The sequence below is a fragment of the Rhopalosiphum padi genome, chromosome 2 (genome assembly GCF_020882245.1).
Source record: "Rhopalosiphum padi isolate XX-2018 chromosome 2, ASM2088224v1, whole genome shotgun sequence".
NCBI classification, from domain to species: domain Eukaryota; kingdom Metazoa; phylum Arthropoda; class Insecta; order Hemiptera; family Aphididae; genus Rhopalosiphum; species Rhopalosiphum padi.
Genome location: NC_083598.1, coordinates 53350063 through 53422151, shown reverse-complemented (window position 1 = coordinate 53422151; position 72089 = coordinate 53350063). Strand labels below are relative to the sequence as shown.

At 26.9% G+C, this 72089-nt stretch overlaps 1 protein-coding gene and 1 long non-coding RNA gene across 11 annotated transcripts; one reads left to right on the top strand and one right to left on the bottom strand.

Annotated features, from left to right (window-relative positions):
* Nucleotides 1-30633: 30633 nt before the first annotated feature.
* LOC132920347 (serpin B4-like) lies at nucleotides 30634-47552 on the bottom strand. Of its 10 annotated transcripts, XM_060982664.1 has the most exons (9): nucleotides 47233-47551; nucleotides 45086-45165; nucleotides 44839-45018; nucleotides 44078-44288; nucleotides 43797-44005; nucleotides 43537-43722; nucleotides 43327-43465; nucleotides 36904-37068; nucleotides 34913-35120 (listed from the first exon to the last, which is right to left on the bottom strand). In XM_060982664.1, the coding sequence occupies exons 1-8, from the start codon at nucleotides 47240-47242 to the stop codon at nucleotides 36926-36928; spliced, it is 1158 nt and encodes a 385-aa protein (XP_060838647.1). In that variant the 5' UTR covers nucleotides 47243-47551; the 3' UTR covers nucleotides 34913-35120; nucleotides 36904-36925. The 10 variants fall into 10 exon arrangements, with proteins under 10 accessions (XP_060838651.1, XP_060838650.1, XP_060838646.1 ...); XM_060982668.1 differs by lacking the exons at nucleotides 34913-35120; nucleotides 36904-37068 and adding an exon at nucleotides 30634-30958 and having other exon boundaries at nucleotides 47233-47550; XM_060982667.1 differs by lacking the exons at nucleotides 34913-35120; nucleotides 36904-37068 and adding an exon at nucleotides 33489-33695.
* A 14834-nt stretch (nucleotides 47553-62386) lies between these two features.
* Nucleotides 62387-65792, top strand: LOC132920931 (uncharacterized). Its single transcript, XR_009660804.1, has 5 exons — nucleotides 62387-62421; nucleotides 62524-62556; nucleotides 62936-62947; nucleotides 64163-64192; nucleotides 65755-65792. It is a non-coding gene; the product is annotated as an uncharacterized LOC132920931 (long non-coding RNA).
* The last annotated feature ends 6297 nt before the right edge of the window (nucleotides 65793-72089 follow it).

The window sequence follows — 72089 nt, the reverse complement described above, 5'->3', positions numbered from 1 at the left end:
GTCGGTATAAAGTACAATACTAATATTATATTATAAGCTAGGCGAAAAAATTATTTTTTGCTCCCACAACGACCCTCTTCTGCACACGCGTCTGTGGACCTTTAAAAAAATCATCGACTTTATAATTGGTTTGTGATGGGCATAAAAACATCGGCATAAATGACATACAGTTTTTTCCGTACGGCTTCGCTTTAAAATTTAAAATGTTCTAAAATATCAGTTGAGTAGGTTTAAAAAACCTGACTCACTGTAGCAGCTGAGTGCAGAATTTTATACACGATAATATAATCGTAAATTTATTTTATGAATACCTACCAACATAATATAATATACAAGAGGTGATTCACTAATAGCATGCTCTACCCCGTTTTCTTTTTTTAATAATACAATTATTCAAAATATAAATTATGGAATTTTCAAATAAATTTAAAGACCATATCTTTTAATTATTGAATTCATTTGAACAGTAGTTATTGAGTATAATAAGAAATGCTCTATGATGATACAAACTTCTTTCAAATTAAAACCCCCTTTATTTGTAAATTATTTAGTGAATTATTTTTTTTATAAATGTTGATGTAATTAGTTAAAAATTAGAACGAATCGTGTTTCAGATATAATAATACTTATATTAAGAATAATAATCCATAAAAATGATTTTACAAAAATATAAAGTAAATCGGATCTATTACTAATTTGTATGAGTATATTGTACCTGGACCATTTTTATAAATTATAAATATCGATAAATTAATTTTCAATTTTTCTATGGTTTCCCCATATTTTTTTTAACCGTCTATCATGGATCAATTATTATTTTTAGTTATATACATAGTTAAATAATTCAAGAACTACTCGTTCAAATTTTGTTTATACGTAATACATCAAAATTATCAGAAAAATAATATACTAAAAAAATCACAGTCAAAAACGGGGATTCTATATTGAAAAATATAATATTGTGTTTTATATTTCCAAAAGAAAATCTTTAAGTAATACAAAAAATTTCAATCATTAAAGAATATAGTCTCCAAGTCTGTTTAAAAATTCGAAAAAACCAATTTCTTGTAACTATTTTATTAAAGAAGAAAAAATAGTAGATCATGCTTGGTAAATTACCAAATATATGTATTATATTATGATTAGCCTTATTATTTTCTTATATATTAAAACAGTATACCTCTAATATATATATATGTAAATTATACAAATAAATGAAAAATTCCGATTTTTTCTTTATTCAATATTATACGATCTAGAATAAGTCATGATACACAAATAAAATACACAACACGATATACAAAAATAAATAAAAATAACAAAACACAATACCTTTATTAACGTGAAAATAAATAAACTGACGAAATAAAAAGAAAAATGATACATATTTCAATATATTATCAATTTCGCAAGCGCGTGTACATAAAATTAACTTACATTTATGTGAAAATTGTATATTTCTGTCAGTGTATTTTAAATTTAAAACTTGCGCTTTTATACTTGACAACGTACTAAACAATTCAATAAAAATCTAATCTCACGCAAAATATGACTTTATCAGATTGTGTTTCAGTTCGTCTGTAACAAAACGTCAATATATTTTCATTAAACAAAATAGGTATACAAAAAAGAGCGAGCACATACAACGCGTGAAGTAAAAGCTCGTCTGTTCGAGCGAGTGTTCAGTTGACAAATTATGACGTACATCAGATTTCACTGTATGATGTGTACGCCAACTTGGTTTTTTCAATATTGTTTGATGAACAAAAAGTATATAATAAATATTTATATATATATATATATAGGGACATTGTTTTATCAAACAAAACATATTATTTCAAAATTTATTAATGTTTGAAAATATATTTTTTACATAATTTCCAATAAAAATAAAACAACATTTTTATATTTATTTTATCGTTATAATTTTTAATTTTTTAATATTTTTGAATAACAACATATTCTGAAGTAGAATATTTTTTTAAGTACCATTTATATGTATAAAATCGAAAGCGAGTAGTTTATTAGTAATGAGTATTTAAAATGACACCTAAGACGAGTAGTAGTCCAATATTTTGTGGCATATCTACTATCTATCCCCTTATCTCTTGACTATACTCAACTAAATCTTAAATAAGTACTGATAAATCATAAGCTACTCGTCCAAATTTCAATTTTTATGTATCGAAATATCCTAAAAAATATTCTACTTCAGAATATGAAATTAAAAATGTATGTTGTTATTCAAAAAAAAAGTAAAACACTTGAAACATTTTTATTTTTACTGGAAATTATAATTATGCAAAAATTATGTATTCAAAAACATTAATAGATTTGATATAATAATTTATTGTTTGATAAAAGAATCACCCATATTATGTATATTTATTTCTGTTGTTATTGATGAATTAGAACGACGTACAACGTATCTCGACTTGTTTGTCCTACTGCTGTCTGCTATGCCCAATCGTAATAATGCAAGTATTCCTCCTTCTCTGTGGTCATATTAAACAATATTATGATAATGTAAAAAATGCCAATAGTGCCTATATATATTTGTAAAATAATATTCACACATATATTAGCTCTGGAAATTGGTTATCTCTCATTTTTGAGAAACATGAAAACAAAAATGTACGGTTTTATAATTTTGTGTTCACAGGTAAACTGAAAATTATTGTATGTATCATGATAATTGCGGCTGGAAAAACAAAAAAAAATATTTATTGAAACAAAATATTCAGCAAGGTAACATATACCTCCATCTATCCATCTATTTTATCTAGTTGAAAATAAATTATTGTTAATTAACAGAATTTGTAATGATTTTATAATTAAATTAACCTTTGCCTTACTTGAACGTATCTAACACATGTATAGGCACGTGGATTCATCGCATTAAGAATTCATAAAGGCCTAGGACGAAATCAAAAAATAACTAGACACCTCCACATTATAATAATAACATGATATATTGTTATAACATAAACAACATCCAGCAATGTAAATTAATTCACTTATCTCTGCATTAAATTATGCTGGCAACAATATACTTAATAAAGTGCTTTATTAAATATTTTCCTCGTAACGTTTTCGTTTCGCTAACCCTTATCACTATACATAATAACGTACCTACACATACGTGAGTTTAATTAAATTTATACTTAAACATAATAGCAGTTATACAACTTGTATCTATGTAAGCGAAGAGACAAACGAAAAATTATTATACGGTCAAACAATGAACTTTCAAAATAGCATTATCGCATTGTATTTACCTACATCACACGATATAGGGTAATTCTGTTTATGGTTTCACTTTGACTACAAACAAATCAAATTGTTAGATTTTATCTATACTTGAGACGAAAATTATCAGAAAATCTCCTATGCTGGTAAAGTGTATTGTGTAAATTACTAAATTAAAACATATATATCATACAAAAGCGTTGTGCGATATACGACACGCGAGCGTTTAAATATCATTACAATTATTTTGAACGTACGACGAAAATATTACAAAAGAATACTAATGTAATAATATTATGTATACAATATTATATAAAAAAAAAAAAAACAAATAAATTCTATAACGTTAGATCGCGATTCTTATCAATTTAATAAAAATACAATTCCAAGTATGTCAGTAAAATAAATTCAGTTTGTAGCAAAATGTTATGATTTTTACGCCAGATATATATCACGATAAATAAATAAGAGTTATTTTCGTTTGCTGTATTTATGAGATTTTGTTTTAAAGTAAACACGAGAAATCAATTACAATTTGCAGCAACATTTCAAAGTTGTATTTAATTTGAAGTGCTATTAACATTAATAAATTATTTTAAATATATAAATGGTGTAAGCACGTGTATAATAAATGACCAATAATAAGGTGAACATGTAATTTAAAAAAAATGAATAAGCAACATCTTAAATCGAATAAATAAAAAGTATAATACATTTATAATAATTTCAATACGTCATTTTATCAACTATCAATAAGTTTCCTTATAGATACATAATTTCGTTAATTTTATCTATACTTTATCATTAAATAGTTGTGCACAATTAATATTAATCACCATATACATATTATGCATTTATTTTCATTCATTGTGTTTGATGATTATATAAATATGATCTCTTTATCGTTTTGTAAATTATTTAAATCATGTAGTTGTAATAATATTCTACGAATACACTAAATATTGAAAACTTTGCAAATAAAACTTATATAACTAAAAACTATATTAAAATAATAAAACTTTATTTTACAAACAGTTATTTGTATACAGAGTGATCACCGTCCAAGGTAACACTGAACATTCGAGTTTAATGATATAGGTTTGTAATAATATATAATAATATATTTCGGGGAGGATATATAATATATATATATACGTATAGTATAAGAATTGAAAATATACATGCCTTGAAAAATGTTTAAAACTGTCAACACTTGCACTTTTTTAAAAGGCTACATCACAATTTTATTGTTGCCGGAGTAAGAGTGCGAAAAATGTTAACTCGATATCGCGATCTTGACTGAATAATAATAATGTTTCTGTTTAATCTATTGCTTTAATACAAAATGTCGAAATAACCATCAGGTTTCGTATCAAAAAAATGAGATTCGTCGATTAAAAAATACAAGTCGACGATCGTAGACACGCACCAAAACATTTGTCTCATAAAATGTATATTTCACTGCCACAAGTAACAGAGTACAATCCTATCAGGCTGGAGTATAAATGTTATCGTAGTGCGTGCGCGAACATTTCGTATATTATATTACACAAAATAATTATGCATTTATTTATGACGAGTATGAGGTATACGCAATTTTTAATATTGTAAAAAAGTGATATTCAATACCTGTGCAAAATATGCGGCTATGACTCTATGAGACTTAAAGTGTAAGCTATATTTTTCTAAAAATGTTGCTATTTCAATCGTGGGACTTCTTTCTCTCTTTCGCTATTAATGGGTATAGACAAAGTCTGTTGTATGATGCTAACTTTGTCCTACAATATGTTAGTCCCCCGCGGACCTCTCTTCTCTCACACACTGTTTATAGTTATAAATCAATTTTCTTAGAGTTCTATGGTATAACCCGACCGTATGTCTATAATAATGGATTATAATATAATATTAAAACGTGATAATAAAATTGAATGCACAGTATAAAGTATTTTACTACTTGAAATACACATATTTTGTCTACGAATTACCGTGACACTGTTCGACCGTAGCCTTTGAAGTGGTCGTTGGCAGATAGTGAGAATGGGATGAGAAATAAAGTGTAAAATATCCCTTTTCGTATGACCTTTCGTCACACGGCTACGTCCTCTTAGAGGATAAAAAGAGTACCGATAAATTATTTACACAAAACGATTTACGCGCACCAGACGCGTATTATTATAATATTTTTATGTACATAAATACCTACTATACTTAAATGCTCGAACCGCATCGAGTTTGTGTTTTAAAGTATACCTAAAAGCAGTTATGAAAATTGTATTTATACATATATATATATTATAAATATAAACAAACTGTACACCCTACGACGACAAGTATAATAGACGTGTATTCTGCTGTTATTGATGTGCGTCTTGTTACGTATTTCGCGAATAGTGCCGTAACGAATATTTAAATTACGAACGCAGCAGCATATAAACATAATAATATGTATAAGCACGAAAAACTATGTTAATCGAATACTACGTTGAATTAACGTGATTGACGTCAATGAAAAGACACACTGTGGTATAAATTGTATATTTTATCAATAACATATCATTATTGTTAAATATTTTGAGTCAATCACGTAAAACCGGATAGAAATTATACATAATAATATGTATTACCTCCAATGCTGTATGTTAGGTAATAACATAAATCATTAAATCCTCATTATCCAAACCTAAACTTAAAAATTACAAAAATCAGTGTTTGTATGAATTCTTTAGGAAAATATGGGAATGAGCATGTTTGATGAATCTCTCTTTATAGGTATAGTTATATACTTATATATCTTATATAAAGTATATTGTGTCTATTAATTAATATAATTTGTTGTATTCAATTTTCGATTTTGGTTTATATTCTAAATACTAAAATGCATGACCAGTTTTTTCCTCCATACTCTACGTTTATTGAGCTCAAATACTACTCCGAGTTTAAAAAAAAATAACAATTTATTTATTTCCCGAGGGCCCATACAACTATTATATATCTCTGTAACGAATAGCAATAATTATTAATGAATAATTATATAGCACAACAATTTAGTTTACTCATTTCTCATACATCGTGATCAACGGTCGATTTGCTCGGGCCGGACCAAATCGAAAAACCTGTCATATACTCGTTTAATCATGGTATGATGTATTGTAAATACATCAAAATAATTTATACTTTATGACCGCCACGCCTTAATAATGTATTTAATATTTTTCTGGACGACGTATCGTTTATTAATTTTTTTATTTTACTTTAAAACGTGAACGAATTGTTTCAAATATATACGCACAACGTAATATTACTCGCGTATATTGTACGATTAATATTGCAAGTTAAACATGAATACTTTCGCGTGTACGCACTGCGTCAGTCGTCTAATTAAAAATGCGCTCCTCTGCTGTCTGTCGTAGTTGAAATGACTATATATACACATACGTACAATTGTATGCGTACGAGAAATTTAAATTTAAAAACACCCAGACATGTTTTTGGTTTTTTTGTTTTCCAACGAATCCATTAGTCATATAAATTGTTTATGGCGTGTTGACGCGCGGCCATTGGAGTAAAAAAAAAAAAAAAATCGTAAACGACGGGAAATTCGAGAGAATGCTATATATTTTTAGCCAAGATTTTTCGAGCGGATTTAACGCCTTTCTGCGGGTGTGGACATTTTGCACAGTTCGATGTTTTGTGGTTCTCCGTCTACGCCCGTGTAATTGGAGTTAATTCAAATATATCGTAACATTGCAATATCGAGTGATTCGTCAATTTATTATCGGAAATCTGCCCTGTATTGAAATTAATCGTAATTAAAGAAACATAATAATATAAAATGGTAAGTTATAATCTCTGAGATTCCCAACGAAATTCACCGCTAATTAGGAGCGTGGTGTAATATAACTAGCTTCAACTTTAGTTGGATGTCTCGCGGTGATAATAAATTACCTGTATATCTGAATTGCATGGCAGAAAATAAAAACGTCTTATTAGCATGCCTTGAAAAAGTTTGCCAAAATTGCATTCTATCTCTTAAAAAGGTCTCTTTGTGTCTATAATGTTTCAGCTCTCGGTCTAAATTTAATAAAAACAAAAATATTATTATTACTATATTGTGACATTTTCATTTCCATTTTTGTACACTTAGAAATTAAGACTGACAATAGAAACTCGGCATTTTTAATCTTATTTTGAGTATAATAGTACGTGTAGTCTGTCTACTTTCCGTCTCTCCGATTCGTGGATTCTAAATGATTGTTAATTATAATTGAAAAAATAGTTTGTTTATTACAACACAAGTGTTTATATTATATAAGAAGTATAAATTGTACAAGTGTGAGACGTGAAGGTGTCGTGGACTCGACGGCTTTGGTATATTTACATATTATGCTGTGCTAAGAGCTTCCTGATATGTAGCTACCTCAGTCCTCTTCTCCTATAGGTACACGATTTTCATAAATCAACTGTTGTGTCCTTCGAAAGTTGTTGTTGCTGACCACCGCGAATAGTCACAATTCGTGCACGTGTCATTACGGCAGAGGCTTACTACTATTAAATACGCAGACAGGCCAAAGCCGGTTTACACTAATTATTGTTATATTTCATATTATTTCTGATACAATATTTGGCAAGACCTCGGGTGTCTATACATATTTTATGTATCTACCGAGTTCCAAGAATCGCGGGCTCGCATCAAACGCAAAATAATCAAAATTATGCGTACAAATAGATAAAGTACCCGTAGATAATATAGATTATATGACAATATGTAGGTATAGTACACTATGCACATAACAATATATGGACATTTCCCGTGGCATATGCAATAATAATATATGGACATTTCCCGTGGCATATGCAATTCAGATTGCTTCAAATACATTAAAATATAGAATTGTACCAAATGTGGTTTTGTGCCGATGACACTTGAAAGGACCACAGAGTCTCAGTACTGTCAATGCACGTTAAAAACGTTTATTCCAGTTCTATATTATTTCATGCATAATATTCATCGCGTTTAATATATGTATTATATTATACGGTTATGCCGGCAAATCGATACTTAATTTTGTTTTTCATGCGATATTCACTGTAATGAAAAGTATGTTTTTCAAAAATTAATATTGCAAACGGTTGCCTGAAACCTGCTAGAGCTCGCGGGACCCCGCGGGGACGCTGATACGTTTCCCGGAGGGTCGTGGTGCAAATTTTACAGACCAGGACCGCAATTTCCACGGAAAAATAGAAAGGTAAATAACTAATAAGCTCCTGAGTTTGACGTATAAACGCGGCGTGAGTATAGACCTACCACCATCACCGCCTTCACACGCGCACCAGAAACAAACCCATTTCAAAAATTTCTCAATAAACTTTATCGATTCAATTGAATAGCATATCTCTGAATTTTTTTTTTAAATTTGTTAATAAATAAATATGTGTTCACATAAAAACAAAATAGATAAATCGAATACCGCGTTATATATTTATTATCAAAAGTGAAAGAAAAAATATTTCTTTATAATCGAATATAAAAATAGATGGTATAATACTCAATTATTTTATTAATTTTTCTAAATAGTATTATATGATATAAATACAGTTATAATCAATTATAATATATTTAATGACAATTTTCATCATTTTTATACGTGCCTTTTAATCTATTTATAATGATTTTATGTAATAAATAATTTAAATTAATACATTATTTTGTAGGTACAGCTTATAATTCACAATTGTGATTATCCGAATAAAAATAATAACAGAAAATATATTATTTAAAATTATATGTCACTATAAAAAGTACATTTTAGTAAAAGGTGAAGAAATTAGCTACCTACGTACAAGGCTTAATTGGATTCTGAATACTTATAATATAAGGTTAGATTTGGGGCATAATATTTCTCCGGACCGTTGTTGTAGTGCGTAGTTCGACTCGGAGTTGCGAACTATATAGATAATCTGGACAATATAATTACTACCCGCTCGGTTGTTTTGAAGATTATAATATGGTGTTCGTATTATAAATTATAAAAACTGGATAAACTTTTCGCCTAGACTATGTAAATTAATATTATAATACCCACCAAATGCTGAGAAACGGGTAATATTTCACTAAATTTCTGTTAGAAATTCTAGCCGATAATTTATATTTATTTTAAGAAATTATTATATACAAGTATAAAATCATAAAACTTCACCATTCTCTTTTCTATGTTCTGCTCTTCAGCGTACTACGTTCCCGGTATAAACCAGAAATATTTTCTCTCAAAAAAAATGAATGATAATAATAATGACATTGACAGAAATGTATAGTTTAAATTTATTAATTTATTAATTTTCAGTTTTTATCTTTAACCAACTTGTGTGACATTATCAGAGAAATCTGAAATTAACATTCGTACACACACGGTACACCTAATAGTCGAACACGGCCAACAAAATTCGCAATACCCCTTCAGAGGAAGTCGGAACTATATCGGATATTAATATACCATGTATCGTATAGTATCCATATTTTTTTTTTTCATTCTTATGGTAATAGCGGCCGAGAAACGCATGCAAAATAAACTGTTATAATATATATTATTTCATCCAGCACCGCTCATCGTTCACACATCGTTAAACGTTGCAAAAATGTATTATTTAACAGATAGGTAAAAAATCATCGTTACGTAACGTGATAAATTATCATATGCTGATGAGGGTCAATCACATACACATCATAATCGGCCAAATGGTTATGTTTTTTTTTATTATTATTATTATTGTTGATCGAGGTAATTTAAAAGAGGGTTATGGTATAAATTCCAAATCGCATTCGTTGAAAATAAAAATACTGACTTCTATAAATCTATCTATAGTAATATACTTCTCAACTTTTACTGCTTACATTTTTTCAGGTATATTCAAAAACTTTATAGGATCACTCAAACTTTAAGGTATTGATCGCGTAAAAAGGCAGTAGAATAACTGTTTTTTTTTTTTTTTTAAACTTTGAGGTAGACAGCGAAATCTTGCTTTTCATATTTTATTTTCAATATACCTAATTGAAATCATTTAATATATATGTATATTTATACTTGTGTTCATTATAAGTGGTATGCGTTAAGAAGAAAACTAATCATATAATTACTTAAGTATTTATAAACATTTTCAGACTTGGCATTCTCAAGCTGATAAACTATAACTAATTATGTTAAGGCTGAAAATTGTTCGATGTTTTGTTAATCTGGGTAAATCATAAATAATAAATTTCCGTCATTTTTAATTATAAATTTAAATTAAATTTGAATGCCACCTTCCTTGCAATTTAAAATAGACTGAACGTTTTCTATTTCGATAAGCTCTAGTCAATTAACTATTTTTTTGAAGAATTTTTACTAAAGTATAGTAATTACTAATTTATAACAATAAATATATCTTATTAGATTTTAAATCAAAATGCAAAAATAATGGAATTTAAATTATTATTCGTAAGAGAAAAAATAATGTAATATGGTACAGTTGTTTATACATACTATTGTATTTTAACATTTATCATACAATTTGTTTGCCATTTTAAAGGACCATACTGACGCCTATGTGCATAATAATCATTTGTGACTTCCTATAAGAAATCTGTGTATATATTCGTACGTTATTTGATTGACCATTTTGTTTAATTAAGTTTCTCCCACCAAGGATGTGATTTCCTTAAGTGCAAGTTTTGACTATGGACCCTTTAGGGGTATATGTCTTGGGTATGGAGCCATCTTTGTAGTGTTTACAATAATACAAAAAATATAATAATGATTATCTTACATGATTAGCATATTTTAACTAATATATACTTATTTAAATGGCTAATATACAATAGCAATATTAGCAATATTTACTAGAATTATGTACTACATATTATAATAATAATATGAACATTGAACGCTTAACGAGAGTAAGTAACTTATTGATTAAATATGATTAAAGACAAAATCAATTATTTTCTTTTTGTCATCTAAGTTTTCGAGGGTTTCTTTTAGACTACTACAAACAAAAGCGTGACAAAAGAAGAGATCTAAAGTCAACTATCATGAACATGATTTTATGATTATATTCAGTAGATACCTACGCCAAGCGATCAGATACAAGTGATACAACATTCATTAAAACTGTCATGTAGATAATATTTTATTTACAAATTGTAATATTGAAATATTACCATTTTGCTATTAAAAATATAAATGAAGCTATTTGTATTTTGATTTCATACAATTGTTCTTTTGCTGTAACTAAAATATTTATTTATATTTCAGTACTCACGTGCAAACGAATATCACACGCGTTAATAAAAAATTATCTTCAGAACGATTGGGAATAAATTCAAAACAATCCTCTCGTGTAGTAGGGAATGATGGCCGGATACGAATACCAGGTACCTAATGCGTTTCCTGGCGATGGTGAGATTACAGCGAACGTTAAGACGTCGTAAACGACGTCTTTTTGTGAAATATTTTACTACGCCGGGGTTTTAAAATAATAATAAAAAAAAAATAATAATAAAACGATTCTACGTGGTACATATTGAATTCAACTCGTTAGAGACTATCTTCGCAGACTCTATAATAAACATTTTTTTTAGCGTTTCCTATAATAAAATCGAGTTATATATTATCTATATTATATTAGTATTTTATGATATTATAATAGCTAGTAATATTATTTATGAGCCATAAAAATGTACCTTAATCACGATTAGAAGTACAACAATACACCCATTTCGCTTCCCCTGCTAGTAATTCAAAAATTGTTAGCAGTCGAAACAGCAATATTATAGACAATTTATGTATTATATATCAATACTAACATTACTTGTATTTGTTTTAATCGTCACTGTTGTGATTACTAATCGACTTTAAAATTAAATCGTCGAGAAAAATAACTCATCGATTAGACATTGTCGGAATTTCATTGTATCTATTGTTGTGTATTTTATTTCTATAATATAAATGTGTTTGATAATACGCTATTGGCTCAAAACGGGATTAAGCATTTACACGATAGGTTATATAGATAATCTCCAAAGTATTTGAAGCTTTATAAAAACTTAATACTGGAAATCGCACATCAGCTGTTTACAACAATTTCATTTTATTCTTTTCGTTGAGTCAACAGGATTTTATTTTTAATGTACGTCTGATAATAATCGTTAGGTTTTTTTTATTATTATTATTATTATGTAGAGCGAACGTTAAGGACTTTGTAACAATTCGTATAATGTAAATTTGTTATTGTAAATATCAAGTAAAATGTACACCAATGATTTTTAATAAATGGTTATTTATTATCAATGCGTGACTGCAGCTATTTTATACGTAACATATTATACGTTATAAAATATTATATTATATTTCGTTGCTTTTCGAAAAATACCTTTTATTTTAATTATTCCTAAAATTGTTGTACAAAATATGGTCGTTATAACCAATAAAAAAATTAAAAATCCAAAATAAAACCCCATCAATATAATAGAATACGAATACCTGCTTATAATTTTTATTATATTTACACAGGATACATAGTTTTTAATTAAATTATTTAGAAGGGAATTTATTTTTATAATCGTGTATTTTATTTAAATTATATATTCAATTATATAACAATATACTACCATAAGTAATTATAAACCCATATCAATGTTAACCAATTTTTCCAAAATATTTGAGATAATAATCAAGACAAAGCTGATTTCTTAAGTCAAAAAAAAAAAATTATTATCTAAAAACCAATACGGATTTCAACCAGGTCTAAGCATTGAAAATGCCTTTATATAATGCAACTCAATTTTTATATGATTCTCTGGATAATGGTCTAAAAACGATTACTGTTTTCATAGATTTAGTAAAAGCCTTCGGTGCTATTCAACATATTATATCCTATTATAAATTCTACCGAAAATAAAACAAAAGTCTTCTCTGGTTTAAGAGCTACCTACCTCTCTAATAAACAACTAATGGTAAAATTAAATGATATTATAAGCAATACAAGTTTTATCAAATATGGAATCCCACAGGATAGTGTTCTAGGACCTAGAATCTAGGTCTTATTTTGTTAATACTATACATCAATGCAGTTTGTAATTTAAATATTGATGGGAAAACAGTGACTTATGATGAATATTTCTATCTGTTATTTTCGGAAAAATCTTATAAAGGGTTATACCTCAAAGCAACGAAAGGTCCAAACTTAACGAACAAATGCATAAGTGAACTGAGCTTAACCATAAATTCTGATAAAACAACATATATGAAACATCAATAAATAAGATTACTAATGACGACTTTTCTTTAATAATTCATAATTGCAAAAATCAATTGATATGCAATACGCAAAATTGTTTATATTCTAAATTTGAGTATTATTATCGATAATAATTTAAGGGGTAAGTTCCATGTATTAACAAATTAGTAGGAAAACTTCGATATTCATTAAACAGATCCGTTAAACTTAAAGATATTTTACCAGTAAAAACTTAACGTATCATATATTTTGCCTTATAAAAATCATATAATCTATATATATTATATAATCTCTCAACATGGGGTTTTATGGGGTGGTATCAAAGAAATTTTTTTTTAAATTCTTCAATCTAATCAAAATAGTGTATAAAAAATAATTTTAAATATAAAATTCTTTGTAGGCTCAACAAAAGCGAATCAAATAAATTTAGATGTTCTTCCGGTAAGATACTTATACGAGAAATTTGCAATTTTATTTACAATAAAAAATTCATTAACCACAATAACAATACACATTCACTCAATTAAGAGAACATAGAGCCTATACTTTACCTGTATACTGTATAGTATAAAAAAAATCCTTTGAACAATCGTTTGTAGACTATTTAGGTTCAGCCTATTTTAACCAGATGCCAACATTATACAAAAAATAATATTCATGGAAATGTATTAATGAGAAAAAAAGTAGTCTATAAATGGTTTTTCTCGGAACTAATTTCTCTCTAAATAAGAGTCTGTATCTCTGTGATTTTGTTTTTTATTTTAATCTAATTGTTATTTATTATTAATTACAAATATAATGATTATTTCTTATTTACTATATTTCTCTTATTTATATATTGTGTTTTATTTTAACTGTATAACAGGTTGTGTTATTAGTTTATCTGGAAATAATATGTTCAACTGATCAATCTCATATATACGCATCTTGTATTTCTATTTTATTATTTTATTTATTTACTTTATAGAGAGTTTTATTCTATTAATCTATTTTGATATAAAAATATGTATCTTATCTATTTATTTTAATTTAACTTTCTACTCTATCACAATCTTCAGCTTAAAGGAGTAGAATATATAATAAATAATAAATAAATAAAAATAATAAAAAGTACTAATATTTTCGATATTACAAAGTAAAAACATTCATTTACTTGATCGACAATCACAAAATTCCAAATAATTGTACAATTCAGCCAATTTGTTTCAATGAAATGCTACTATTTCATTTTAAATTACACAAAAAAAACTCAACATTTTGTTTTAAAATTATAATAATTAGTAATTACGTACTGCAGGGACGTGCCAAGAATCTCATCTTTTTTCTTTCCTTTCCTTTTTTTTTTTGTGAGGGAGGTTAATATTAGAGTACAAAATATTTAACTCGTAACTCGTAAGCGATTGCTTCATATAAAAAAAAACAATAACAATAGCCAGATGACAGTTTGGTGGGTGGATAAGCCCAAAGACCCCTTGGCACGCCCATGATGTCGTCATAATAAACATTATGTAATTATAATTTATATATTATAATTTAACACATTACTCACACTTATTTTAAAAAAAGTTTAAGATAAACAAATGTGGCTTAGCATTTTCATAGGTAGACTTATTTGCTAAAATAAAATACCGAATTAATATATTTTACTGTCGTCGCAACACACGTGTCACTCAAAAACAAATAATACATATTATTATATTAGGTAATACTCGAATAATTAGAGTTTTAGGATACACCTATATATACATTATGGTTTTATCGGTATTCCTAGCTAAATCACTGCGTTTTAATCGTTTATATTATTTCTCAGTAGTTAATATATAATGACGGTCGACTGTAGTCCAGCAGGCAGCAGCAGATATTATTTAGTCGATTTACAATATATATATATACATAGAACTTAATAGTATTACAGAGTACATTTGTTTGTATAGTAGTATTAAAAGAGACTACGTAACATAATAACGAACTTTTAAGCTCATAATCTATTATGAAGCGCTGAATCCCGTAATTTATAACACTTGATAGAAAATTAAATTACAGCAAAAGGATTTATAAATATCTTAGACATTTATGAAACGGTTATTTGATGGATTTTTAAAAAAATAACTTTTTTTAATCGAATTCCCTCTTTCTACATTAAACTTTTATTTATTATTAACGTTAACGTTTTAAAAACATATTAAATAAGACAGAATTACGCGTCGAGCAAAAAAAAAAATGTATACGTATAACCGTATAGTTCACTAATAGCTTTGCCCGACTTCAAAACTCGCGTAGACTTTATATTGGATAAAGTTCCGTTTAATACAATACAATAATTAATACGTTTAGATGTGCGTTAGCTGCAGGCGGGCAGACGTTTATTACGCGATAATAACATCGTTATATATATGTATATATGTGTGTGTGTGTGTGTGTTTATACGGAATATATGGGGCGTATTAGGATGTATGACGCACGTGACTTAAATTTAAGAGCTCGGAATGATGAAAGAAAATAATAATATAATAAACTCCGACGACGTCTCCGTTCTACCGTCAGTAAATAGTGTGGATAATTAGTTTTCGAGACTAATGAACGTTGTATACGATATTTTGTCAGATTACCTGTGCACATACATGTTATAATATTTATGAAGACGCACGCTACAGTAAAATTAGATAATAATATATAAAATGACAGAAAGGGATTTTACAGCAGTCGTTAAAAATGTAACCGGAATACTGTAAGACCGAAACGGAAGTAAACGCGAGTCTGATGAAGAATTAAGTAAGATAAATTATATTCTCGTCGTTTATCGATTCCTCGATTCATTAAAACATTGTGTTCGAGCCGTATACGGTTGCGAGGTGCCCCCGAGAAAACTTTATGATGTTATTATAGGCTTACACGTACATGCACACGTGTTATAATGATTCTTATATAATATGCAGCACAGTGGCACGGTCAATATGTGAAACGTTTTCATTACATTATAAGAATGTTGGGAAATTAACATTATCCGGCTATTATTAACGTCGTCGAAGAATCAAGTTGGACCGAATAAACATATATTTTTTAATTATATACTTAAGTTCAAATTCGCGATCACAGCAAAAACGATTTAAGCTGTTTCATCGTAATAGCAAATATTTTTATTTATTACTTATATTATTATTATTTATTTATCGTTCGGTGCACATGGGTAATTGAAACAAAATTATTGACTTATTAAAGATATTAGACAATAAATAAAATTATTATAAAAATAAAAAATTGTACAAATAAAACTGTTAAAAATATTATTGATTCAACAAAATAGTTCGTATTTAGTTAGTGAATCAATTCCGTGAGAAACTAGATGACTTTAGAAACAGTTTAGTTTAACGTTAATAAATCCTCGTAAAAATAAATAAGGACTAATTGAATATAAATGTTTCTTGACATTTTTAAAATAAACCATAAACAATTTATTAAAAAAAAAAATGTTTAAAATGTTATTTTAATGGTAAAATATATCTAATGGATGATATAAATAAAGGAAACACTTACACAACTTTATTGTTCATAAAAAAAAAAATGTGTAAGAGTATAAATAAAATTCAACCATGTTATATTTTACAACAGATAGAAACAAGAATGTGTGTTTGTCAGCTACTCCGTTTGCTTAATATACATAAAATAGATATTGAATATAAATTATGTAATTAATACAAATAATAATTTAAATCCGTATGTCTATAATATGGCAAAAAAATATCGTATAAGCGGGTACGCCATACGTTTATTTTTTTTTAAACTTGAAACACCTGAAAAATTCAAGTTATTTGCGGCTTGTGCCCAAGATCGTAGCATGGAATTAACATATTTTATAAAAAAAAAATATTACGAAAAGGTATTATTAAAATATATTCTATTATCATCATTGTGTGCAAACTACCTAAACACACATTAAAGAAAACTGATTTATCAAAGAACACTCTGTGCGGAAACCGCAGGTACCAGGACTGACTAAGTGGTATGGTTGATTGATTCCAAATCAAGTTTGAGTTAAGTATTCTGTGAACACCCGACCTTTTCCAAAAATCGAATATTCATGGATAAAAGAATATTTTCCCGGTCATTTTATTGCAGACCAAACGATAGTATGCGGATCGTGCTCGTACATACACTAACCGTCATCGTATGGACCAATATCGTCCATGCAATAACGATGCCAATGATGATTATTTTCGTATTTTCGTATACTCGTCGGGCGGGTCAACAATGCCTAGTTTAAATGTAAAACGAGGTATCTACATCTATACGAGAAGACGCGGCCGCGCGTTATGACCGAAACGAAAACAAAACGATGTGATATTTCGGCGGTCGTACGGAGAAGGAAATAACTCCGCCGACAACAAGACACACACACACACACACACACACACACACACATACACACATGACCGTCTTACGGAAATTTGTAGTTAAGCTTATGTCGGCTATACAACCCTACACATAAATACGTACATACACATAAAACCTAGTCGTAAAATAGATAGGTTACGTAGGTATACCTATGCGAAAACGAAACGATCCGGCGCGGTATGTATATATACTATACGGTCGCGTGGTATTTACCATAATAATTGCACGTGTTTCGCGTACTCACGTGCGGGCACGTATAAAATTACTATATATTACACATCATTGCAGGTGCCTATATTATGACGTTATATAGAATTGAATATCGTCTCGCGGATCTATAATACATGTACACACACGCGTGTGCAGCCGCGATTCGCTATTATCGAAAAACGATTTCAATTTCGAATAAAATATATATCGGAAAGCTTTAGGATTCGGCGATAGTCATTACAACAACAACAACAAAAAAAGAAAAAACCTGACTGACGAACAAACGAAATAGAATTGAATTCAACGGTCCGATGAACGCATTTATGATTTTGTTTTAGACTATTTTTTCTTTTCTTTTTTTTTTTTTTTTGCAAACCAAACGAATACGTGGACGGCAAAAAAATAATCCTGTACATACGAATGAGGATATTTTTTTCACTGCGGCGATGCGTAACCGGTATTCATTGCAAACATAAATTATTTGAGTTTAATTCAAAATTAAATGGTTTTAAATTTTAATTAAAACGAATCCACTTGAACGATTCAAATACGACATTGGGTTATAATAACTACGCGATCATTACCGAGTTTGTAATACTTAATGATACGTATGCATAATATCGTACAAATATCTTGCATACCCGCGGTTCGTGACTTTAATATATAGTCATAACATTTATAAATGCTATACGAAAATCATTAAACAAGATATACTATACGGATCAACAGATCATATAGGTATAATATTGTATATTTCAATATACATATACTATGGTTAAAAGTATATTAAGTACAGACAATTTAAAACACATTTAGTAAAAATGCACACTTTAGGAAATTTCTATATTGTAATACATCAATAAATATTATACATTTATACCTAATCAACTAACAAAATTACTTTCAAAGTGTAAAATTATGTCATAAACTTGTAAGCTATAATATTAAACAGTGAATTCATGAGATACAAAAACAAAATTTATAGTGTGAAAATCACATTATGAAATGGACACGACAAATTGTATGATTCATCGCGTTCATAAATAAATGTCTAATGTACGTATATGTTATAACAAAATGTATACTAATTTATTAAAGCTTACTGAATTATTCAAAGTGAACATTTATATCATATAAAAGAATCAAATTTCCAATTAAAATTGAATAAAAAAAAAATTATAGTACCTAAGAATTAATATTGATTACAAAATATGTACGATTATAATATTATATACTACGCACTAAACGTGTATCGAACACCAAAGACTTACGGTGAATATATTATTAGTTTCATAATAGTTTAAGTAAACAGTAATTTATTTTTAAAAAAAAAGCCAAACCCGAAGATTAGGTGTACAATTTTTTATTTTTATTTTACTGTTTACTGATTTCCGAACTATCCACCAACGCTATTCCTGGTGACCCGAGAAGTCGAATCAAACGTACCTGGTGTCGTAAATGAATGTACTTCCCTCCCTTTCCTTTTTATTCAGTCTCATTCTCTTTTACTAACGTTTTAAAAACAAACTCCTACCCTTAAGTACCTCCACTAGTCCAATGGGTGGATTCTTATCTCCTGTCTCTCTAGCCACATTACCTCCATCATATACGCTTATTGTAAAATAATAATTACAGATTGTGTATTAAATAATAATTGTTAAAAAAAATTTACTGTTTATGGCTTTAAAAAACCTAAAATTCAAAAACTGTGTTATTTTAAAGATAAAACAGAACAATAGCTAGAAAAGGACTACAATTTTAAATAATTAATCAGTTCGTTTAATTACACGAAAAATATATAAACGCAATAATATGTAGTCGTCGTCAGAAAAGAAAAAAAAATATTTGACACACTTAACCATCAGCTCGGTTTCCCAAACACAGGCTTATACAATTTTTTTAATTATCCTATGTTCAATTTACTGAACTATTTAAAAAAAAATCAGTAACCATTATTATAGATTTTAACTAACATAAAAGCATCAGCTGGACAATGAATATGCGAATTAAACATTGAATTCAAAATATATTGTGCTAGTACCTATAATCTATATATATATATATACCAATGAAACGGTCGTAAGTACTTTTGAAACGATATACCCAACATCGATTTTTTTTCTATTTTATTGTTATGTATTAAAACAATACAGAAACCCGCACCACGTTGCATGTATATAATGTGTGTCTACAAAAAAAAAAAGTACTGGACATTTTTTACTCATTATAATATTAAAATTGTACTTCACAAAAAATTTGGTTAAAATGTAAAAATAGATTGGTATAATATGAAAATCCTATAAATTCTTTCCTCATATTTAGGATTTACAATATTATGCTGAACTGCACTCACGCGAATTTAAATTACTTTTTAAAATTTCAATATTTTGGAGTAAAAAAAAACATAAATTTAATTAGAGTTAATGCCTATTTATTATCGAAAAATATATTTTAAAAAGCTAATTACAATTATTAATAGAATAAATACATAGTATTATAATAATTAAGAACAATATAGTAAATTCGTTGTTTTGGAAAGAATATTAACCAATAAAAAAAACTGTATTTACCGTATTATCAAGGTACCTATTATTAGAAAAATAAATTATTCATAGCATTCTAGTATTACAATTGTATTATTATAAGATATCAAGGCTGATACTCCCCGAGTCCCCGCTCAGAATTGTTTTTTGTGTGCAATGATTTATTATTGAACTCAAATCTAATCCATTCATTACCTATACTCATTGGCGAGGTATATCGCAGTATCGCAACTACTATACAGCAGAGTGAGGGTACCCTGTTTATTTTTAGTGTATGTTTGATACGTTTTGAAAACATTTTTCATTCATTGTCAAAAAGCTAGACAATTCATTATTCAATACAAGGTTCCTAATGAGCTTTTTTTACATCAGTTAGTAACGAAAAAACCGAAAATACTTAGTTACAATATTTTCAACGGCCGTAAATTAATTTAATAAAAACCATCTTCTTCTTATCATAATAACTATATAATTATTAATACACTATTATAATATATATATATATATATATAATAACAAATTAAAATTATTCTGAACATTGAATTGGTACGTATGCCAAACATATTAATTAGAATTTTGAATTCACCTAGCCACTATTTCCGAAATTCAGCGCCACCGTATGTATTATATTATAAGTATTTAATAATGATTAAAAATATAATATAATATGCATCGCGTGAATGAATGTATTCTTCTGAGTACAGCTTGATTTGATTCAATCGTATGAAGAAAAGGGGCGTATGTAATTTGCACCTAAAACGACCTAAATATACACCTATATATATATATATATGTAAATGTAATTTGCGCCGCATCTAAAAATGAATTTCAGTAATTTGCGTCACTTTTAAGGTTGTAGTTTTCACCACATGAAACTAAATAAAAGAGCATTGTGTAATCCGTGCCATCTTGTACCTTTAAAAATTGTAATTTACGCCATTATATTCACCTAATTCAAATTGTAGTTTAAACCACTTTTAAGTAGCTAAACAATTTTTTTTCACAGATTAACATAACATTGTATTTTTAATAATTGATCAATCAAATTCATTTTAATGGATACATGTCTAGAAAATTATTAAAAAATATTAATTAAGTACAATTTTATTCCTATTATTAAAAAAAACATGAAAATCAGTCATATTATTATAATAATTATAACTAAATGTATAAAAGTAATAAGTATAAGTACTTAAATTCCAACAATTGAAGTTGAAAGTGTAGGCGTGTAGCGCATATTATAACATATTTCATTTCGTTTTCTATCGTGGCGCAAATTACCAAAACTAATTTTCAGAAGTGGCGCAAAATACATGTTATATTTTTATATTTTGGCACAAATTACACGTGTACATAAATTTACCTATTGGTAGCTCAAATTACAATAGTAATACAATTGGCGTAAAACACCATCTCCCAACAGAAGTCGTTCGGTTAGGTTAAGTTGCATACATCAATACACGACCACAATTTATTGGTCGAATAGTACAATAATTACCGATATTGACGACATTTCAAAATGTCATTGTCTGCGTTATCACGAATCATGAAAATCGATATGAATAGTAATTCATTGCACTGACTTTCTTATCAGTTTCCTCGTCGGTTTGCGGATTTTTCATTTTGATACTGAAATGATATCCATCTTCTCCCGCGACTCCTGGCCAGAATAAAATTGAATATTACAATAATGCACCGTATGAACGATCAGTTTCGGAGACTCGTCAAGTTGGGTATGGAATTCTTTATTGAAATTCATTTACGGGACCGATATAAAATTGTTCGTCTATGAGAGCTATTAATTGACCGCGGCCCGCACTATTGTGATGTTCACACTGCTCACGGGACGATGGGAAAACTTACATATAATTGTGAAGAGGACGCGTAACAAAACATACGACGGAAACAACGGTGAACGTATAGGTACACGCCAAACCTCCGTCGCTGTCGCTCTCGACTCTATGACGTACCTATATATTAGCTTCGCGTGCCGGGTTACAGAACCTATCATAAAACTTCAAAATAATATCATATGCACGTGGTTACCTATATAATATTATGATTACGAAATATTTACGTGACGCGATCGGCAAGAATAGAATATACAATAACGACAACATAAGTGTTGGTTAATGAAAATTCACTAGCGTGCCGACGAGACTTTCGGAGCAATTTTCTCGAGCGGACCCCGACCGATTATTGATGCGTAGGTGGTTAAAACGTATGTCCGCTACGTATACCGTATACCCACTACCGGTTTGGTTTCATGTATATCGTGATATGAAAATCGGCCGACCGGCAAAATTTCAAACACGTATAATATTATAATATAATATACGGTTTGCAGGACTCGGGTATGAAAAATGTTTTGCACGCAAACGCGCGTGGCCTGTGTATTTCTGTGTATATAATAATGTATTATAATATCGCGTGTAAGGATAGAGCGTACGGCTATCTGTGCAAATAAGTTTGCGTACACCGGTGTAATAACAGGCATAATAATATATAATATGAAAACGGTTAAATCAAACGGCCGTCGGATTGTAAACAATGAAAAGGTCCGATTCGGTAATAATAAAATTGTGCCCGTCCGACCTGTAGCCATGGGATTCGGGTAGTATTCGCAACGTCTCCGCTTTACGCAAAATACCTGCTATTATATTACCATCGTTTAGTGCACTGCACACGTATATGGTATATTTATATATATATATATTATATTATATAATAACTGTTAAAGCAGTAAAGGTCGGAAAACCCGAAAGAAATCGTTTGCAGTTTAATGTATACAAATACGTCTACACGCTTTTCTACACACAATTTTCCGTGGCCGAGTTACTATACATTCACTAAGCTCGGAAGATACAGTTGTATTCCTAATAGTCCTAGCTATAGGACTTGTTCTTTCAAACGAAAATTAAAAATTTAGATTTATAAGCATGGACATTTTCACGAAAATCATTTGCTTAACAATTTACAACAACAAATACTTATTTGACAAAAAAAAAAAGTATGTATTGCCATATAGAATACTCCTTTAACGGCATAAAAAATCTGAGAATTTTCAAAATAAGGTTATTTTTGATTTTGAATATGCCTATATACATCAACATTTTCCAAATCAGAATACGTAAATAACATATAAATCGGAAATAAACATCTTTTGTAAACACCCTGTGTGTATATAGGTATACTAAACATGTATATCGTACACGTGTGTTATATACGGCCATCGTCGCGTTGGCATTGTTTCCGCGTAAACTTTGATATCTCCAATCTTCAGCCCACTGTTGTTCAGTGCATACACACGGGTACATCGTCGTGTGTACGTAAATATATATAAGCGTACTTACAGGTCATTGGGTATAATATTATATATGTATGAGCGCGTGTGTGTGTGTGTGTTCGAAAGCGAATCAGATAATACGACCGAAACCCTCTTCAGACTACGCGTTTTCCGTTAAAACACGATTCGTACAGGTACAGCCCTTTAATAATAGCGTAGTTACGATAATAATATTATATATTGTGTGGTTATTGTAAGTAGGTAGGTACTTGATTTAAAGCTGCCCAAGATCGCGATTTTCAACTTTTCTCTGCTTCTAAGGTTTTTTTTTTTTTTTTTTTTAAAAATCGGTTTGTTTTGTTTTATACTGACCAATAACTGACCTACCTACCTATTGACCAAAATCGTTGTTGTTTAGTTTTTGCTTTTAAGTTTTAGGAAAAATCCTATTGAAAAGTAATCTTATAGTAGTTTTATAAGCTGTATAAAAATATTTATTCAATTTTAGTTGACAGGTATTACGTGGTCATAGAAAAAACATTTTGGTTCTTTTAAAGTTCTATATATTTAATATACGAGTATGTTATAAACGGTCAAAATATATATTTATACATTTTTTTTTTATTTTTAAATTCAATTTTTAAAAGACTAATTTACAAGTGATTATTATAATTAGTTGCGTCTTTGTAAATGGAAATTTCAAATATTTTTTAAGATATACTGAGTGATAACTGTTAAATAATAGACATCGTCAATCGTGTATATAAAATATAAACTATACACTGTGCGGACACTATCACAATATGGACAATATGGTCGAATGCAAATTTCCAATAGCTCATTGCACACAGGGTCAATGCAAATATTTACCAGAATCTAAAACGCAACGGCATAAGAATTATTTATAGACTTAACTAAAACGACATAAGCATGACTTATTCATAAGGGTTAATTTTATACTTAAACCGTATTATAAATATATCGTATAATCGCATATTCGCATCTCTAAATATATTGTTAATTTCCACTAGTCCACGATAATATTCTCGTAAGTGCTGTATATTTGACCGCTTCCAGAAATAATATATTATGTATTTTGTATGTGTATACTGTGTATAACATCAAACAAATTTATTTATCGTTCTTTATCCGATAAAAACCAAATATTATTTTAATCCAAACAGAAAACAATGAATTATCGTCTGCAGGGCGCATTAAAAATCACTTAGTACGCGAGTATTGTTATCAGGAAATAAACGCATAAAAATTTATGAAAAAAATACCGCTATATCGCACGGTATTAACCACTGAATTTAACGACGATCAATTATCATAATATTTTCACGATATATTGCATATTGTTTATAAAAAAATATATAGTTTAGGTAACTAGAAAAAAAATACTATAGACGAAAAAAGTATTTTTCGTAATCGCTTATTATTTTTTTTCAAGAAAAGTTATTAAATTATGAGCCATGCGTTAAGTCGAGTTTCACAATTATAATTAATTAATTAAATACTTATGGACTGAGCCGGAAAATGTATTTCAGAAGTGTAGACCGTAGTAAAAAAATATAAAACTTATAGGTAGGTATTCCGCAAAAAGTCCTTTTAACTGAACCGTGTTGGAACAATGTACATTAAGCGTAGTCATCATCAAGATACACGAACATATTATTATTTAATATAATATAATATATTCATTCTTGACATACCTAAGTAAAAACCATTAACGTAATATAATTATTCAAACTTATTCGTTTTAATATTTTAATTAACTTTTAAAAACGTCTGGTTAAAAATAAATTGCGCGCCGGAATGCCGCGCCTGATATTTGGTAGGTAAAACAATTAAAACATTTTTAATTAAAAAAAAGAATGGAAATACTTAAATTTTCCCCTTTAAACGCGAACGCCTAAATTACACGATAAGTACAATCATAAGTAAAATCGCATGGATGTTATGAATATTATACTAATGGAGCTTACGCGGAAACCACCTTGACTGCGGCAGTTAAATGGATTTCTAGATTCTACTTTCGTACTGGTATTTTGTGCACTTGCAGGTAATAGTGTAGGTCGTAGGAAGTATACTTAAAAAAAAACCATCAATAATACTACTTAGGTACATTAAAATCTCGTTTAAAGGTAAAGTCAAGGGTTCGAAAAAATTATGTTTCAAGCAGATTTCCGTTAAATTCAATAACCTTTGTAAACCCAAAAATTTCAATTTTCAATTGTGTAAATTGATTGATAATTGTGTAGGTATTAAAAATGAAAATATGACATTTATTTACAATCGCTTTTTAATAAAAATTATTTTTTCCAATAACGTTAATGTTAGGTATGTTGAAAGTATAAGTATGTAAAATCTAAAACTATTTTTTTTTCAATATTATCCTGTGTAAAATGTATATTTATTTAAAAGTAAAATCCTCAAGTAATTTAATTGTTTCTTACTAATACCTCATTAATTTAATAATGATGGCAGACAATTTTTTTCCTCGATAATGTCGCCCATCCAGTTATCTGACAACAAAAGTTAATCTTTTTGAAAAGAATATAAATAGGTAATATAGTTAACAAGTTTTATCTTCATACTAACAATAGTACCATGTGGCGCACACTAACAGTTCTAAAGTAGCGGCTGCTACCACTGAGTTTTTTGGCTTGAAAGCGTAATGGTACTTTCGTGCAAAAGTGATACTCAAATTGATACAGACACTGTAACTAATACATTTTCCATTAATAGCAGCATATTAGAAACATTTATTTTTAGTTTTTTAAAGTGATTTCGTGATATATTTTCCATTGAACGCGCTACCCCTATTTATATTTGAGTGTGCGCCACTGAATAGTACCTACTACCTATAGTTAATAGTTAATTTAAGTATATAAGGTATTATGTGTGGTTCTACAGTTCTACACAGCGCATATTATTTGAATTTTGACGATATATTTTAATGAAGAAAACCGTTTTACTACGTAAACATTAAACATACTATAGGTATTTTGTACATTCATAACAATAATAACAGAATAACACATTCAATTTCTGCACAAGACAAACTATCTTGTGTGAATTATTATTATATATATATATTATATATTTATATCTGATTCAACGGCACTATAAAAAAAATGTTCGTTTTATGCTGCAAATTTCTATTTTGTACCTAGTCTATATTATACAGATATAATCGCGGTTTAAATGAGATTGTATTTTATTCAAATGTGTTCACATGCAATATATACTCATTTAATTGGTGATGTGTAAATATATACCTACATTAAAAATATTATAAAAGCTTTTAAATGGTTTATATAAAAGGGTTAACCACGCTAAACAGAAACAAAAACACGTTTAGACTTACATAAACAATATTGGCACAACACTGGTATTATTTTCTAAACATATAAAAATAATATTTAAACGCGATAATAAAATCCAACCACGTGTAGCCTTCAGAAATATTTATACTTATTAAATTTTATGTACTTTTTTTTATAATATAAACCGTGTGTGTACACTGAGTAGTGAGTAGTATAATGTATAACCTACCATGAATAACATAGGTACCTACTTGGCTACTTACAATCTACAAACTACAAAATAAAGTCTCGAAATGGGCGGTTTTAAATAATATAATCAGAATCATTTAAATATTATAATTAGTATGTATGACTGAGCAGTAAAAAACCTAATGAAACAAGCGTAAACAAATGTAATTATAAATAAATGATGAATTATATTATTACTATGCATTATTTTCAAAGTTTTAAACACATTCGAGACTATATTATGTTTAATTATATTTTTACTTGTTTTTTAATAAACGTTTTAAAATGTATCTGGCTATATTATAATATACCTATTAATAATAAATTAAGTTCCGCATTCACATATTTAGCGTGTACAATATTGATTCACTATTTAAACGTTGACGGTTATTAGTTAAGACACACGAAATAAAATGAAAATGAAAAGTATTTCTCCAATTCAAGCACAAATACTTAAGTAAAAAATGATTGGTTATTACTGTTTATAATTTTTTTTTTTAAATTAACACATAGGTATTGATATATTAATACCTAGTAAATTAAAACTTGGTATTTGGTAATATTTTATAATTCACCATTTATATTATGGACTAGTCGGTTTTTTTCTATTTTTAAATTCATCCACATGTATCAAGTCCAATATGGAAATCCATTTTGATCGCGTTAACGAATAAAATAAATGTCTTAGTTGTGAAGAAGATACCATCATAATGGGTACAATATGCCAAATTATTAAATTAAAACAAATAAAATAAGTATTGTAGGTATACACAATTAGATGAGAAATTAATTATAATTTAAAAGTATAAGAATAATAACTATATAAATATTAAATATATTACCCGTGTGACAATGCAATATGGTAAAAGGTACGGTTAATCTAACGATAATATTATAATACACCACAAAAAACATTCAACAGACTATAACATATTATATTGTTATTAAAATATAAACTCGTGAATCTGACAAACGGTACACGAACAATAGACATGCGTATCTAAAGTTATCGTGTTAAAGATAACTTATCGCCACGATGATCGTGATTGCGTGCAACTACACTATGCAAACTATGCAAAACTATGCAGTAAGTACCTACGTACACGAGGTATGGATTCTTTTTTTAATCAATAAATTGAAACTCTTGGAACGTATCATATACAATAAATATTTGATACGCGCAAAATATGATATATCGGTACAATAAACACAATACTATTAAATGAAATACAATGAAATTAAATCAATCTGACGTGACTCGTAAAAGTGGTTATATAAAAATCGTAACGAGACAATAACATGATATTTCTAGACAATATTAATGTGCTTAAGTATAATAATGCGCCATTTTCGTCATCGTTAATGCAAACAATTATCGAAAACGTAAAAAAACAGTCGTTAACAAAATGTAAATTTTTTAATTAAATTTTCGAGACGTATTTAACTACGTCCTAGGACGTTATGTTATGAGTTCATTTTTTTGGTATCTAATAATATGACTAATGAGATACCTATACTTTTTTATACATCAATGTTATTCATAGAATGCAATTAGCACCAGCACGGCAACATATGTATAGGTTATTTTACTAAACACTATGTCTTATAGATTATTTTTTCATATCTCATGAATGTGAATTATTTTAAATTAGTAGGTATATCCATTTGTCTATACAACAACAAAGTATATTAAAAAAAAAACATATATATATAAATACTCTAAAATTCTGTTAATTTATACAAAAACATTTATAAGTGGATTTATCATAAATGTATAAGTAACAAATAAATTGGGAATTTACAAACATTTTTTACTTAAAACTGCTTAGAATTATTGCATTATTCGAATAAAAAGTCTATACGCTTCTAGTGTATATGGGTTGTTACGTTTAAATCTATTGACTAGATTTATGGAACGTAGAATTATAGGTATACAGGTAGGTAATCAGTTGGATACACTAAATTTAAAATATAACACTTCAAGTTCCTGTTTTGGCAACTTAATTTAGGTAAATATTTATCGTTAATAAATTATTTTTGAACGTTTTAAAATGAAATCAGTAACTGCAGTAAATTACTAAGGTATAAAAGATACTTTTAAATTTCGCAAGATTCACGTTAGTTAGAAACAAAAAAAAAAATTAGTAATTAGGTATATTAAACTATATTTTCAATTTAAATTCTATCAAATTGATTATAATTTATTATCTTAATTTTAAGTTCTAAATAACATAAATATATAATGAAACCACTTACCTGTCATACGGTCAACACAAAAAATAACTTTCTTAGTATTCAGCGCAAATCGTTTCTAGATAGATATACCTGAATTGGTAGTTTTAACAATTATTTATTTGATGTCAATTTTTAATTTTCCTGAAAGTGCCTAATTCAAGTGTAGGTACAAATTAGTTACTGCCGATGATTAAATAAATATATTTATCATCATAATATCGAGTATTGTAACGTTCTAAGTGTACTTTATATAGTTAGAATTTCCACTGAATAAAAACAACAATTAATAGAAATATTATTTTAATATTTTATGTACGGCAGCTATTTGGTATTTATTATATATCACGTTTGATAATATATACATTATACCGTATAGCTTATAGTAAAAAAAGTAACATAAAATTATGGACAGGAAACACAGACACTCAAATTCAGCGGTGCTCATTATTATTTATTTCCACGAATGAAAAAAAATATATAAATTATAAAATAAGAGAAATTTACTTTAGTAATATCGATATATATATATATTTTTTTTTTTAAACTTGAAGAATAAATTAGTCATAAAGGTAAACCGAGCTATTCCCAGAAGATTATAATAATCTAATAATCTAATAAAAGGATACCTAAGTACTTAAAAGAATAGTAAGGAAAAATACACTTAATCTCAAATCATTTGTTTCCGTGTAAAACGAGGAAAAACGCTAAGTAAAATAACTGATAAGTAACTCAATATTATAATTAATGAGTAATTTATAACGTTGTAATAATATATTTTTTAATTTACTATTTATTATCAATGGCCTACGCCTATAACTATTTTAACTTCATTCGGATTATAGAAATTTTTAAAATTGGTTGTAATGCGTTGGGTAAGTAATCTTCGTTTAATAATTAAATTGCATAATACCAATGCTTTTATTGATTAGTAATTAAAAGACAGTAAAAATATATCTTTAAAAGTATAAATTTTAAAATGAATAATTGTATCAATAAATTTAATAAGTAGTGATAGTATATAATATTTTTTAGGTATGGTATTTAAGAAAATACTGGTTCAAGTATAATAGACTTTTATGGCTTTGTAAGACGACCCTGAAACAAAACCTCCGTTTGAGAGAGTATCGCGATGACGAATGGATGATCGGCGTAGAAATTAACGTTCGGTGCCGGTTCCGGAATCCACGCACTCATTAATGCGAATTGCATTCCTGTATGCAAATCATACATAAGATAATGGTGAGTTTTTTTCTATTATTATACTTTTCCATCGACAATGTACAATACAGATTAAAATATATATCAAACATTGAATAAAAAAAATCAATAAGTATCACAAAATATATTTCAACCCCTATACATACACATTATAACGATATATACATATAAATATATATATATATACAGCGAACACAAATGCGCACAACAATTCAAAGCGATTGGACGGACAAATAAAAAAGCTTTTTTTATATAAATCGCAACCAGCTTATGTAATATCTGTATAAAGCACCATACTTTGTGTGCTGTTTGACCTGCCTCTGACTAACGTATAAAAAGCGTATAATATATAATACATAGGTCATACATTCATACATATATATATGTATTTATATATATATACGAATTGTGTTTAATTTTTAAAACTTTAAAGGGAGACAAAACACGTTACAATTACATAATTATTGTTATATTACAGGCTAAACTGCGGTATAGCAATTATAATAGATATATAAGATGGTATAAGTGCAATGCACATATATATATATATTAACGGTGGTACAATCAAATTCATCGTCGTATACACTTACCTACTCCAAAAATCTTTGTTTTTGTGTTTTATATAAAAATTTATGATGGCCAATTTTTTAGAGCTAATTTACGTGAGTACTTAGTTGAATTATTATGCATTTATGTATTAAGTATATTCAAATAGTCGTATAAGTCTTAGAGTTTAGGCAGAAAGCGGATAGAGAAGTATATATACTTGTGTGTGTTTGTGTGTACTATATAGTATAGTGATGGTAGTTGTTAGGGTACTAAGCCCTCTCAATGCATAAACTTTAAAACTTACATAACTATTTGAATATTTAATAGAAATTCATAATTCAACTCATAAAGTATTTACGTAAATTAGTTCTATAAATTGGCTATCTCAGATTAAAAAAATAAATAACTGCAAAACAACAATTTTAAACTTTTTTTTTCTAGCCTAGATGAACCAAAAGTACTGTATACTTAAGACTTAATTGTATATTAAAATTTATTAATTTGAAGTGGAGCCTTAGCCCTCTAAAATAATTCTCAAGCTAACCAAAATAATTTTATGTTCGATGATTAAGTATTCTTATTTATTTTATGGGATATAATATTGCAACAATTTATTATTACTTATTAGTTGTTATTATTATTTATGTTTTATTATTACCAATTTTAAAATCTTTATAAAAATCGAATATAGGTATTTTGGTCTAACCTATACTAATTACACCTAGTCTATGGATTAACATTATCACACATATTAAATACAAACATCTCATTTTATTAAATGTATTTAGTGTTAAAACAACACATTTTTAAAAATTTGGTATTATATACCAATAAGGAATATATTTATTAGCTTCCCAACCTTAAAACGTTAATCTCCGTTTAATAAGCTAAGTTGATTGACACACTATATTATTTAAAATAGTGATTAACGAAACATATTCATCCCCTTATCTTGTTTAATAATGCAGTTATTCAAAATCTGATTTTTGTTGAATTTTTAATTAAATTTAAATAAGCATTATGCATTTTTGAATGAGTGAGATTATTTTTACCATTTAAATATTGTTCTGATGTGGTGATACAAAATTCTATTTTTTTTTTTAATAAGAACCATCCTCTTTTACTTTAAAGTATTCAGCAAATCATTTTTATTTTGAAAATGTTGATATATCCTAATCAAAATTCGCATGAGTAGATTCCAACTTATTATATTTAATGTACTAAGGATAATAAACCATTATAGAAAACCGGAAGCCAAGCTATAGGTTTATACACAAAACTAAAACATGTTATGTAAATTTAATATTTGTTTAGTCATGTTTTTATTAGTTATTATTCAAACAACTATTACAAATATTATAAAATGCTAATAGATTAATATACCTAAATTTCAAATTAATTAAAAAGCAAACAATACCTATTCTTCCTATTTCGTCGAATATCTTATTTTACTTTTTTTTTTGTAAATATAAACAAATAAATATTAAATAATAGGTAATTTATTTTTGTTATGTCTTATGTGTACAAATATAGCTATTATCCTTAATACGTCATATGTTTAATAATTCGGAAACTGCTTGTTCGAATTTGAATTTATTAATTTATTTATTTTATTAATATTATTATTTATTTATGTTATACATCAACATTTAAAAATAAAATCGTCTACTGAGTATGTACACTCTTTAAGTGATATATGAAAATCACAAGTATTTGAAAATATGGTCTTTAAGTATATTTAAAAATTCCAAAAATCTGAACTAGAATAATTGTATTATTAATAAAGAATAATGCTTATTGCATATACTGTATATTAATATAATGAGTATTCAGTGCATCAATATGATATCCACTATACTGCAATGTTTATAGCAACCATTCAGTAACCATTTCAAAAATAAATTATTTTGGAAATCGTTTTTGAAATTCTACAATATACATACAGTGAAAAGGTGCATTCACGAAAACCATAAATCGTACTTACAATAATGATATAATTATGAAATGTATGTTATAAAAGTATAATAATGAAACATCGTTATCACGGATTCGACAAGCGGCCAAGAAACAAGACATCATCTGTGCGCGACACTATCGCGACTACAAAGGGATGATTGGCGTAGAATTCAACATTTTTCGATTTGAGCGTATTTTTGGCACTGTACTTCACCAACATGATTGCTGCACAACATATATGTTTATATAGAAATATTTACAATATTTATTATCACGGATAAAGGTGACGAGCAAAAGCGTGGATAAAGCAGTCTGCGTCGGCCAGAGGCAACTCAAAATCGCCATCGCTCACGGATTATTATATTTCTCCACAGAAAATTAACATTAAGATCAGAATTAGATTTTATGTTTTTAAATATTATTTTTTTAAGTAAATTATAAAATCGCAGACTGCTTTATTATATATATATATATATATAATATACTTCCGCACTTTACACATACACACCACGAAAGTTAATATTGTTAAAAAATTACGATAATTTTCTTATAAAATTCTAATCGTTGTACCTATTATACTATATATCATATAAATAAACAGCACAACACAGTATACAGCTGTCGCCGCATCAAATTAATCAAAAGCTAACGGTTGCCACAACGAAGCGTGTGTAAATAAGCATCAGATTAACAATCACATAAACGTTAGCCAAAAATAAATAATAACCGCAAAATATGTCCAAACGAAAGCTGTTGATTAACAGCAACAAGACATCATCATAATATACCGATCGCCGATGTATAATAACGGTGCTGCCAATGTGGCGTTATAAACTGATGTACGCACCTTCTAATATGTTTCTTTCCACATACCTATCACTGCACAAAAAAAATATTACAGACTTATCGCAGACGAGCTTGATATGCACTATTATTCAAATGTTATCCAATAGTTAAAAAACTTTAACCGATTTAATTACTACTATAGTTGTAAATATTATCGCTAAAACTATATGTATTAATTGTTTATAGTTTATACAGATTGTATAAAATACAATTCAAATATAAAATCCGCAAAATTATCAATTTAATACATACGAAATACGTTTACATCGATCAGATTTATGACCTAAATAAAACATATTACTTAGGTTAAGACATTATGCGATTAGTGTTGTAGTCAAAATAATGTTTAATAATTCGGAAACTATTCGTTCTAATTTTCATTTAAATACCTACACCATTGCAACATTTAAAAAAAAAATCGTTTGCTGAGTGAGCACATTCCTTTAAATGATACAAAAATCACAAGACATTTATCGTAGCGAAAACGCTGCAGTGACTCGTGCTAAATATTAATTGTTTTTGACATCGTATTTGTAATTCTACAATATACATTATACATACAGCGAAAAATTGTACCCCCAACAATTGTCGATTCGTACTTGCAATAAGAATATAATTATGATACACATTTTATCTAAATATACTAATGAAATGTCGTTCACGGATTTGATAGGCGGCCAAGAAATAAGACGTCATAGGTGCGTGACACTACCGCGACTACAAAAGGATGGTCGGCGTGGAATTCAATATTTTTCGGCGGTTCGAACGGATTTGTGACCTTGTGCTTCCTCATAATGATGATTGCTACACAAAACAATATAATAAATGTATATATGCATATATATATATACAGGGTGTAACAGATAAAACTGACTTTTGGAATAACTTTTGTTCTAATTAATATTTTCAATTTTTTATTTATATAATTAAGAGACCCTAGCGCTAAATACGTATAATTTCATTTTTTTATGATTGTTTTTTAATACTGAAAATAAAAAGAATTAAATTTGATTTAAATCTTTTTAGATAAATTTAAAATAGCCAATTTGTGAATCTGATTATAAGAACAATATTTTGATGGTAAAAAGATTTATCTAAGTCAAGTAGTTTATTTTTTAGAACTTTTTTAAAATATCAATATTTTTTGATTAAATTAACTGGGAACGTAATAACTTTTAAAAAATATGATTTTTGATAATTTGCTGACATGAGTATATTTCTTAAATTATCTACTCATCACATAATATTTTCAAATATTGTCATACGTTTAAATATATATATTTTTTTTTTTTTTGGTCAAGTCTAATCTGTTACATCTTGTATATATATATATTTATTTATTTATCATATTTTTATATAGTAAAATGTACAGTATGTATTAACATAGATACAGGTGATGGGGAAAGGCACGGATTAAAGCAGCCTGCGTGGACCCGAATACAATTTAAAATCGTCATCGTTCATAGATTATTATATTTCTCCGCGGAAAATTACAATAATGATTATCAATTAGAGATCGAAATCGAACTTCTTATTATTATATTCAATACTTTCCTTAATAAAAATAAAAATAAATTACAAAATCGCAGACCGCTTTATTATACATATATAATACATATTATATACCACCGCACTTTACCCATACACGACAGTTAATATTGTTAAAAAATTACGATCACTTTTATATCAAATTTTAATCGCTGTACCTACTATATCATATAAATAAGCAGCACAACACAATATACAGCTTTTGCCGCATTAAATTTGTCAAAAGCTAACGATTGCCACAACAAAACGCGTATAAAATATAAGCATCAGATGACAATCACATAAATGTTAGCCAAAAATAAATAATAACTGAAAAATGTCTAAACGAAAGCTGTCGATTAACAGCAAAATACATCATTATATTATGCCGATCGCCGATATAATAAGCTGCCAGTGTGTTGTTAGAAAACGACGTAGGTACGCACTATGCGCCTACTGATGATTCTCCCTTCCCCTCCCCAAATTGTTACAAAGACGTATCACAGATGAGTTTGATATGCAATATGCACTAATATTCGAGTGTTATCCAATTTTGTAAAAACTTTAACCTATTCAGTTACCACATGTTAGTTGTAAACACTATCGCTAAAATTATAATTATCAATTGTGTACACAAACTGTATAATACAATTAAAATAAAATAACCGAAAAATATCTCTGTCAAACTTACGAAATAATACGTCAGATTTATGATCAAAATAAAACGTATTATTTAGGTGTATATAACGTTATGTGATTAGTGATGTTGCAGTCAAAATGTTTAATAATTCGGAAACATTTGGCGTGATTTTAATTTAAATACTACATCGACATTTAAAAAAAATTGTCTACTAAGTGAGTACCCACCTTAAATGATACAAAAATCACGTAACAACATTGTATTAAAAACGCAGACTCTTGCAAAACATAAATTGCTTTGGATTTCGTGTTTTAATTTTACAATACACCTATTATAGTGGGTAGGCGCACCCGCAAAAACATTCATGTCGTACTTGCAATAGTAATATAATTATGATACTAAACAATATACATGTCATACAAATATAGTAATGAAACGACGTTCACGGGTTCGACAGGCGACCAAGAAATAAGACGTCAACAGTGCGCGACACTATCGCGACGACAAAAGGATGGTTGGCGTGGAATTCAACATCTTTCGGCGGTAAGAGCGGTTGTATGAGACTGTACTCCACAATAATGAGTGCTGCACAATATATATATACATATTACATATATTTATTTATCATATGTTTATATAGTAAGATTTACTGTATTCGTTATCATCATGGATGTAAGTGACAGAGAAAGGCGCGGATTAAAGCAGCCTGCTTTGGCCAGAGGATAATTCGAAATCGCCATCGCTCACGGGTTACAAGTATTATATTTATCCGCGAAAAATAAACGTTAAGATCAGAATTGGATTTTTTATTTTTATACATATTTTTTCTTAATAAATTACAAAATCACAGACCGCTTTATCATATAATATATAATATAATACACCCGCGCACTTTACCCATATGGCCATATACACCACGACAGTTAATATTGTTAAAAAATTAGGATCACTTTCTTAAAACATTATAATCGTTGTACCTACTATATCAATAGCATATACCTAAATAAACAGCACAACGCATATACAACTATTGCCGCATTCAATTGATCAAAAGCTAACGGTTGTATAACAACGAAACGTGTGTAAATAAGCATCAGACGACAATCACATAACATAATAAAAATAAATAATAACCGCAAAATATATTTAAACTAAAGCAGTCGATTAACAGCAAAAATACATCATCATATGTCGATCGCCGATGGTGCTGCCAGTGTGGTGTTATGAACACACGGTGTGATGTACGCGCCTACTGATGATTCTCCCACCCCTCCAAACTGTTACAAAGAAGTATCACAGATAAATTAATATTCGAGTGTTATCCAATTTTGTAAAATCTTTAACCGATTGGTTACCACGTTGTGAATTTGTGATCACTTCCGCAAAAAATATAATTATTAATTTTTGTAATGTTTATACAGATTATATATAAAAAAAAAAACCACAAAAATGCCACTTTAATAATTATACAAAATAATATGTTATATTGTTTAGTGGTACTGTAATCAAACACGAAGTTGAAAAAATAAGGACAGAAGTACATTAGAAAGAAACTTGAGAAACTTAGGAAAATTTTATATTTCTGTATGATATATAATAATAATAATAATAATATATATGATATATAATATACATCTTGTTAGAGTACATAATACACTAACCAGCAGTAATCACTAGTAGCCGTATAGATGAACAGAATTGCGAACATAGAAAAATCGACCAAGCAAGGATCAAAACCTAAATGTGTTAAATTGAACGCGAAAATCACCGGATGCAGCCAAATGGTTCAGGACACAATAATGCGTTGCACACAATTATTTGTCACAGTATAATATGATATTATATTAGAACCTACGTATAATTATCTCGAATTGGTATTTAGCGCCATAATTTTATTAGCCATTATACACACACCACGGTTTTGCTGAATTCGTCGTTACCATACTTCGTTCCATAGCGTTCGTAATTTAATCGAATAGATTTGAAAAATATTGACGTCAGTATATTACAATAGAACTTAAATTATCTATAAAAATATGTTGAAAAGCATTTCAACCAATACGGATATTAAAATTTATAACGTTTCTTTTTCTAAAAAGTAGTGACATTGACCAATTCTCTTTTACCCGCACACAGTTTTATTTTTAATCAGACGTTTAATCATCGTAAGACATTGTTCAAAATGTTTATTTTATATTTATATTATGTTATGTAAGTAGTATAAGCGTTTGACGACACAATAATATGTTTCACCATATCACTGCGAGTTGACGCATCATTTAAATTTTGACAAGACGGCCTATAAACAATATTTCGTTGTTGTGAGAAATTATAGAAAACATGAAAGGATGGTCAGCGACAAAATTTACTCTGGGCCTTGGCGGACCTTGTGGTATGCTCGTTAACATAATCACCAAACCTGCACAAATATAAAACAAACATGGGTAATATACGATAGTATAGAGCACACACTATAGCTGTAATTGCAATAATATATATTTGTAATACGCAAAAAAATGAATAATATAAAAACGAAATACCGTACATGTTTTACTAAAGATACAATTATAAATGCATGAAAAACTACCGAAGGACGTAACGACCGTCGACTCCGCCCTTGATACGCGCCAAAAGACTCTCAGATTTAAATAAGCAATTTGCAAATTTGTGCAAATCGAATGAGCGCGCGATTAATTATAAGCCGTTCTACAATAATTATTAATAAACATAACATTAAATTACAGTTAGTTATGAATTATGATATATAAAATAACATTCACTTAAGACAACCAAAGCTAGTTTAGCAAAATATTTAACACACAATGAGACAAATGTAGGTATTTCAACAATTGGATATTAAAAATTAGTCTACAACATTATGATTGCCACTTGACCCACCTCCCGCCAACTTAATACTTTTATAGTTTTATGAGTAAAAAATATTAAATAGTGTTCACAATTTATTGTTGTATTAATTATACATAAAACTATTAACTGAAAATTAATAATGATAAAATTTAAACAGTTTTGATAAACGGCCCATAAATAAAATGGTATTTGTTCTAGAAATGATAGAAACAACAAAAGGGTGATCAGCAACAAAATTTACTTTGGGTAGTTGTACAGGAAGTCTTAGGAACGTTACTTTTATACCTGTATAAAAATAAAACAATCTTATAACAGAGTACACAATGTCACTTATTTAAAAAAAAATATAGTAAGCATAAAAACAAACATGCAAGTCATAAACAAAATAGGTACATAATAAAATTCACAAATTAACCATTTGTTAGATACTAATCAGATATGATGAAATTTAGCATTCAATGTAATATTATGAATGTGCACACATTGCATTTTAGTATTTAATTAAATTGGAATAATACATAAATAGATTTACCAATCACCACTACCTAAGTCTTAAATGAATGGCAATTACCTAATAACAAACTTATAGCTTAAGCACTTTTTCTATAAAATAAATTAAATTAAAAATAGTTAGAATTTAGTTCTGAAATCAACAATAATAATATTGCAGCACAAAAAAATTGTACCATTAGTTATAACACTTATAAGTTATAACTCACAACCCTGATTTATTTATTTTATAAAAAGTTGTTGTTGATATTTATGATTACTTGTAACATATATTTCGAAAACTATTTAGTAAACTAACTTATTGATAAAAATATAAATGTTGGTAAATTTAAGATTATACATCTAATTATGAAATACATACACAACTGAAAAGTTCAGGTAGTTTTTAATTGGGTGCTTTAGATAAGATAATGTATTTATTTACTTGAAGTTAATTTAAAGAAAAAAAACATATTTATTCTATTATTTAAGTAAGTACGTAAATAATTAATTAATTAAAAACACATTAAGGTAATAGATACCATAATATCACAGAGTAACTATTTTGCCAATAAAAATAACATGAGAATAATCAAAATGTGATAAAATAACAAATGTAAACGGATGGTCAGCTCTGAATATACTTCTATTTTTTGTTCCTGGAAAACTCATACTGTTGTCCATAGACCAGCCTGTTGAACACATTAAGGTTATACCATAATAACAATTGACTGTAAAACTTTCTACAATAATAACCCAAGTAAATACCATGATTTTAGAATATAAAAAACTATATTATAACGGAACAAATAATACATAAAATGCATACACATAAGCAATTTATTATGGTATATAACAATTTAGTGCTCAACCAAGGATAAGTCTTACATCCTGTTAGAATACATTGTTATAAAAAAATATAAATAAATATTTTAGCTATTTGATATCGTTGTTAATAATTAACAAGATATATTTTTGAAGAAAAAACTATATTACAATTTAAATTTGATAAATTTGAACAGGAACATTGAAACTAAATAAGTTTAATTAAATAATAATAATAAAAAAAAACCAAATAACAATATAATTAATAGAAAATTATGTTTAATAAATATATATTATATATCTGCTTTCAAAAATTATTATTTAAAAACAGAAAATTAAATAATCAACTTACATAAAATATAATATTACTATATGCTTAATAGTATTTTATACTTTTTAAAACTTTTGTTCAGATCAAATGGTTAAAAACTGAAATATTCAATTGTTCATTATATGTAATTAAATTATTGTATAAAAATGAGTAATGAAAATATTCACCTGAAATGTACCCAAATGTACAACGTGAAATATTTTACTATTAAAAATTTTTTTCAATAAGAAAAATAATTAGCAAATATAAATATCAATGTTTGAGAATATGGTTAACATGTGCATTATGGTTAACAATAATAAACTAACTATGAAATAATAAAAATGTGTGAAAATACTGATAAAATTATAATGGGTAACTATTAATAGGATAACATTTGATTTTTAATTTTCAGATAAATTTTGTACTCGACCAAAAAATAAAAGTTCATTGTTTTGGCCCATTATAAAGAAGATGTATGGACAGTTTGCAAAAAAGTCAACTTCGTCGTATGCTCTGGGGGTCATCAAACACCGAGTAAGAATAGTCATTCCTAATAACATAAGCATATACTTGTATTAGAACAGATACTACCATAGATTTTTAACTGTAAATTTAAATGTTATCAATCATTACATTAATACTATTTGTAATAAACGCATACAAATTATTCAACAAAAAATAATACTTTTACAGTTGTTAACTAAATAGATTTTAAATAAATATATATAATAGATATGACTCAACATAATTAAAATTGATAACAATACAAATTGCCTAGTTATAAATAAATTAAAAAAAAAAAAACGGAACATTAAAGTTCTTCTTTAATAGGATGTTGTGCCAATGAATCAATTTTGGTCATTCGACCTACAAAAATAACGCTACTACCTTTAGTTAAAATTAAAAATATAAATGGATGATCAACAATGAAATCTTTATGTTCATTCATTATTAAACTTCTCTTCATACGGATTGTCATACCTAATAATATTTTAAACATTTTTACTTATATTTTGCTTATAATTTTAATTATATACACTAAAACCAGAATGAGTTTTATTTGTTTAGCATTATATTAATTAAGAGAAATCAACACCAAAGTTTGTTATCTTTATTTCTCAGATGTGCAACACAACAAAAACAAGGTTATACAGATCAATCATCAATGGTTAAAATAGAATTTTATTTTCATAGCTATATACTATACAAATTAATTAAAACATATTATTTAGCACATTAACCACTTTATAATAAGATCCATAATTAATAATGCATTTATAAATAACTTTTAACTGCAATCATTTTTTAATATAAATTAAAAAAAAAAATAAAAACTATTAGATTCCCTTTGAAAAAAAATGTTTTCAAATGTTTGTATTAAAATATAATCCTTTAAATATATAATATTTTGTTCTATAATATAATTATAATTGATTAGAATTATAAGCTTTGATTACTATTACAGGATTCTAAAATATAGACCTAGAAACTAAATTAAAAGAACATTATTACCTACTATATTAATTTAAAAAAACTTTTAACCCACTTATAAATTATATGGAAAGTATTTTAATTTTAAATCAAGTTATTTGACTCAGTTAATTCATATTGTGTACAAAATGTTTAATTTAAAATTATTGTACAAATTGTATAAAAAGCTGGTATTTAATTATATAATAAATATTAGTATACATTGTATACATTATTATTTATCAACAATTAAATTAGTCAATATGTATTTACATGCTAACACAAACAGAATTAAAAAAAAAAATAGATAAATGGATAAATCAGCAAAAACTAATCTTATCCTTTTTACTGTTTTATTGATTCTCATTTATTTTGCCCTTTATGATATGAATAGCAAACTGTTTTTATAAGCCATGTCTGATAAACTTATTTTTATATTTAAATACAGATATATAATCAATATTAATTAAAATTCAAAAATATTATCTGATAACATATTTTAAACACATCATTTTAACATGTTAAAAAAAAGGAATGAATATAACAAACTTTGGTGAGGTGTAATTTTCATAACAAAAGAGATAAATAACTAGGTCATAAGATTAAGATAACACTTATTATTAGTATCTACTATCTATTATTCAGTATTATTAAAAAAAAAATAGCCCCAACAAGCTTTAAACACAACCAAGCATACAGAGTTGTAGACAACACATGAACCCAAATTTAAATATTTTAAAATGATTAAAAATGTACTTATCGTGTGATTTGTATAATTAATAGAAATAATACTATGTTAAATGTTATTTTTTCCTCTAAAATATAAATAAATGAAAAATTGAATACCGAACACCAGTAAGAAAAATAAAATGCATTACCAGTAGCTGCTGCAGCCTCAGTTCCTTTTTCATTGACATCAACATATGCCTTATGTACAACCTTACTCACATACAAATCACCATTTTCAACAATGTTAGTAAAGTTTGCCTCTCGTGTAAACATTGTTGGACTTCCAAGCTAAAATATAATTAAAACAAATATACATAAAATATAAATATAAATATATTTTGTTTGTGATATTTACTTACATTTGATAATACTTCTTCTAATTGCAGTGACTGTTCTAACTTGAAACGAGGTAATTTAACAGTAACATGATACTGGGTCATTTTCTTTGAAATATCATGCAAGTTAATTTTTGAAAAATTATTCTCCAGCTCTTTTAAACCATCTTTAGCATCAGGCAATAAAATTATCATTTTAAAAGCATGGTGCTAAACATAAAAATATAAAATGATACATTTTTTCAAAATATTAGATTAATTTACAGAAATAAAGCAGTAGTCACTTCATAGGGCAATTCGAGTGCAGCAAATTTTAGGTCACTATCATGATAGTATTGCAAATCATGTCTTAATGTCATCATTTTGACTGTTACTTTGTTGCTTGGAGTCACATAAAAAAAATCGTCTTCTGCATCATTAAATTTATGTTCCCAAGCACTTTTAAAATGCACAGCATTTGCCAATACTAAGGCAGTAGCTCGAGTAATGGTATCTTTAAACAAACATTAGACATTTAATTGTAAATAAATTATATAAGTATTATATAATTAGGTATATAAATTACCTTTGGGAAATAGATCTTTGATTTTGTTATTGGTTTTGCTTAAGACCCAATCATTTAAATATTTACGCTGTTGTTCTGGGTCATTTTTGAAATTCAATTTTTCCATAGAAGATTTCAAATATTTTCTAGAGTTTTCCACAAAACTATCTTTAACATTGAAAGCTGTATCAACAAACATTCCAGTCGCCAGTTTCAGATTATCACTATCACTCTAAAATAGTATAAAGTTATAATTACTATATAGTATATAATATTATTATAAGATCTTTAAATTTTATGCTATTTGTATAATAAAATGTTAATAGTTTATTTGACACTTTAATTGTCCATCGATATCAAATGGTATTCTATGGATGCTTTAGCAATGTGTTGTACATTATTTATTGTCCTATAAATGTACATTATTAATAATTTCTTAATTACTCAGTGTATATAAATGAATACAATTTGATATTTGGTCAACGTTATCATAGGATATTTCGATAATTGAATGTGTATATGTGTATATATATATTACTAGAATGCAATATGCATCCACATTATTTTGGGAAGAGATGACAGGAAGACTAGGAAAGTGAGCCACAAATAATGTGCAGTCAACATGTTTACAACATTGATGAGATTAAATTTTAAACATAAATTACAGTGGCATTAGATAAAAACTAATATTCTATTGTCATTAATTCATAATAGTCACATAATCATAAAGTTAAACAATTTTATCGATTATCAATAAATATCAGACAGCATAATATACTTACTGTTAAGTCTTCCAATAAATTCTTATAAGCTTCCAGAGAATGAGTAGTTTTATTTAAATGAATAGTGGCTATCATTTCGTCAAAAGTTTTTGAAGCTGCTCCAATACTAGCCATAAACATAATCACATGGATACTGAATGGAGAGTAGAAAATATTTCCTGTTTCAGTTTTGGCCAATTCCTGAATTATTAAAAGTAATAATTAAGTAAAACAATTAATATTTATAATAAAAAAGTTAGTTCTTTACCTTGTACAAAGAAAATGAAAAATCATGATTTGCTAAACTTAACGCTTCTAAATTTGTAGCAAGTGCCATATTTTTTGGATCTGAAATAGGTAAATAACAAATGTATTATTAATTCTCTCTAGTACATATATTTAAGCTATTATTATACCTAATATTTTAACTACAATATAATTTAATAGGGATTTAAAGAAAAAAGTGCTAGGCAATAAGAAATAATAACCTAACTTTATATGTACTTTGTACAATAATATCATTTTGAATTTGTACCAATTACTGAATAAATAGACAAAAAGAACATTTTAAATAATATTTTATCGTTTTGAAAAATTTAACAACCATCCATAACATTATAATACTGAACTATGTGCTAACAAATAATTGATTTACATAAAAAGAAACTATAATATTATGATTAACTAATTAACTACCTAACCCATTTATGGATAATGTGTCATCTAAAAATTAATGTTAAGTATGACCTTCAATTTAATAAAATATTAGGTATAATTATTTTAGGTATGGCAATTATTCAAAAACAACACACAAAGAACTTATTGAAATAGTCCAATAGCTGTAATATAGATCTGATTATAATTTATAGAAAAATATTGCCGGTTATATAAATATTGAAATTGAAATTAAATGTATCCCCAAGTTATAATATACAGAAGAGTGGTCATCAAAGTATTAATATAGTAAATCTTCGCGGGTATAAAACTCTTGACATATTTCCACTTATAATTTCTATAGCCATAATCATGAATACATTTAAACAAAGATTCTAATGTAATTTTCATAATCAGAATAAATCTAAATAAATTCATCCATGAAATGGACTGTAAACGTCTGTAGAAATAGGTAGGTAAGTAATAAAGTTTACTATTTATTGCATCAAAAATATCCATGTTACAATAACAACTGCCCTGCGAATGGAAGTATAATTAAAGTAACTTTTTTCTGTCCATATATCTACATCAATATTTTCAAAAAGATAACAAAATATCAAAATATCTCAATTAGTACAATTTTTATTTAAATATTATAATATAAAACAATACCTATAATATTTTGGCAATAAAAAACATTTATTTACTAAAAACAGTATATATTATATTTTTAAAAATATTTGATCTTAAGAAGAAACGCATTTTATTTTTTTTTTCTTATTGGTTAACTATAAGTCCAATATAAACCAATTGATGTTTAATTTTTGTAATGGTCAAAATGTTCAGAAACCTTAACAACATAGTTCAGAAAAGTGAGTCAACCAGTGTTATCTTTTGGAAACTAAACAGATCCAGCAATAAGTAATTTTTAAAATATGAGTATCCATAATTAAGGATAAACCTATAACACTACAAGAGATAGTTCTTATTAAATGCCTACACAAAACAGATTTTACCTTGAAAACGGTTTTCTTTTTCAAAATCGCGTATAAAGTTGCTGTCCGGCAAGTCGCGGGATATCGGGTTTTTTTCCAATATTCGTGGTAGTTGCTTCAAAGACTCGGGAGCACAGACTGCGGGTGATTACCGATTGCGTGAATATTCCTACCAATTTATTATTTATGCTATTTTATAATAATACTACTTTGGTCAGGCGGGACAACAGTCAACAACAACAAAATTAAATGTACCGGCGGCGACCAATTACGTTGTCGGCAGCGGACGGTACGACCATTAGATGAGCGGAATAAGCAGATTTTTAATAGGATGTGCAAAGTGCACGGACATTTCCCCACTCACCATCGACATCGATGACGTACCCGTACATGTACATTTCGCTTCGAATTTTCTTCCGCAGATATTCCGGGAACCCGAATTGTCATTATTCATTACAATTATTATAATTATTGTTCAAACAATACAAAAGTACAAACGAAAGCACTCTACAAACAATAATAGCCAATAGGGCCAAATATTATTACGCTAACGACGTACCTAACTAATGTAATCGTAATATACAATAAATTACCCACCGATAATTACACATAATAATATTTCAACACTTTTACTTTGGACTCATAGGTAATATTTTAATTGCATCTTTTATTCGCGTACATTGAAAAACCAACTAAATAATTAATTTAAATGGCAGCAGGGCAAGTAAGCAAATAAAATAGTATTTTTATGATTATGTGAACTTACCGTCACTCATAATGTCGTTGGTATATCTCGTTTACAGCGAACTAATGTTTAGAAACGAATACGTGGTTAAGTTCAATGAGATGATCTCAACTCGCGAGCAGTCGTGGTATTCTTCTTGAATTAAAATTTGACAACCGGATGACTTCTTGCAATAAATTTCGGACGTAACCAAGTAACTAGCTATAATTCGTCCGCTGCGGTTGCGTCGACTGAAAAGAATAAAAACGATTTATATGTTTACCAGTATGTACTATGTATTATAAATTATTATAATTATTATTAATTTTATAATTATTCTGTCTATTGTTAATTGTTATTGTTTGCAAACGAAATTTCCACTGCAAACAGTGCAAACGTCAGACGTTGTCACTTGTCGAGTTTCGTTGATAAGATAAGAGAATGTTAATATTATCCGCGCCCCGCCCTCGCGATCCAAGCAGGCGCAACGACGACGTTCTCATGCCGTGACATCATTTCCGAACGTAGATAATTATAATATAAAAAAAACTCAATAACAGCTACTGGTGGTAAGTAGTAAGTATACAATAGGGGCACACCGACCTCGATGTTTATGTTGTGGTTTTTGGTTACCCTGGGAATTGTATTAACATCGTCTACCGGCTACCACTATATTGTAAATAAGTCTGTAAAATGTATTTAAAATAACCTTACTTAGGTACTTATCTATACAGTATACATTTATAAAATAGCCAGCATTAAGTATTTTAAAAGTACGGAAATTAACGAGAATGCCGTGTTAATAATATATTCGATTAAAATATTAGTAGGTATCTATAAATCCAAAATAAAAGTCACAAAATTGCGTATACTTTAAAACTTGAAATCTCATAATTACCTACCTATTTAATTTGAATTCGGTTCTATATAAACAAATCTAGGGAACACTCGGTGTTGCAACTTACAAGATACAATTTAACAAAAAGCAAAAATGTGCGAGTTTCAAATGCACGACCTATAGGATATAATATAATTACTAATTAAATCGTTCATGTTTATATAAATTGTATAGATAACTACAAAATACCAAATACCTACCTATTTATAATTTGATTTAATACATTTATGAATATGAAATTAATTTCCCCGGATCACAAATATAAATTAAATGTTTTATATTATCGGATTAATAATTAAACAAGCAGCAGTCTTCAACAAACTCGATCGTACCTCTACGTCACATATTTATAATTTATTATAAAATATAATGATATTCAAATTCATTAGATATCCGCATGATATTTTTGCGGCATTCAAGGCCAAATTCAGGAATGTGAAGCCATCGAACCATCACAATTTGCCGCTTTTTTGCCCACTCATACTTACTATTTATAAACACATCATAATTCATAAATCATAAGTATTTAGATCGGATTGAGATGATTTTAAAACTCCAATTTAATAACATTATACTACTACAATAATTGTCATCAATTTTTTTGGAATATTTTTACTAATTTTTGATTGAAGAATTCAAAAATAACCTCTAATAAATAAAATGGGAGTTAAAATAGGGTACCAATCGCAACCCTGTATTACATACTGAAACATCTAACTGATTTTTTCGTCCTTTTATAGAATACTAAGAAAAATATTATACCTATTGTTTATAAATTTATAATACTAGTTGAGTTATTTATATAATGAATAAATGAATTAAATTACAATTGCCTAAATACCTATATTAAATAATCAATAAACAAAAATAAAAAAATATTTTAATAATAATTTAATAAATATAGTATAACAACTAGTATAAGTATATTAATAATTTATTATTATATTATAATAAATAAAATTATATTCATCACAATAAAAATTATTTTGATATAGGTGAACCGTCCAGTAATTGAACACCGCTCACAAATGTTTTAATTTTAAGAAAATTATGTATCTAATATGAAAAATAAACACTAGCAAGAATGCAAGATGCATTCAAACACTGGGATTTAAATTTTTTTAAAACTATAAGTAATATGTTTAAGAGTATCTAATTTGGTTTCATATTGGTTTCTTATTAATAATTTATAAGTATACAGACATACCAATCTTGCAGTCCAGATTGTATAAATATAAAATAAAAAGCCAATTTATGATTACTTTACAAAAGTATAAATAATCCTAAACTGTTCAATCACTGGTCTGTTCACAATCGTTCACAATCTTAAGCATTATTCCAATATAATTAATATATTTTTATTTTTATATAAATATTGTATAATATTTTCTGGACTACCAGAAGTTAGCCTATAGGACAGTGGTTGTGAACCTACGTCACGCGTGCCAAAATTGGCACGTTGATCAATTTTCAATGGCACGTGAAAAAATCGAAATTATTAAAAATTATGCTAGGTATATATAAAGTTTTGATTTCAACTGTTATAAGAAATTCAAAGAAACAAATTATATACATTTTATAAATTACAATTACAAAAAAAGCCAAAAGGTGTGCTTACTTAATAAAATAATTAAAATAATATATAATAAATCAGTAACTTAATTTTTATCCTTAGAAAATTTAATTTCCTTTGGACACGTGAAAAATTTTCAAAACCTCGAGTGGGAAAATTTGGCACTTGATTCCAAAAAGGTTCGCCACCCCTGCTATATAGGACATAGCACATAATATGTGTATAATTGTAGCCCGTATTTAATAAGCTATACTGAGTATCGACTATACTGCTATATTGGCCTATTGCATTAAGATTGTAGCCTGTACTCTGTAGGTACCTACCTAGTCTCCAGTCAAACAACAAAAGTGATACTCAGTGATAAGTACCTTAGTACCTATTATAATAAATAATGATTAATGATATAATAATATAATATTGACAAACATAAAATGTCGAGTATGTGCAACATGAGTCATGTAGGTATAATGTACTTGTTTGTATTGCAAACTTTGCAAACTAAAACTATTATTAATCTCCAATAGGTATTTGCATTTAGTGCGTGTTGTCGATATTCAAGTATTCAACATCCTGTTATGTTCACCAATTATAATAATATATTATATTGTACACTTCCTTCACGTCCAATGGCCATTGCACTTATTGCAAATGTCTGTGTCTCATTCTACTATCACAACGAGAATCACCCCTTTAAATAACTTTTTTAAATGGAATGATTGGAATGTCTACATAGACGTACATATTATATACTATAATATATTATTCTAAATTATAACTAGGGTTCAGGTTCGGGACTTGCTGCACTAGAAAATAAAAATGGTTAAAATATGCAGCAGTTTTTATTATTCACGAAAATAAACCAAATATTTATTTTTCTTTTATATAATATTCTAAACGATTTACGATGAGTCAACGAACGATAGTATTAATTAACAAATAAACAGAGCTAGAAATAATTAAATAATAGAAATAATTAGGTGTTTCCCAAGTTGCCGTGTACAGCTAATAATGTTATTATTTTATCTTTATTCTATTATCTATATAGTATTGTGTAACGCCACAAGAAATAATTAATGATTTGGTACATTAAGAGGACGCCACACCTGCATGTGTTGTCTACAAACAAATTTTTAAGCGAGTAATAAGTTATAACTACGTAAAATATTAAAACTTTAAAATACTCATAACTCCCTTTAAAATGAAAATATCAATAAAAACCTGTGAGATGCCTATAGATAATATTCATACCTTTAAGTTTGATAATATGTAAATTTATTCTAGTTTAATACTTTGATATGTTGTAGTGTTGTACGTTTGTAAGATAAAGACAACATATAATGAAGTGTCTCTAACATTAAAAAATACTTATACAATTATTATATATTAGTTTTAATATTTTTTTTAGCGTCACGGGCCACGGCTCCTCAATTCATATAAATAAAAGTTATCATTTTTCCTACTAATTATCTAGAAAAATATACAATCGAAAATCCCCCCCCCAAAAAAAAAATAGTATATTTTACTGTGGATCTAAAAACATATTATTTCAGCAAAACGATTTCTTTGAATACTTTGTTCTTTGTAATAAACACATATTTAATACAATTCATAATATTTATAAATAATTATAATATGTGTGTCTACTAATCTGAAAAATAATTAATTACTGAAATTCTCACTGATAATAATTTACTGTCCAGATTATAAATTATAATATTTATTACAGATCGTTATTTTTGGAGTTAGTGTCTTAGATAGCGTATTCCTCCTCCTCAGTAGTGGAATCATCTTTTTCTCAAAATATGGTTATTTTTTTTATGTATTTCATTTACTTACAAATGCAATAGTTAATTATAATAATATACCATTAATCGTGCGAATTATTAAATTTAATATTTTACTATTTTTTTTAATTATTAATAACAATTAACAACTTGTCGTAAATTACCCCATGATGCTAGTAAATATGCATTTATTACTTTACATATATTTTTCCAGGTTGAATACAATAATTATTTGTTTTCAAATCATATTGTATTAAAAATAACAAAAATAAGATAAAATAAGTTAATTATAATTTTTCCCCTGAATCCTGATACCAAAGAACAACTAGTGATAATAGAACTGAATTATATTAATTTGATTTATACTTATTGTATGCATTTTTGGTAAATTCGATACGTTCTTTATTCTTTTAATTTCACGTTAAAATGTTTTTATAATTATTATCAATGATTTTAATATATGAAAATATTTTAAAACAAAATTTCCCGACAACGTCGCAAATAAATTTTTTATGAAATCATGAATTACCAATTAAGGTAGACAAGATTTTAGTAAGCACCACATTATTGTAGATTATTGCGTATAATAAAATGCATAATATAATATACATAAAAGTTTTGAGTTTTCGCATTACAATTTTTAAATTATATGAAAATAATTAATACTGTTGTTTATCGTTTTGTACTCGTATGTAATCTCGTATAAATACATTTTAACTTAAAATGTCCATATAATATAATGGTCTGTATATTTTTCAGATTTTTTAGTTTCAGTATGAACTTATTTTAATAAATCTTGCATTAAATATTTAGAAAGAAAAATATTATTGAATTTCCAACTAGTAGTGTGCAATATTTTGTAATTTTGATGAATTTCGTCGAAATTCTAACTTCTAATGCTTATAAAAATAATTATTTTTGGATACATAAGTAATTACGTTCAACTTTTTGTTTTAGCTAACAACATAGTATAAGGAACCTTGTTTAAAATGTTCAAAGTTGTTGGTAGAGTAAAAATTTTTTATTGACAATTAAATTAAAACTGAAATGTATTAACCTTAGAGGTACCCCAACTAAATAATCCAAAAATTTAGTAGTCTTCTTGTATACGTTCATTTAACTTAAATTGCCTATTTAAAACCCCTTAAAAATTGGGTGAGTATAAAACATTTTAATTTTTCTTAGAATATAATAAATATATTTGATACTTTTATTTAAAGAACTATATGATATTTCATTCGAAAACTACCAATTATGATTAGTTACTTAATAATGATAAATAAATACATCAGAAATCAGGATATTTTATACATGCAATCAAGATAGTTGTGTATTTAATAAAAATCCTATGATCATTATTAAAATGATTTTAATAGTAGGCAATAAATGGAATACATAACAAGGTCAAGGTTAAGGATTAAAAGCTACTTTAGCAAAAATAAAACACATAAATATTAAACTAAACTATAAATGTTTTAAAAGTATTTAAATTTTAAAAATAATAATGAATATACAGTTTCTTAACATTCAATTTTAACTATTAGTTGCAATCATATCAACAAATTTTCCAAAATGAATATAAAATGTATTCTCCAATTTTTACATTTATATATTATATAGATGTCAGTATGGAAAAAATTATAAAAATAAAGTTGTATTTTTAATTATATTTCTATATTACATAATATTCCTGCATTTATAGTGTAAAAGTACTAATATAAAGTAAATTGAATTTTAGTCAATTTAGTACGGTTATTTGGTTCTAATAATCGCATTAACATGATATAGATTTATTATGCGTTGTACAAATAACAAATATGAAGTCAATATAATAGCATAATTGTGTTGCGAGTAATGTATTAATAACAGTTGATTAATAATTATTTATTTTTATATATTATAATATTATAAAATTTTAATTTACAGGTTGACCTTGAAACCACTCATATAATCGCCAAGTGTGTTTTTTTTAATATATAGAGGACTTCGTGTAGCAGGTTTTAAGCTAAGTTTTATAGATCCGGCTCATGTCCGTGGAATATTAAAAACAAAATAGGAATATATCAATCACAGTGGCGCCATCTTTCCAAAAAATTAAATTAAAATTTTTTTTGTGGTGACATTTTTTCAAAATACTTATAGACATTTTAAACGATTTAATGAATTTTTATCTACTGAATTCAATAGAAGATATATCAATAAGTTTATTGAAGATCACTGAAGATGTTTAAAGCTTCTTTTTTTCAACCCCTATAGGTTGCTAGTTGCTATACGGTGGCTTACACATAAATGTCGTTTTGGCTAACGAAAATCGTATAGTTTTTTGTTTATATATGAGGCTGCCATTAGTCATAGTAGTAACCCCAACATCATAATTTTAGGAAAATTAATAAGTATATTTTTTTAAAGTTGTAAAGTAAAAGTGGTTTCTCTTTCTATCAATGAACTTCATTTAATAATAATAGTATGAAAAAGTATATATTAAATTAATTTCCTCTACAGACCATATAAAACATTATTAAGATAAATACTATTAATTTATTATTATTATTATTATTATTATTATTATAGTTCTATACATATTATTAAACGAAGCCAAACTTTAGAAATATCTAATAAAAATAATAATAATAACGCATAGAACAAAAATCGCCGTTGTCAATAAAAAATGTGTAGGTTATGAAATAAAATAGTATAGGGTATAAATTAAACGTAATAAAATTATAATGTAAGTTAAAATAAATTAAAATAAAATGTTATTAAACGAAGCCAAACTTTTTACAAAAATTGTTCCTATTAATTTGGTAATTTGGTTGTTATTATACAATTCAATTTTTTTATTTATAAGTAGTATTCATGCGGAGCTGTAGTGCGTCCGATTTCGGATCACCAACACCGGACAACCTTCAAATGTATACATTACTATAATACGATCGGCAGTGTCATCGGGATTGGTAAATTGGTCCCAAATGACCTTATATCGATAAATTGGGTCCAATTTGGGAAAAAAAGGTATAGTAGCTAAGTTGAGTTCCAGAAAAAAAATTGTACAATATGTGGTACCTACCTATAAATAATAATAATCCAAATATTGTGTCCAAATATTATTGGCTAAATTGCCTAAATTCTTATGAAAATGAAATTTGTATCCGTCGATTATAAATATAGTTTTATTACTTTCACTTAGTATAACTTTATCCATGATGCTTGGTTTACTTCGTAAACTAGAGTGTATAATATAATAAAAAAAAATTCAAAGTTGATATGAACAATATCACGTACATAGTCTTATTCTATATAATGATATCGGTAATTATTATACTAGAAATAAAATTTAAAATTCCAGGCCTATATAGTATAATAATATGTTACTATATTATCTGACGAAAGTCATAAAAATGATATGAAGGAAACGTATATATATGTATATTGTATATATCCATTTTGACGCCCGGCACGACTGTGCGGCATAATTTCCGTTTTGTCTGGACTCGGACCCGGACGGTTGATTTTATATTTTACTCGAAATAATCCTCGGACTCAATTCGTATACTATTAGTTTCCTAACCGGGGACTCAATTAGTATATTATTTTTTTTCCCTTCTACTACGATTGCAACAAAATTACAGGCATAAAAATTAATAAAAATTAATAAAAATTAAATGTAAGTGTCACAATATATTATTTACAAATATTTATAATTTTTTTTAGATATACAGACGTTGAACCAAGAAGTGTCGGATTAGGTGCTAATTTTAACGTTGTTTATAAATATTTTATTTTTTTCATTTTATTTAAATTCGTTTTCATTTTAATTTATAATTAAAAAAGTTATGCATATTTTCAATTTTTTAGCGTATTATCGTTCTTTTTTGTGCATATTTATTTTTAATAATTTTTCCTCCTATAACTTCTCATTCCTATATAGTTATCAGTAATTTATTTCACTATAATTTATAAAATAGTGAAAATAATTACTTGTATTATAAAATATAATACAATTTAATATATTTCATAAATTTAATATTGGAATTGTGTTCAACCTGCCGCCTTCTGTCAGCAATCGGGACTTTCCAAATTGATCCGTGCGATAAGCTGATCTAGAATTTTCGTCCCCCCCTTCCCTCAGACAGATGTATACGACAGCTTGGCCTTTGTCTTGTTCGGTCAATGAGTCTTGGTACGTGGACGCCGATACGCAACGGCTCGAATGTGAGCGTCCATTCTGAAGACCACGTTACGTTTTTTTATTTATACCGGCAGTGCTTGATTTGGAAAAAACTAGAAGGGGGACTCAGTGGATGCTGGATGAACGAGCGTTCCACACAAAATTCTGATATCACATTACTGTGCGGAGCAAAGTCCCCCACATCACCTTCAGCCACCCATAATCCCCAAAAATCATTACATTTATTATATAAAAATATTTTAATATAAAGAAACACTTATTTATTTATTACACATCATCCAATGACATTATAATTTAAATTACGATTTATAAAGATATATAACATGTTATTATAATAACTCCATCAATACACCTATAAAAAACTTATCATGTATTATTACCTATATATATATATATAAACCAATTACCAATACACTCATGTATACAGACATACAGTAATGTGCGACACAAACGTCGTCGAGAAACAATTTTATGGTATACAGCACAACCCGTGGTTGAAGATATAAGTATGACGTAAAAGTTTAACTATTGAGAACAATAAAAATAGGTAATATAAATATATAATGCAATTTATTGAATAAAAAAAAACAGTATTGTACATCGACAAATGTTCTTCGAATCAAACGTATATTATATACATGTACATTGTACATTAAAGCAATAACAATAGAATAAATAACACGTACATTGATCGACGTCTGCGATCCTATGTGCGAAAATAAAAAGAATGAAGAAAAACGTCAGGGGGACTGTTGTCTGCGGTCGTACGGCAAAAAAATCGTATATACGCACGGCTTTCAAAAGACGCAAACTATAGGTACGCGAATACGAAAAGAACGTATTGGAAAAAACTCTGGAAAAGTCTTGAGATCCCGTGAAAAGTTTGTACATAATAAATAATTGTTTAATATTTTAACTTTTAATTTTTTGTCCGAGAGGGGGGATTTTTCCGTTCGGTGTGGGGGAGATTTACGGATAAGGTTCTAGATTCTTCTTTTCCTTTTAATTATTCTTATTCCTAATCTTATTATTATTATTAATATTACCTTTTTTTATTATTATTATAATTTTTTATTCTCATAATAACTTTTATTTAAATTGTGCGTTTATCGGCGATTGCACTATTGGGATTTCTACGGTTTCTTCTTATCTGTAACAGAACACGATATCGGTCCTGTGTTATCGCTAATGAACCGGGTATAAAAGGCCCGACGAAACGACCAGCATTGACATTCACTGTCTGTCCTCCGTCGTAGCAAGACCCACCCCGGGCAGACTTGCGCGATTAGGGAAGGCATCTGGTATCTATATTTTTTTATCTTTAACATATTATGTTGCCTGCACATTACATTGCTTGTATTAGCTAGTTATTAAGTAGTGATTTTATTCATACCTATTCGCAGTTCTAACATTTCTTTAGCTCGAACTCAGATCATCACATCTGTATTAAATAATTGCGTTAATGCATATTTTATTTTTTCTGTTTCCGTGTTATGTGATAAACAGCCATTCGTAGAAATACGTTATTCGTAAGTGTTCAAGTATGTTTCCCAAACAGAACGTATATTCGTAAAACCCCGTTTCCCTGTGCTTTATCGTCATTGTCGACATATGAGCAGAGTTACGGCGGGTTACGTTCCGCAGAAATGACAAGTCGCGCGTACGTCTTATCTAGCGAGCATATGGCACAGTTCCAGTGACTCGTCAGAGTTCCGCGTTACGGGTGTATCGCTCTCGTTTGAGCTGCCCGTCTCGTGTGCCGCTGTAATGATCTGACAACGCGTGCGACTCGATTCTGATCCGATTATTCGGTGGCTGTGACGTCGTTGAATGACATACGAATCTGTTCAAAACATTGTACACATTACGAAAACGTTAATCTATTTTTTGGTAGTGTTTGTAAAATTGTGACGTATAATAATTGTCTATTATACAAGATCTTTTTTAGTAATACGTACATCCAGGTTCATTTAGTTAAGTTTATTATTTATAAACACTTAGTTATGAATTTTTTTTTTTTTATAGATTACCTATAAAAAATGAGCAATTAACTCAACTGTAGCCAATCGATGTTAAAAGCGAATTAGTGTAAAATTTGTTGAAAAAACACTCATAGATTTGACATATTGACATCTTCTTCTTTTATATATTATTTTAATAAAAGTGAAAAATAGTTACGTTCATAATATCTAGGATCGCAGCGGTCGCATAGAAAAAAGCTCTAGGTCTGGTCGCCGCAGCCTAACGATTGATTATATTAATTACCCATTATTATTAACCAATTTTTTTTTTCATAGTTGATACAAATATACAAATATTATGGCTCTAATGGGTTATAGGTATATTTTCCATTAGAAAAATTGATGATTTACAAATTCACTACATCAAATGTTGCGTTTCCCGCGTTCCGTTTAAATATATAGAAGGGGTACGCTAAAGAAAAAAAATAAAAGAAGACGGACTCCGTCCCCCCCACGTCCTCCCCCCAATTCAAGCACGTATACCGGTCTAATTTGCCGTCGGATATCGTGTCCAAGTCATAGACGCCAAGTACGCCGTATCATGGACTTGTTTTCGAATCGTCATCTGGTGCGCCGGTAACCGTCCGATAGCACGTGTGCGAGTGGTCCTGCTCACTGGACACGCAAATATCGTAGATCAAATACGAGTTGGTCGTTGGAGTTGACCATACGATTGTTCCGGTAAACATTTAACGTGCCAGCGCAACGCATTGATTGTAAATTATATTATTATTATAATATTATTATATTCATCATCGTCGCCACTGTGTTATCGACGTTTATTTCAATTTAATAATTGGTTATTGTAGCATCACATACTTTTCTATATTTTGTATTAGGTAAAAACAAAAAAAGTATCTTAAATAATTTATTAATATTTTTGGTGGAAATCGGAGTATAACCTTAGACGGAAAACGGTGGTTACGCCTACTGTAATACCACATAATATCATCTTACATAACTTGTCAATTATAGGCAAAAGAATTTAATAAAAATAATTTTAAATAAACAGAAACATTCCCTACTTATGAACTATTCGAATTATTAAAAATGTTAAGAGTACTTTATATTAACAATAATTTATAAAAAACAGGCAATATGCTTAATTTATAAAAATAATTTTTAACACTAAAAATCAAAAACATAACTTCAGAAAAAATAACCTTTGAATAGCATTTTTGAGCATTAAAAAAGCTTAAGTTTCTTACAAGTTGGTTAAAGGTGTTTAAATGTGATTTTAAGAGATTTACTATTTTTTTTTTCAAATTATTTACACTTTCAATATAAACAAAAAATCGGTTTTACAATAACATGTTAATATTGAGTAATAATTATTTTCAAATTTATATTACAACACACCTTTAATTTCTTATTATATTCAAGATTTTTTTTTTTTACTCTTTCATCAAAAAAGTTAACCTTCTCTTGTTAGGTACTTGTATTAATATTTTACTATTTTTACTATGATTTTGTAGTGCATGGAGACGGTAAGTACCTAATAAAATAGAATTACAATAACAAATTATGTTAACTATTTTATTTTTCTTATGCAATTACAATACTATACAAATTATATAATACATAAAATAAATGCGAATTTTGCAAAATAATTTTTTAGTGTGTACTTACGTCTGAAACAAAAGTACTGTTAGGATTTCCAGTCGTCTATATCTAATAATTATTTCCTATCATGGCTATAATCTTTATTTTAATTCCACTTTAAATTACCAAAAAAAAAAAAAATTAAATGATTTAAACGCACACGTTTTTTGTGCATTAGTACAAGTAGGGTTTTAAAATTAAATGAAATATTTCATTTAAATAAAAAAAAAAAAACACTACTTTATCTAATAGTTTAGAGTCACGTACACTTACAAGTGGACATTTTTAAAGTTGGTCTATCTTTATTGTATGAAACATAGAAAGTATGTACAATAATAATTATAATAATAGCCAATTAAGATCCAATTAATAAGTAATAAAGTCTAGGGTTCAGAAATTTGTTTTTTTTTTAATTATTAGATTTATTGCTTAGGGAGCTAGAAAATGGAAATCCATTCCAAGACACTAAGAACAAAATATCAAATAATTATGGTGCATATTCTTGCATATTTGGTGATTTTAGATTTTACAATATTTTAGAGTATATTTTAAATTTTATGATGAAAAAAATTGGAAATTCATAAATAAAAAAATAAATACATTTATATTGAAATTTTTTACTAGATATTCTTGTATTATATTTTAAAAACAACTATTTGACATTAAAAATGATGTTTTGCCAGAAACATTCTACAAATAGATTTATTTTTTTCAAAGAAAATTTTTTATTAGATTTTTCATTAATTTTATTTTATTTTTTTAATTTTGATTAAAAATCAAAAGGTACTATTTAACAATTACTTTGCTTTTTATTATATTATTTTTATTTTATTAAAATATAAAAATTTTATACAAATAAAATTTATTTGTAGAAAACAAATATAAGAGCACATTTTTAAGTGTATAAGTGCACGCATATTTAATACTTTTTAAAAACATTAAGTTTGGAGCTCTAGATTAAAATTGATAATATAATACAATTATATATATAATATGGCAATATATACCATATTTTAAGCTGTTATGCAATTAACAAATTTAATTTATTTTTTAACATATTATAGAAATATATAGACCTTGGATAATAACTATTAAGTATGTTATTTCTAATCATTTATGTCCTAACACGTTTTAAAGAAGAAAAAAGATTTTAAAATATTTCAAATTCAGAACCACCCTAAGCACAAAGCATGAATATTAATTATTTTTCTCTCAGCAGAGTTTTTCTCATGAATTGATGCCAATGTATGCTATGTAATTTGCCATCATAAACATGATTCATCGGTGTTATACATTTGTTCTGGGTCAAAATTATTTTCATTTATGACTCACTGCTCATATATAATAAACAATTTATTTATAATTATTATCTATTTTAACACTTTATTTTTTATGATGAAAAAATGGTAATATATATTATTTACCTTATCTATGCATTACTATTTATTTTAATAGTCATCTTGCTTTTTATACATTTGTATCTGTTTTCTTAACCTAGTTTTAAACATTACTTTTTTTAAATAAAATATATTGTAATGTTACACATAATATGTTACAAGTACATAATATATAGTGGTATATTTTTTATTTTTTTTATTTTATTTATAAAGTTTTCTTGACAATTCCTGACAACTTAAGGCTAAAAGAATATAGTGGTATATGAACGGTATAACAGTAACCGATAGCCCTGCATGTATCACAATGAGGGCTCAAAATTATACATCGGAAAAATAAAAATTTCTAATAATTTTTCCCCTTAAACTTAACTAATCGTAGATCCGAGGTGATCCAATACCGTTAGTTTGCTTTACCACTTTTTGGTATCACCGTCGAAAAGTGGTTATGCGTAAAAATTTCCGATTTTCCATTACTTTTTCAGGGTTTTTCTGACGCTTTTGAAAATTACTCAAAATTTTTTACTTTTGACCCCCTCCCCCTCAAGGACCAAATAGATTCAATTTTATTTTCAAAGTGGGGCTGCAGTAAATATCAAAGCATCATTACTACTCCAAAACGTAATGACAGACAAAAAAAAACACAAATCATTGTAAAATTAATACATTTATCACTCCGTTGAGAATCTAAAACTGTCTAGTAAATATAGCTACCAGAGACCTATAAATGGCTAGACGATTACGCCTATCGCCTAAGTTGGAGGTGTAATTAAACTGGTTTTCAAAACCATCATGTGTATAAGTGTCGGTCACGTGGGTACAGTAATAAAATTTAAAAACTTCTAAAAACTCAAAAATCGTAACTTTTATTTAACTCAACTTGAAAATACTATAAACCAGTGTTTCTCAACTAGTGTTCCCCGGAACCTAAAGGTTTCGTTAGCCAGTGCCAAGGGTTCCGTGAGAAATTTGGGAAAAAATAAATAATTAATAATATTTTTGATTTGAATTATGATTTTAACATAGAATAGCTCCAAAAATTAAATGGGAGTTCCATAAAACGTTCAAACTCATGCAAAGGTTTCACAAAGTTGGGAAACACTGCTATAAACAGTAGCTACCAATATGTAAAATACGTAAAGGATTATACCTTTGCTGATCAATGGGACATAAGTCCAATATCATTTTATACATATTTAAAAAGGAAGAAAATAAAATATGTTCTATAATATTACAGTAAATAATTGTGTTGTCATTAATTTATTTTTAAATTTATATAAACAATATTTATTTTAATGGTAATATAACAATTTAGACATTTGTATGTGCTTTCTCAGCCTAGTTTTGAATATCATTGTTATATACTAAATAAAATATGCTGTTTTGCGTGTATTAAAAAATCTTTAAAATGGTTTAAAATTTTGCAAAATATGGCCTAATGTAGAAAAAGACAAATAATGAATATGTTTTATTGTTATAGTATAATATTTGTTTTTACTTTTATTTGCTCATTATTTCAATGTTTATTTTCAATTTTTCTAATGTAGGTTAAAGAGAAATCGATTATAAAACAAGACGAGAAGTACCTATTATTATTATCATTTCATTATTTAACGTTTATATAGGTACATTAAGTTCTTCGTACAAATCAATGAAATAAAATGAATTGGTTTATGTTTTATTTTATAACTATAACAATCACAGTTCTTTCAATTTCGATTATTCCAGCGACCGCGTTATTAAATAAAGAATATCTCAAAGAATTTAATGGTATTATTATGGTCATATTTATTATTTCTTTAATTTTAATTATTTCTGTATTAATATTCATAGATATTTTATACGATTTCTTGAATTTTCAATTTTTTTCAGCTATTGAAGGAGATTATGATAAACCGAATGCTGGTAAAATTTATTTATGTATCATTATTTTTTTTTTAAATTTGTATTATATTGATATTCATATGTAAAAGTTTGTAGCATTTTTTAGTAAAAGAAATTAAAACCAATTACTGATAACTGTTTTACTATTAACTAGAGACAAAAATAACTTACATCGTCTCATTCTATATTTTTATACAATTTTAATATATAGATGATAAAAATAGTGTTAATAATAATATTTTTTTTTGACTTTAAAAAATGTATATTGTTTATGATAGTAGAAATATTAAATCTACTGTACATAAAATTGCATAATATATTCACTAAATATAGCTTTAGTATATAAATAAGTTATTACTATAATTAATACTATATTTCTATGAATTATTATTTTTTTCAGCCGATTGCAAGCGTAATAATTTTTTACTTATAATTAGTAAATAAATAGAAATTTAGAATAGTTTTAGTATTAAATATTAAAAGGTTGATTTATTATTATATTGTGTATTCATAGATGATGGCTGAGCTTACTAAACATTATCGCCTAAATGATAAATTAACAAAATTATTAATTTTAGATCTGCTGTTGATTGACGATTTTGATGTGAATTTGTCGCATTCACAAATTTAAAATGTTTATAGCTATTAGGAAAGTATGATGAAATATGTATATATGTATAATGAGCACTAATTTAATATTACTATTTATATATTTTTTAATTGTTTTCAATTAACATAAAAAAAAAAAAAAAAATTAACCAAATAATTTAATTATTTAAATTAAATACCGGTTCAACACATAAAATATAAAATAATATATTCTATTTAAAATTCTGAGCGGAGAGATGAATGTATTAATTTTCCAGTGATATTTTTTTTTGTGTGTGTATCTGTGTATTTCTATAAATAATTAATAAAAGGAAATCTTCTCGGGTCTATAATTTTAAGAGTAGTATCTGCAGATAGCAAATTAAATCTAGTTAAAACTTCCAAAAATTTAAAATTCCCAGTATTTATTAAATTAATCGGGAAAATAGAAAAAAATATTATAACGACAAATGAAAATCTAGTTTTTAAATAAAAATGAACACCATGTAGATACATAGAATATTCAACAAGTATATATAATAATACTTTCAATAGTTTTTCGAAATAATTTGAAGTTATTTATGGAAATTTTACATTTTGATTAATTTATTTTTTGTGTTTCTATAAATGTTAATTATTTAATCTCAAAAAATATAATATGATTCCTAATTAGCTGTAGTCTGTTGTAAATAACTGCTAATTTTATTACAATTTTAAATTTTTATAGGGTTAGATAAATATAGAATCCAACATAAAACAAATCATTTTATTTTAAGTTATTGATGTAGTTATTAAAATATACAAGGTATATAGTTTTTTTGTATTTTATATTTGAAACATCATACAGATTTAACAGTTTGATGGATCAAAATGGATTGTAAAAACAATCACTAAAATTTCTATCAATCAATATTAAGCTACCTAGTTACTTTGTAATCGTGGTTAAAACGAGATTAATGAATTAAATATTTTTTTTAATCAATGTTTTATGTGTCGTTTTACATGGTAATATAATTTGAATAATTTTAAAATTTAACAGATTTTCTATTAAATGTTCTTGGATTTTTAAGTAAGCAATGATACTTTTACGGGATAGTAATTTTATTATACTTATATATATCCTTATTTGACGAATATTATACATAGTTATAAGCTTTTCCTTTTGTAATGTTAAATGTAAAAATTATTTTAGTTTTAAATTTTTGTTTAGTTCGGTTGTAGGGAAATACGTCTTAGATGAGAAATAGCGAGAATCTATTCATCTATTGAGATAGGTAGGTAGCTACTGAGTTTAATTTCAAAGATGTGTTACCTAAATGAAAGCTTACATTATTGAAGGATTGTCAATATTGTGGGAGATTATAAATGCAGCTTCACCATGGGCCGTCCCACCAAGGCGGTTTGTACTAATAATTGCAGATATAAAATAGAATAGATATAAACTCTAATCTATATCTATATTATAGATTTTAGGTGATTTTGTGAGAAGAATTTAAACGATTTAGTTACAGTGATGAGCGCTTAAAAATGTATTTATTATGTGTATAATAATATTATTTGCTAGTACCGTTGATTATAGAACTTACAGATAAGCCGTGTTTATTATTTAGTAACTTAGTAATTTATAAATATATTTGGTGGCTTTAGATCTTGATAACTACGAATCTGTTTTTACATGTTGGATTCCCTAGTTTTATTTTTAGTTATAAAAAATTGACAATCATGACATTTCAATGATATTCAGTACAATAAAAGTTGCAACTGCTAAACAACTCAATAAAATCATATGTTACATAAACATTGTATTGACTTCGGTTTCAAACTATCAACGAATTATGAATTACATAAAAAAAAGATAAATTATAGTTATTTTTTTTTTCAACCCGAAGGTTGGTTTACAACTCCTTTGGTACCGGTTCAATAGATATATAGTATACAAGTAGTGTCCCAAATTTGGCGCAATTGACGAACATCGAGGTAAACCACTTTAGGTTAGAGTCAAATCGTTAAACCGTTAACGATTATAGAGTACTAGAGAATTTGTTTAAGAATTTTCATTATTAGTTTTTTTATTTATGTTTTTCTCATTTGTTATTCACAGTAACACAAGAAAATAAAATATATATCAATAATATATATAAATAATATTAAAAATAATATTACACTTTCGATAATAATCGTGGTTAATGATGTTATATCGCGAGATGTACTTTATATCTGTAGCTCCTGACGTTGAAATTCGTATCAACCATTTTTCTCCTTGTGGCATATGAAACGTATCAAACCAGCCATCTAAGTCCTGATCGGACAGTCTGCTTAATAACCATCAACAAAAATAGGAATGTTTCCTTTATGTCTTGCACCAGTCCCTTCTGCAATAATGTGGTACATTTTTTTCACAATCGATATCGTTCTACTTTTTATGCCTAGAAACTAGCTTCGATTATCCACGTAGAAGGTTAGGCTCTTCTGTTATATATTTGGTTCATATCTGTTCACTCATTTTAATATAATTACTTAATATTAGGCTTCATTTTTATAATTATACTTTTTCAAATATAACTAAAATATCACTTGTAAAGTTGCATATTAAGTTTTATGTTTAAACATACTAAAATAATACATTTACAGATGATTTCGACGATCCAAACGTGATTTATAGAGGTAATTATTTGAATATAACTAAATTCAATTTTCAATATTGTCTTTAGTGGATGTATATATTTCCTTAGTTAAAGTTTAACACCAAAAATTAGTAGTCGTATTCTTTATGTTTTTCAAATGTTATAGTGAAATAAATACCACGACTTCCACTCTTACTGAGATCATAATATTATATTATTATGAAGTCCGTTAAAAGAGCTTGTCAGATGTTTTGTAAATAATTGGTTTGGCAAGAAAAAGACAGTTAAAAATGTGGAAAAACATACATTTTGTTATTTGTAATTTTGTTTAAATAATATTCAATTAAATAAATGTACCTATGTAAATATTAATGGAAAAACAATAAGTGTTGACGGGAGATACATAGACTTCTAGTTAGATCGTTACACCAATGTAACCATAAAAAAATTTTTTTTCAAAATATATTTATGTTTAGGTGTATATTTTAATAATGTATAAGTATTTATGTTTTTACATTTTAATTATTGTAAATAATTATTTATCTATATTTTTCAGATAATATAAGTACGTATATACTATTATATAATTATTTTTATTATATGATAAAATTAATAAACTTCTTAAACTTATTTTGAGTTATTTATAGGCATTCCAAATTTTCAATTGGTTATAGGTTTTTTTTACATAAATGTTGTTAAAAAATTATTGAATAGATCAGAATTCTTGCAAGTATATTATAAGATCGTATACAAGTGGTTCTTATATCTATATAACAGTATTAAAAATAGGTACTTAGTTTGTGTTTTGTTCGACATAATAAGTTAAAATAGTTCCGTTAAAGTTCGGTTAAAGACGATATTTATGATTTAATAACCTATATAATGTTAATTTATTTTCACTATTATCGAGAATTTTTAATTGTGTAATAACGCAATACCATTTTATTTTGTAGAACGTTTTATCTGTAAGTATATATTTTTTTAAATAAAATCGTTTAATTCAAATAATTAGACCGCAAGCAGAATGTTGGAACATAGACTTGGTTTTAAAAACAAAATAATATCACTTTTAAAAAATGACAAGTATACCAGAATTGTAATATACATATATGTGTTATAATAAGTATATTTTCAGTGTAGGTACCTACTTAATATGTTACTACTTAGCACGTATTTTAAATTTTTAACAATTTTGCAAATAATAAACAAGTATGACTCTTTAGAGATTTATACATATTCACATATATTTCAACTGATATTGATAAAATCATTTCATTTTCATTTTTCTCAAACGATTCCAACACTAATAGAATGAATATAAAATAGTATGTAGTAATTTTTTGAAACATTTTTTTTTTTTTAAATAATGAATATAAAACAGACTTAATGATATTTAAATAAAAGTATTTAAATTGTATTTAAAATACTTTTAAAAAGTATTCAGAGTACTTGCAAAACATTGTATTTAGAGTGTCATAAAAATTCTTAAAAAAGTATTTAAACACAAGTATTAAAATGTTTGTATTCAAATACTTTACACGACTGGGTATACGACGTTCGATTTTAAACGATTATCTATCCAAGTATTAATTAATATAGCCTTATTGGCGATCTTTAAGCGCATATAGAAAATGAGCGTGCCCGCAAGCAGTCAAAAAACCATATTATAAGACAAAAATTAAATATACATTTTATCCAAACACACTGACTGTATTGTTTTAAATAAAAACATAATGATTTTGGTATAATACTATCAACGAATAATAAATTACATAAAGAGATAGCAAAATGAAACCTTATGGAACGTTTCTTTGTGTCTTGTGCTAGTCCCTATTCTATTTTAGTGCGGTTCAATTTTATTATTATTAATGATCCATAATTGATGTTGGTCTACTTCCTGACTAGAAACCAGCTTAGATTATGCACATGAAAGTTAGGTTCTTTTTTTATGTAATAGATGTTTATTTTGTCACTCATTTTTAAATAAAATCTTAATATTAGACTTCATTTTCATATTTATATTTTCCCAAATATAAATAAAATATTACTTGTAAAAGTACATATTAAGTGTATTGCATGTCCCCTTTTTTTTATTAATTTTAAATACTTACTTAATACTCGCCAAGCAAACTTTTTTGTCTAATCTTAACCAGCAATAATTAATATTTTGTACCTGACGACAAGTTATATTATCTCTATAGGAATTATGTTAAGAACGTTTATTTACGAAGTATTGAAATAAAACATTATTTAATAAAACCTTGCACTCAATCAACCCTCACGAAATTGGAAACACTAATGTAACAATCTTATAACTAATAAATAATGTTTTATTGATTGCTATTATTTAATACAGCTTCAGTGTTTTATCTCTAACACTTCATTTAAGTACAATTTTAGTACGAATTATGCTCAGTACAATAGTTTACAGCTATTATCAAAATTTGTAAATATAAAAATTAAATGCCACTGTTAATAATGCATATGTAGATATAGTAAGTTTAATGTTTATAGGTGGCTGGTATAGAATTATATTAAGAAACAGTTACGTTAAACGAGTTAAATACGTTAATAATTTGTATTATACTATTATAATAAATTTACAGTTGACGTACAAGACATATATTTTAAAGGTAATTATTTAAAAATAAATAAAAAAAATGTTTTTACTATTATTAATGGACTATGGTAGATGTATCCAATTCTTTAGTTAATGTCCAACACAAAATTAGTTGTCGTTTTCTTTAATCTCTCTAAAAATAAAGTTGTGAGTATGTAAAATCTTTAAATTTAAAAATGTTTAAAATTCACTAATTAAAATATTGTAAAAATCCAACGAAAGAACTAGATAATGTTCTCACCTTTAAGTTTGTCGGTAATTTTACGGTAATATTTAAACTACTTAAACAGAATTGAACCTACCAAATGAGAATTTGCCACGTTATACGTTTGTAAGGTGAAAAAACATATGCGAGTATGAGGTCAGATGGTTTGTAAATTGGGTTGGCGGGCAACGGACAAAACAGTTAATAATATTGAACAATTTATATTTTGTAATTTTTAATTTTTTTTAAATAGTATTTAATTAAATAAATGTATATGAACATTAATGTACAAATAATAAGTGTAGATTTAGACTGCTAGAGTTGGATCGAACACCAATGTAACCACAAAAAAACATTTCTCGAAATATATTTATGTTTATATATGTTAGCGTTAATGAATGAAATTTCGTAATTCTATAAAATAACTAGTTATTCAATATAATTACAGGTACTTTCAGTTAATGTATTACTATTTAATACTAACTAGATATTTTATAAACTAACAATATGGGTTTAGTTGATGTATTTAAAATTATTATTGAATAAACATTTTAATCAAATTACAAATTACAAAAAATCAAATCAAATGTTAGTATGAAGTCAAAAACGCCTTACATTATTATTATATAAAATATTAATATTCATTTATTTCATGTCAATTTATTAGAATTATTATTAAAATTTTAAACAAATTACAAATTAAAATAAAAAATCTATTAATATAGTTATAATTATTATATTATTATTTTTTTTTACAATTGACAACTTATTTATTAGTACAGGAACTTTTTGGATAGCATTTATAGTTACAAAGTAAATTATTTTTTAAACATATGCACCGTTTTGTGGTGCACTTTTGTTGGCATGTGAATTTGAAAAACCCTTTACCGTTACCAAGTGATTGGGATTCAGGATGCCTTTCGAAGACAAATATCTACAGCTGGGACGTTAGGTTAGGTTATTATTTATATTAATAAAACGACAACGGTAACAAATCTTGTATGTTATCTAATCCAGTTCCGGTCATCTACCTAATTATATAAATTTCATACATTAGCGAAAAACCAATCGGTATTTTATATACTAACTAGTAAAACAGTGTAATATATATATATTAATGAGTATATTTTGGAATTTTATAGAATAACTAGTTATTTAATAAAATAACGTATTACATACATAACTGCTAACATATATTTTAATAATATATAATTGTTTTTTGTTTCGAAATGTTTATTATTGTAAATCATTATTTATCTATATTTTTTTAGATGTAATGAGTACGTATTTCCTGTGTTTTTTTTAAAAATTAAGTTATATTAAATCATACATTTTATTATCCACGTTTAGGTTAGAAATACATATCGCCTAAAAAATAGTTATATTGGAAAATTGTAGAGATTACTGCTAACTGCGTCGAAGTGTCCTATTCCCACGGGTATTAGCTAGGTACATTGAAGGAATACTAATTAGCAAAATCAAATCATCTGCAATATTATCTTTAGTATGTTTTATAGTAGCTCAGCGTTAAACCCGGTTCACTAATCACTGCTCATTTTTACGTCCCACATACCACCACTAATTACTTAGTAAACGACCCATTAGGGAGATTAAATGCCAAACGCCAATGCCGACACTAACTTCACATTCTGTTGATATCTAATTTTAATGTTCTTTAATATATATTATATTTTAATTTTATTCTCTTTTTTTCTTCCTCTAAACTATTGTTGCCACTGTAAACCGGATAGACAAATTAATTTTTTATGAGTATTTAAATTTCAAATTTTTACAACATTATTATTGGATATTCAATCGTATAATAAATACTTCTTTCCAAACAAAATTTGTGTTTTACATACTTCAAAAACAAATAATTTTCTCCAAAAGTTTGTATCCTAAAATAATAAAAATAATAAACTTTTTAAACTCCGTTTGAGCTATTTATAGGCATGCCAGATTTTAATTGGTTATAAGTTTTTTTTATATATAAATGTTGATAAAAAAATTATTCAACGCATCAAAATACTTATAAATATATTACAAAATCGCATAAAAATGGTTCTTATATCTATATAAAAGTATTAATAATTGGTACTTAGTTTGTATTTGGTTCGAAATAATAAGTTAAAATAGATCAGTTAAAGTTCATTTCGTGTGGCTATATTTGTGATGTTTTCAGAATATTTTAATGAATATAAAATTATTATTTTTATATTTTTTATTATATAATTTTTATTAGTTATTTAATTGAATATTTAAATTTCATAGTTTGTGATGCAATTTTAACGCAAAACACCAATTACAGGATTGTGACACTAGGAATACATTATTTACACTAGGGTACCGCGCTTCATAATATTACAAATGAAAACAAAATACTAAGTACTTGCTCCCGAATTAAGATACTGGCTATATCCTCTTCAAAAAAATCAAGATATACTTGATATTTTCATCATTATATTATCTAACTCACAAAACAAATATCCTTGATTTAAATTAAGATGTCTACAAAACCCTTTAGTTAAAAACCTTTCTTTTCTCACAAACACTGGTAACCTACCTAGACGCTTAAGACGCATATGGTAGTATAAATAGCATTTCAAAAAATAAAAAAGATCGCAAAACAAAATGAAGGAACATCGAATAAGTTTTAAAAACAAAATAAAATCACTTTAAAAAAAAAATGAGGTATTCTATAATTATTCTATTAATACAAATTGTATATATTTGTTCTTATAGCTAAACAATGTAAATACATATTTTTAAAGATTTATATTTTAAGTTTTTTAAATTAAAAAAAAAAAAAAAAATAATAATTATGGTATCGAATGTTTTTGTTATGATGTCTCACTGACACTCAGTAACACGAATTGAAATTAAAATTACAAATATTCTTAACGTAATCTGATTTCATTAATCACTTCTCTTCTATGATGTTGCATCCCCAACATTCACCCCCTCCCACCATGTATACAATAAAAATAAATATATTCTCAACGCATGTGAAAAACTGTATTGTGACACCCCTACGGCTCTACGTCAATCTTTATTTTACTAATTGTGTAGGGGGTATTATTACTGAGTAGCAAAATGTTCCCGTTAGAGTTTTGTGACATACCGTCGATATACTATTGTTCCGCCGTCCCGAATGATTGTTTCGCCCGATAATTACGTCTGATGAATTAATGTCACCCTCACTTACATATTGAATCATAACATCATATTTAATATTATTTGTTACTATGATCACCACCAACATCGTAATTTTATTCAATATCTCTTCGGGATAAAGCTTTTTTGAATGCTTCTGTGATATCGATGTTGCCACCACTACTCCTCGAGTGTAGTAGTCTTTTATTTCATGTAGTCCTAGTGAATTTGGATTATGTATGGTGGTAGTTGTTTTCATGTTGTGCATCACCGATATTCTGCTATGGTGCCATGTTAAAGACATTTGCTTTATCACTTAAAAGTTAAGACAATCGGACACACATTTCTATAGGTAAAAAGCGAA

Excerpts from the sequence above, each read along its gene's own strand:
- LOC132920347 (XM_060982659.1), bottom strand. Across the intron at positions 45,019-45,085 it reads TTTCATTTTCTTTGTACAAG|GAATTGGCCAAAACTGAAAC; the intron begins GTAAAGAACTAA and ends TTAATAATTCAG. Across the intron at positions 43,466-43,536 it reads TAGAAGAAGTATTATCAAAT|CTTGGAAGTCCAACAATGTT; the intron begins GTAAGTAAATAT and ends ATTATATTTTAG.